This window comes from Cervus canadensis, chromosome X (genome assembly GCF_019320065.1).
Source record: "Cervus canadensis isolate Bull #8, Minnesota chromosome X, ASM1932006v1, whole genome shotgun sequence".
Classification (NCBI taxonomy): domain Eukaryota; kingdom Metazoa; phylum Chordata; class Mammalia; order Artiodactyla; family Cervidae; genus Cervus; species Cervus canadensis.
In genome coordinates, this window is record NC_057419.1 from 1,142,241 (window position 1) to 1,211,302 (window position 69,062).

At 46.3% G+C, this 69,062-nt stretch overlaps 1 protein-coding gene across 1 annotated transcript; it reads right to left on the reverse strand.

Annotated features, from left to right (window-relative positions):
* Positions 1-24,646: 24,646 nt before the first annotated feature.
* Positions 24,647-43,455, reverse strand: LOC122434685 (antigen WC1.1-like). The gene is made up of 4 exons (XM_043458320.1): positions 43,257-43,455; positions 42,866-43,180; positions 41,466-41,780; positions 24,647-24,657 (listed from the first exon to the last, which is right to left on the reverse strand). The coding sequence occupies exons 1-4, from the start codon at positions 43,453-43,455 to the stop codon at positions 24,647-24,649; spliced, it is 840 nt and encodes a 279-aa protein (XP_043314255.1).
* Positions 43,456-69,062: the final 25,607 nt, after the last annotated feature.

Genomic DNA, 69,062 nt, shown 5'->3' on the forward strand with positions numbered 1-69,062 from the left:
TGCAATGTGGTCTTAATGCACCTTGAAGCCCATTGAATTCTGGGCCAGCCGACAGAAACCTTTCCATCCCGCCTCCTTTTCAGTGCTCCCGGAGCTCGCATCCATTTTCTGGTCTCCAGTCGGAAACCCTTGTCTTCAGGCTGTGAGAATGCCGTGAAAACACTTGCCCTTGCTCCACACGGAGCTGTCTGGTTTCAATTCTAGGACTCAGGGTCACCTCACTAGGAGTACTACCAGGCTTGAGTTTGAACACGGTGATGGGGAAGGGGCAGAGAAATGCATATTTCAGGTTGTGCTGGGGGATCCCATGCAGGAAATGCCCACCTGAGCCTGATTAGTATTCCCAGCAAGGAGTGGAGCTTGCCCAGGGCTGTGTGAGCCTTGTGTGCAAAGGTCTTTTCAACACGTGCCCTCACAAATCACTTTTTCATCTTGTTTTCTTGCTGGAAGCTCTCTTCTAGCTTACCTCACAGCCAAAACCAAGGTGGAATTCGTTTCGTTGAGCAGCTGCCACAAGCTTCCAGCTTCTTGGACGAAACACTGAGTCATCCTGTCCTGTGCATCTAGTTCCCATGGTCTTTCAATGAGCTGGTTGGCTCTGGAGGATTGGGGAATGGATGGTGTGCTCCACCTCAGTCCTCGTTTTTCCAATTGACTCGAAGGGTTAACCAGCGTGAGTTTCACCCCTGGGGACAGTTTGTTGGCTTAGTGGTTCTTCCTGGGTTTCTGGTGAAGTGTTCACATCCTGTTGTCCATTTGGTTCTTAGTCACCTAGCGTCCATCACACTGCTGAACATTTTAAGAGATAGAAAAAGCATGCCGTATACAAATACAAAAGATGACTCTTAGAATTTTTAGAGTATCTTAAAAGCTGATAGAAAAATGGGCAAGAGGCAAGAGCCAAAAATTTGTAAGAGAGATGTATCACTGGCCTTTAAATTTGTAAGGACATGTTTAAAGACATGAGCAGGCAATTCACAAGAAGAATATGGAACTAGCCATGAACCACGTTAAGAACATATTACATCGAATGAAGGTAAGAAAAATCATACTAAAATTCCCTTGAGAACTGAAACTCAAGCAAAACTGGCATAGATTTTAGTAATTGCAGACAGAGACATTAGGATACTGGGAATAAATGTGTTTTGTGTGTTCTAAAAATAAGGAGAGACATAGAAATCATAAAATATACCCCAATTGATCTTACACATATCAAAAACATAGCATCAGATGAAGCCGATTTTAAGGGTTTCCTGATGGCTCAGATAGTAAAAAAAAAAAAACCCACCTGCAACACTGGAGAAAAGTATTCAATCCCTGGGTGGGGAAGATCCCCTGGAGGGGGGAACTGCAGCCTGCTCCAGTATGCTTGCCTGGAGAATTCCCATGGACAGAGGAGCCTGGCGGTCTACAGTCCATGGGGTCTCAAAGAGTTGGACATGGCTGAACAACAAAGAACAGCACAGCACAGCACAATGAATGTTTGTGAAAAAAATTCAGGCAGGGAGGAAAGTGGGAGAAAGGGAAACATGGGAAATGAAAGGAAGGAGAGAAAATCTTCTGTTGCTGTTTATAACAGAGCAACCAGAGATGTCCCCCAGCAGGACAGCACCACACATGTCCATCTGAGCACACTCAGCCGGTTTGAAACAACCATCTCCAACTTTAGTCCCACTCCTTCAACCAAACTCATGTGCAGGGTTTACCACTAACAGGCTAATAGTCATCATGGTTTCTCCTCATTCAAATCCTGATTCACCCAGAAGTGAAAAAGACACGTGTGCCCCAATGTTCATCACAGCACTGTTTAGAGTATCCAGGGCATGGAAGCAACCTAGATGTCCATCAGCACACAAATGGGTAAGAAAACTGTGGTACATAGACACAATGGAATATTGCTCAGCCATTAAAAAGAACACATGTGAATCCATTCTAATGAGGTGGATGAAACTGGAGCCTATTATACAGAGCGAAGTAAGTCAGAAAGAAAAACACCAATACACTATACTAAGGCATATATATTAAATTTTGGAAGATGGACATGAGAACCCTATAGGGGGGACAACAAAAGAGGCACAGATTTACAGAACAGTCTTTTGGACTCTGTGGGAATTGGCGAGGGTGGGATATTCTGAGAGAAGGGCATTGAAACATGTATATTTTCATATTTGAAAGGGATAGCCAGTCCATGTTCGATGCAGAAGACAGGGTGCCCAGGACTGGTTCACTGGGCTGACCGAGAGGGATTGGATTGGGAGGAAGATGTGAGGGGGAATCAGGACGGGGAATACATGTACTCCCATGCCTGAGTCATGAAACTGTATGGAAAAAACCACCACAATATTGTAAAGTAAATACCCACCAATTAAAATAAATCAAATCAAATCAAATCAAATAGTATCCTTTGATAAAAACGTCCTAATATGTATTGACTTTTTGACCTCCAAAAACGCTCTTCTTTGCCTTCCTTTCTTCCCTACTTCCTCCCCCCTCTTTCTTTCCTTTTCTTTCTGATTATACAACTGTTAAAGCTTGCTTTCCATTTATAGTTATGAGAAAGTCCTGGCTCTATTCCCCATGTTCTACAATGCATCCCTGATCCCATCTTCCACCTAACTATCAGTGCAATCCTCCCACTCCCCAACCTCCGTATTGCCCCGCCTTCTTCCCCTCCTCGCTAGTAACCAGTAGATGCTTCTCTATATTTGTGTACCTCCATTATCATCATATTCTTCACTGTGCGATATGTTTACATTTTATAAGTGATATCATACAGTATTTGTCCATCTCTGTCTGAGGTATTTTACTCAATATTCTACCTTCCATGTTGTTGCAAATGCCAATATTCCATTCTTTTGATGGGGCAGCTCCTTTGTATGCCTTTTGAACACATGGCACTGGCCCTCCACACACGACACAACTCCCCCACTAAATGGCGATCTCTGTACTCCCAAAGAGAAACTCCACATCCTCTTCCTCTTCTCACATGGGACGTGTGTCTTTGAAGCTCAGTCAGGAACAAGTTCTTCCCCCTACTTTCTGGCAACCTGGACCTTCTGGTACCATCTCCACCTCCACAGAAGCCATCTCCTTCCCTCCTCAAACACTTAACCCTTCCTGCCCTCTCTGCACCCCACTATCAGAGAACTCAGAGACAAATATAATTTCACATCAACTTTATTTTATTTTATTTTCATTATTAGTGTATGCAGTTGCTATAATATTCAGCATCTGTAATTTTGGCCAGTACTCGGCGGCCAGACCCCCAAGCATTTCTGAGGTGTCTAGCCATGCCCCGAAATCACTGCTTGTCCACTGGTCCGGCTGGAATGGCAGGGGTCTCCATGGTCTCTGGGACCTCCTCTGGTTCATTCTGATTAGCTGGAATGGCAGGGGTCTCCATTGTCCCTGCGATCTCCTCTGGTTCGTTCTGATTAGCTGGAATGGCAGGGGTCTCCATTGTCCCTGCGATCTCCTCTGGTTCGTTCTGATTAGCTGGAAATGCAGGGGTCTCCATGGTCTCTGGGACCTCCTCTGATTCATTCTCAATAGCTGAAATGACAGGGATCTCCATGATGTCTGGGACTTCCTCTGGTTCCTTCTGATTATCTGGAATGGCCGCGCTTTCCATGGTCTCCGGGACCTCCTCTGGTTCCTTCTGATTCAGCTGTTCATTCTCCTTGGAATGCTGGCTACAGAGCTTTGAGCATCTGATTTTCTTAAGCTTTTTTTACAGTGGGAGTTTTCAGAGAAATTTCATGGGCAGCTCGGCCGGAATGGGATTATTCACCCTCACGGTTACCCTGGCCACCTAGAGAAAACAAGACAGGGAGCAAGAATGGCACTGGTTAAAGGAAGAGTGTGAAGAAAGGTGGGAACGATGGCTTCAGGAGAAGGGGTGTGGGCAGAGAAGGCTTATGTGCCAGGCAAGGAATGAGGAGGGTGTCTTCTTGTGTGGGGTCGATGGGCAAGTGGAGTTTGGTTGGGTTCAGTTCACCTTGACATTTTTTTCTGGACTTCAATCGATTGGAGGTCTTCATCTTCTGTTGGGTAACAGGAGGTGGGTGTTCCATAACTAGTCTGGAGCCTGTGGCTTCCCAGTCACCTCAGTCATGTGGAGGTCTCACAGTGCTCTGCTCAGAGCCCCTGACCACCCCTATATATACCTGTCCCCATGGAGCCTCACCCTCATGCTTTATGAGGTCAGCAAGTCTCTCCCCCAGCCAATGGTTGCCCTGGGTCAGCTTTGACATCACAAAGCATCCTGACATGTCTAGCGGAGGATGGGGAGCAATTCAGATGATTTTCTTGGAGAAATGAGGCATTAGTAATGCCCTCAAAAGGCCCCCAAACTCACCTGCCACCCTCACATCTATGTCAAGTCTGATGGGTCACACAGCAGGCAGAGTGCATCTCCTCCAAACCTTTCCCCACAGCCACACTCCTCGGGTATTCATTCTGTTCTCTCTCCGCATTCACCATTATCTAGCTTTTCATATCTTGCATAAACTCACTCCATGACAACTAGATTGTGTTTAAGTGTCTGTGGACGTCAGAATCATTGCTCGTTCGTCCTGCAATGTGGTCTTAATGCACGTTGAGGCCCATTGTATTCTGGGCCAGCTGACAGAAACCATTCCATCCCGATTCCTTGATTCAGTGTTCCCGGAGCTCGCCTCCGTTTTCTGGTCTCCAGTCAGAAACCCTTGTCTTCAGGCTGTGAGAATGCAGTGAATACACTTGCCCTTGCTCCACATGAAGCTGTCTCGTTTCAAGTCTAGGACTCAGGGTCAACTCACTAGGAGCACTACCCAGGGTTGGGTTTGAACAGGGTGATGGGGAAGGAGCAAAGAAATGTATGTTTCAGGTTGTGCTCGGGGATCCCATGAAGGAAATAACCTCCTGCGCTTGGTTATTATTTCCAGCAAAGGGTGGAGCTTGCCTAGAGCTGTGTGAGCCTTGCATGGAAAGGTCTTCTCAACACGTGCACTCACGAATGTCTTTTCTCATCGTGTTTTCTTGCTGCAAGCTCTCTTCAAGCTGACCTCACAGACAAAACCATGGTGGAATTCATTTCCGTGAGCAGCTGCCACAAGCTTCCATCTTCTTGGACGAAACACTGAGTCATCCTGTCCTGTGCATCTAGTTCCCATGGTGTCTCATTGAGCTGGTTAGCTCTGGAGGAAAGGGGAATGGATTGTGTGCTCCATCTCTGTCCTCATTTTTCTAATTGACTCGTAGGGTCAACCAGCCTGAGGTGCAACCCTGGGGACAGTTTGTTGGCTTAGTGGGTCTTCTTGGGTTTACTGTGAAAGGTTCACATCCTGTTGCCCATTTGTTGCTTACTCACCCAGGGTCCATCACACTGCTGAACATTTTAAGAGGTAGAAAATGCACACCATAAACAAACCCAAAAAATGACTCTTAGAATTGTTAGAAGATCTTAAAACCTGATAGAAAAATGGGCAAGAGGCACGAGACAACACTTTATAAGAAAGATGTATCACTGGCCTTTAAATTTATGAAGACATGTTTAAAGACATGAGCAGCCAATTTACAGGAAGAGTATGGAAGTAGCCCTAAACCACGTTAAGAACATATTAAATCTAAAGAAGGTAAGAAAAATCATACTAAAATTCCCTTGAGAACTGAAACTCAGGCAGAAATGGCATAGGGTTTAGTAATTGTAGATAGAGTCATAAGGATATTTGGAATACATGTCTTTTGTGTGTTCTAAAAATAAGGAGAGTCATGGAAATCCTAAAATAGACCCCATTTGATCTTACAGATATGAAAAACATAGTGTCAGATGAAGCCCAGTTTAAGGGTTTCCTGATGGCTCAGATAGTGGAAAAAAAAAAAAAAACCCACCTGTAACATGGCAGACCAGGATTCATTCCTTGGTTTGGGAAGATCCCCTGGAGGACGTAATGGAAGCCTGCTCTAGTATGCTTGCCTGGAGAATCCCCATGGTCAGAGGAGCCTGGCGGGCTACAGTCCATGGGGTCACAAAGAGTTGGACATGGCTGAACAATGAAGCACAGCACAGTGCAGCACATTGAATGTTTGTGAAAGAAATTCAGGTAAGGAAGAAAGAGTGAGAAAGGGAAACAAGGGAAATGAAATGAAGGAAAGAAAATCCTCCGTTGCTGGTGAGAACAGAGCAATCAGAGATGTCCCCCAGCAGGAAAGCACCCCACATGTCCATCTGAGCACTCTCAGCCGGTTTGAAAAAACCATCTTCAAATTTGGTCCCACTCCTTCAAACAAACTCATGTGCAGGGTTTACCACTAACAGGCTAATTGTCATCATGGTTTCTCCTCATTCAAATCCTGATTTACCAGAAGTGAAAAGACACGTGTGCCCCAATGTTCATCACAGCACTGTTTACAATAACCAGGGAATGGATCAACCAACATGTTCATCAGCAGACAAATGGGTAAGAAAGCTTTGGTACATAGAAACAGTGGAATATTGCTCATCCATTAAAAGAACACATGTGAATCCATTCTAATGACGTGGATGAATCTGGGGTCTATTATACAGAGCGAAGTAAGTCAGAAAGAAAAACACCAACACACTATAATAATATATATATATTGATATTACGAAGATGGAGATGATAACCCTATATGGGAGACAGCAAAAGAGACACAAATTTACAGAACAGTCTTTGGATTCTGTTGGAGATTGCGAGGTGGGATAATCTGAGAGAAGAGCATTGAAACATGTATATTATCATATGTGAAAGGAGAGCCAGTCCATGTTCGATGCATAGGACAGGGTGCTCAGGACTGGTATACTGGTTTGACCCAGAAAGATTGGTTTGGGAGGAAGATGTGACGGGGAATCAGGATGGGGAATACATGTACTCCCATGGCTGATTCATGTCAATGTATGGCATAAACCACCACAGTATTGTAAAGTAAATACCCATCAATTAAAATAAATAAAATAAAATAAAACAGAATAGAATCCTTTGATAAAAAAGGGCCTAATCAGTATTGACTTTTTGACCTTCAAAAACGCCATTCATTTCCCTCCTTTCTTCCCTCCTTTCTCCCCCCTCTTTCTTTCCTTTTCTTTTTGACTATACAACTCTTAAAGCTTGCTTTCCATTTGTAGCTATGAACAAATCCTGGCTCTATTCCCCCAGTTGTACAAGGCATCCCTGAGCTCATCTTCCACTTAACTATCACTGCCTGCCTCTCACTCCCCCATCTCTGTATTGCCCCGCCCTCGTCCCCTCCCCACTGGTAACAAGTAGATGCTTCTCTATATTTGTGCACCTCCATTATTATCATATTCTCTATTTTGCGGTATGTTTACTTCTATAAGTGATATCATACAGTATTTGTCCAACACTGTCTGAGATATTTTACTCAATATTATACCTTCCATGTTGCTGCAAATGTCAATATTCCATTCTTTTGATGGGGCAGCTCCTTTCTATGCATTTTGAAGAAATGGCACTGCCCACTCACACACGACACAGCTCCCCAGCTAAGTGTCCATCTGCACTCACACAGAGAAACTCCAAGTCCTCTTCTTCTTCTCCCATGGGAAGTGTGTCTCTCAAGCTCAGTCTGGAAAAAGTTCTTTGCCCTACTTTCTGGCAAACTGGACCTTCTGGTCCCATCTACAACTCCACAGAAGCTGTCTCCCTCCCCCCTCACACACTTATCCCTTCCCTGCCCTCTCTGCCCCCACTATCAGAGAACTCAGAGACAAATATAATTTCACATCAGCTTGATTTTATTTTATTTTCATTATTTGTGTATGCACTTGCTATAATATTCAGCATCTGTACTTTTGGCCAGTACTCAGGGGCCAGACACCCAAGCATTTCTGAGATGTACTGGCATGCCCCAAAGTCACTGGCTGTCCACTGGTCCAGCTGGAATGGCAGTGGTCTCCATGGTTTCTGGGACCTCCTCTGGTTCGTTCTGATTAGCTGGAATTGCAGGGGTCTCCATGATCTATGTGTCCTCCTCTGGTTCATTTGGATTAGCTGTCCATGCAGGGGTCTCCATGGTCTCCTGGATCTCCTCTGATTCATTCTGATTAGCTGGAATAGCAGGTGTCTCCAAGGTGTCTGACACCTCCTCTGTTTCCTTCTGATTACCTGGAATGGCAGGGATCTCCATGGTCTCTGGGACTTCCTCTGGTTCCTTCTGATTCAGCTGTTCATTCACCTTGGAACTCTGGCTTTGGAGCTTTGAGCATCTGATTTTCTTAAGCTTTTTTGTGGTGAGAGTTTAAGAGAAGTTTTCTTGGGCAGCTTTGCTGGAATGGGATTATTCACCCTCACGGTTACCCTGGCCACCTGGAGAAAACAAGACAGGGAGCAAGAATGGTACTGGTTTAGGGAAGAGTGTGAAAACAGGTGGGAATGATGGCTTCAGGAGAAGTGATGCGGGCAGAGAAGGGTTATGTGCCAGGCAAATACATGGGAGGATGTCTTCTAGGATGGGGTCGATGGGCAAGTGGAGTTTGGTTGGGTTCAGTTCACCTTGACACTTGTTCTGGACCTCAATTGATAGGAATTTTCATCTTCTCCTGGGTAACAGCAGGTGGGTGTTCCATAACTACTCTAGAGCCTTGTGGCTTCCCAGTCACCTCAGTCATTTGGAGGACTCACAGTGGACTGTCAGTGCCCATGGGCACCCCTATATATACCGGTCCCCATGAAGTCTCACCCTCATGCTTTATGAGATCAGCAAGTTTCTTCCCCAGCCAATGTTGGCCCTTCGTGTGCTTTGACATCACAAAGCCCCATCCTGACATGTCTAGTGGAGGATGGGGAACAATTCAGATGATTTGCTGGGAGAAATGAGGCATTAGTAATGCCCTCAAGAGGCCTCCAAACTCAGCTGCCACACTCACCTCTATGTCAACTCTGATGGGTCACACAGCAGGCAGAGTGCATCTCCTCCGATCCTTGCCCCACAGGCACAGTCCTTGGGCATTCATTCTGTTATCTCTCAGCTTTCACCATTATCTAGCTATTCATATCTTACCTAAACTCCCTCCATGACAATTAGGTTGTGTTTAAGTGTCTGTGGAAGAGTGAATCATTCCATGTTCCACCTCAAGTGTGGTCATAATGCACCTTGAAGCCCATTGAATTCTGGGCGAACCGACAGAAAGCTTTCCATCCCACCTCTTGTCTCAGTGTTCCCAGAGCTCTCCTCCAATTTCTGGTCTCCAGTCAGAAACCCTTGTCTTCAGCCTGTGAGAATGCAGTGAATACACCTGCCGATTCTCCACACGGAGCTGTCTCCTTTCAAGTCTAGGACTCAGGGTCACCTCACTATGACTAGTACTCCCCAGGCTTGGGTTTGGACAGGGTGATGGGGAAGGGACAGAGAAATGCATGTTTCAGGTTGTGCTGGGGGATCCCACGCAGGAAATTCCCACCTGCGGCTGATTAATATTCCCAGCAAGGAGTGGAGCTTGCTCAGATCTGTGTGAGCCTTGTGAGCAAAGGTCTTCTCAACATGTGCCCTCACAAATCTCTGTTCACTTTTGTTTATTGCTGGAAGCTCCCTTGGAGCTTATCTCACAGCCAAAACCAAGGTGGAATTCATTTCCATGAGCAGCTTCCACAAGCTTCCAGCTTCTAGGACGAAACACTGAGTAATCCTGTCCTGTGCATCTAGTTCCAGTGGTCTCTCATTGAGCTGGTTTGCTCTGGAGGAAAGGGGAATGGATTGTGTGCTCCACTTCAGTCCTCGTTTGTCCAAATTACTCGTAGGGTCAAGCACCCTCGGTGCACCCCTAGGGACAGTTTGTTGGCTTAGTGGGTCTTTCTGGGTTTCCTGTGAAGTGTTTACATCCTGTTGTCCATTTGTTGCTTACTCACCCAGGCTCCATCACAATGCTGAATATTTTAAGAGGTAGAAAAAGCATGACGTAAACAAACCCAAAAGATGCCTCTTAGAAAGTTTAGAAGACCCTAAATCCTGATAGAAAAAAATGGGGAAGAGGCACGAGCCAACACTTTATAAGAAAGATGTATCACTTGCCTTAAAATTTATGAAGACTTGTCTAAAGACATGAGCAGCCAATTCACAGGAAGAGAATGGAACTAGACCCGAACCACGTTAAGAAATTATTAAGTCTAACGAAGGTAAGAAAAATCATACTAAAATTCCCTTGAGAACGGAAACTCAGGCAGTAGTGGCATAGATTTTAGTAATTGCAGACAGAGACATTAGGATACTTGGAATAAATATGTTTTGTGTATTCTAAAAATAAGGAGAGTCATGCAAATCTTAAAATAGACACCATTTGATGTTACAGATATGAAAAACATACTGTCAGATGAAACCCATTTTAAGGGTTTGCTGATGGCTCAGATAGTAATAAAAAAAAAAAAAAAAAAAAAAAAAACCCGCCTGTAACATGGGAGACAAGGATTCAATCCCTGGGATGGGAAGATGCTTTGGAGGGCGGAATGGCAGCCTGCTCCAGTGTGCTTGGTCTAGAATCACCATAGACAGAGGAGCCTGGCAGGGTACAGTCCAAGGGGTCACAAAGACTTGGACATGGCTGAACAATGAAGCACAGCACAGCATAGCACATTGAATGTTTGTGAAAGAAATTCAGGTAGGGAGGAAAGAGGGAGAAAGGGAAACAAAGGAAATGAAAGGAAGAAAAGAAAATCCTCCATTGCAGGTAGAACAGAGGAACCAGAGATGTCCCCCAGCAGGACAGCACCACACATTTCCATCTGAGCACTCTCAGCCGGTTTGAAATAACCATCTCCAACATTGGTCCCACTCCTTCAACCAAACTCATGTGCAGGGTTTACAACTAAAAGGCTAATAGTCATCAGGGTTTCTCCTCATTCAAATCCTGATTCGCCAGAAGTGAAAAAGACACGTGTGTCCCAATGTTCATGACAGCACTGTTTACAATAACAAGGGCATGGATGCAACCTAGATGTCCATCAGCAGACAAATGGGTAAGAAAGTGTGGTGCATAGACACAATGGGATATTGCTCAGCCATTAAAAAGAACATATGTGAATCCATTCTAATGAGGTGGCTGAAAATGCAGCCTATTATACAGAGCGAAGTAAGTCAGAAAGAAAAACACCAATACACTATACTAAGGCATATCTATTGAATTTAGGAAGATGGAGATGATAACCCTATATGGGAGACAGCAAAAGAGACACAGATTTACAGAACAGACTTTTGGACTCAGTGGGAGACGGCGAGGATGGGGTGACCTGAGAGAATAGCATTGAAACATGTATATTATCATATGTGAAAGGGATAGCCAGTCCATGTTCGACGCATAAGACAGGGTGCCCAGGACTGGTTCACTGGGCTAACCCAGAGCGATTGGATTGGGAGGAAGATGTGAGGGGGATTCAGGATGGGGAATACATGTACTCCCATGTCTGATTCATGTCAATGTATGGCAAAAACCACCACAATATTGTAAAGTAAATACCCACCAATTAAAATAAATAAAATAAAGTAAAATAGAATATAATCCTTTGATAAAAAGGGCCTAATCAGTATTGACTTCTTGACCTCCAAAAACGCCCTTCTTTTCCTTCCTTTCTTCCCTCCTTCCTCCCAACTCTTTCTCTCCTTTTCTTTCTGATTATACAACAGTTAAAGCTTGCTTTCCATTTATAGTTATGACAAAGTCGTGGCTCTATTTCCCATGTTGCACAATGCATGACTGAGCTCATTGTCCACCTAACTATCACTGCGTGCCTCCCACTCCCCCACCTCTGTATTACCCCGCCCTCTTCCCTTCCCCGCTGGTAAACAGTAGATGCTTCTCTATATTTGTGCACCTCCATTATTATCATATTCTCTACTTTGTGGTACGTTTTCATTCTTTAGTGATATCATACAGTATTTGTCAATCTCTGTCTGAGATATTTTACTCAATATTCTACTTCCATGTTGCTGCAAATGAAAATATTCCATTCTTTTGATGGGGCAGCTCCTTTATATGCCTTTAGAACAAATGGCACAGCTCCCCCCCACACACAACAATGCTCCCCAGCTAAGTGTCCATCTCTGCACTCACACAGAGAAACTCCAAGTCCTCTTCCTCTTCTCTAATGGGAAGTGTGTCTTTGAAACTCAGTCTGGAACCAGTTCTTCTGCCTACTTTCTGGCAACCTGGACCTTCTGGTCCCATCTCCAACTCCACAGAAGCCATCTCCCTCCTTCCTCACACTCTTTTCCCTTCCCTGCCCTCTCTGACCCCCACTATCAGAAAAGTCAGAGACAAACATAATTTCACATTAGCTTGATTTTATTTTATTTTCGTTATTAGTGTATGCAGTTGTTATAATATTCAGCATCTGAACTTTTGGCCAGTACTCAGCGGCCAGACCCGCAAGCATTTCTGAGATGTGTAGCCATGCCCCAAAATCACTGGCTGTCCACTGGTCCAGCTGGAATGGAAGGGTTCCGTGGTCTCTGGGATCTCTTCTGCTCGCTCTGATTGGCTAGAAAGGAAGGGGTCTCCATTGTCTCTGGGACCTCCTCTGGTTCATTTGAATTAGCTGGAAATGCAGGGGTCTCCATAGTTTCTGGGACCTCCTCTGATTCATTCTGATTAGCTGGAATGGCAGGGGTCTCCATGGTCTCTGGAACCTCCTCTGGTTCCTTCTGATTGAGCTGTTCATTCGCCTCAGAACTCTGGATACAGAGCTTTGAGCATCTGATTTTCTTAAGCTTTTTTGTGGTAGAGTTTTCAGAGAAAATTTTTGGGCAGTTTTGCCGGAATGGGATTATTCACCCTCACGGTTACCCTGGCCACCTGGAGAAAGCAAGACAGGGAGCAAGAATGGCACTGGTATAGGGAAGAGTGTGAAGACAGGTGGAATGAAGGCTTCAGGAGAAGGGGTGTGGGCAGAGATGGGTTATGTGCCAGGCAAGGAGAGGGGAGGGTGTCTTCTGGGGTGGGGTCAATGGGCAAGAGGAGTTTGGCTGGGTTCAGTTCACCTTGACATTTTTTTCTGGACCTCAATTGATAGAAGGTCTTCATCCTCTCCTGGGTAACAGGAGGTGGGTATTCCATAACTACTCTGGAGCCTTGTGGCTTCCCAGTCACCTCACTCATTGGAGGATTCACAGTGATCTGTTCAGATCCCCTGAGCAAACGTCCCCATGGAGACTCACTTTCATGCTTTATGAGGTCAGCAAGTCTCTTCACCAGCCAATGGTGACCCTTGGTGAATTTTGACATCACAGAGCCCTATCCTGACATGTCTAGCAGAGGATGGGGAGCAATTCAGATGATTTGCTGGGAGAAATGAGGCATTAGTAATGCCCTAAGGAGGCCTCCAAACTCACCCGCCAACCTCAGCTCTTTGTCAATCTGTAGGGTCACACAGCAGGCAGAGTGCATCTCCTCCAAACCTTGCCCCACAGCCACACTACTCGGGCATTCATTCTGTTCTCTCTCAGCTTTCACCATTATCCAGCGTTTGATATCTTGCCTAAACTCCCTCCATGACAATGAGGTTGTGTTTCAGTGTCTGTGGAAGCGAGAATCATTGCTTGTTCATCCTGCAATGTGGTCTTAATGCACCATGAATTCCACTGGATTCTCGGTCAGCCGACAGAAACCTTTCCATCCCGCCTCCTTGTCTCAGTGTTCCCGGAGCTCACCTCCCTTTTCTGGTCTCCAGTCAGAAACCCTTGTCTTCAGGCTGTGAGAATGCAGTGAATACACTTGCCCTTGCTCCACAAGGAGCTGTCTCATTTCAAGTGTAGGATTCAGGGTCAACTCACTAGGAGTACTCCCCAGGCTTGGGTTTGAACAGGGTGATGGGGAAGTGGCAGAGAAATGCATGTTTCAGGATATGCTGGGGTATCTCTTGCAGAAAATGCCCACCAGCGGGTGATTATTATTCCCAGCAAGGGCTGTAGCTTGCCCAGAGCTGTGTGAGCCTTGCATGGAAAGGTCTTCTCAACACGTGCCCTCACAAATCTCCTTTCTCATCTTGTTTTCTTGCTGGAAGCTCCCTTGGAGCTTACCTCACAGCCAAAACCAAGGTGGAATTCATTTCCATGAGCAGCTGCCACAAGCTTCCAGCTTCTTGGACGAAACACTGAGTCATCCTGTCCTGTCCATCTAGTTCCCATGGTCTCTCATTGAGCTGGTTGGCTCTGGAGTAAAGGGAAATGGATTGTGTGTTCCACCTCAGTCCTCATTTTTCCAATTGGCTCGTAGGGTCAACCAGCCTGCGGTGCACCCCTGGGGACAGTGTATCAGCTTACTGGGTCTTTCTGGGTTTCCTGTGAATTGTTCACATCCTGTTGTCCATTTGTTGCTTATTCACCTAGCATCCATCACACTGCTTAATATTTTAAAAGGTAGAAAAATCCTGCTGTAAACAAACCCTAAACATGACTCTTAGAACTTTCAGAAGATCTTAAAACCTGATAGAAAACTGGGCAAGAGGCAGGAGGCAACACTTTTTAAGAAAATGTATCACTGGCCTTTAAATTTATGAAGACATGTTTAAAGACATGAGCAGCCAATTCACAAGAAGAGTAAGGAACTAGCTCCAAACCACATTAAGAACATAGTAAATCACATGAAGGTAAGAACAATCATACTAAAATTCCCTTGAGAACTGAAACTCAGGGCGAATTGGCATAGATTTTAGTAATTGCAGACAGAGACATTAGAATACTTGGAATAAATGTGTTTTGTGTGTTCTAAAAATAAGGAGAGTCATGGAAATCCTAAAATAGACCCCATTTGATCTTACAGATATGAAAAACATAGTGTCAGATGAAGCCCATTTTAAGGGTTTCCTGATGGCTCAGATAGAAAAAAAACAAAAACAAAAAACCACCTGCAACATGGCAGACCAGGATTCAATCTCTGGATTGGGAAGATCCCCTGGAGGGTGGAATGGCAGCCTGCTCCAGTGTGCTTGCCTGGAGAATCCCCATGGACAGAGGAGCCTGGCAGGCTACTGTCCATCGGGTCATAAAGAGTTGGACATGGCTGAACAACGAAGCACTGCATAGCACAGCACATTGAATGTTTGTGAAAGAAATTCAGGTCGGGAGGAAACAGGGAGAAAGAGAAACAAGGCAAATGAAAGGAAGGAAAGAAAATCCTCCGTTGCTGGTGAGAACAGAGCAACCAGAGATGTCCCGCAGCAGGACAGCAACCCACATGTCCATCTGAGCACTCTCAGCCGGTTTGAAACAACCATCTCCAACTTTGGTCCCATTCCTTCAACCAAACTCATGTGCAGGGTTTACCACTGAGAAGCTAATAGTCATCATGGTTTCTCCTCATTCAAATCCTGATTCACCCAGAAGTGAAAAAGACACGTGTGCCCCATGTTCATCACAGCACTGTTTACAATAACCAGGGCATCGAAGCAACCTAGAAGTCCATCAGAGACAAATGGGTAAGAAAGCTGTGGTACATAGACACAATGGAATATTGCTCAGTCATTTAAAAAGAACACATGTGAATCCTTTTTAATGAGGTGGATGAAACTGGAGCCTATTATACAGAGCGAAGTAAGTCAGAAAGGAAAACACTGACACACTATACTAAGGCATATATTTTGAATTTAGGAAAAGGGAGATGATAACCCTATAAGGGAGCCAGCAAAAGAGACACAGATTTACAGAAGACTCTTGGACTCTGTGGGAGATAAGGAGGGTTGGATGATATGAGAGAATGGCATTGAAACATGTATATTATCATATGTGTAATGGATAACCAATCCATGTTCGATGCATAAGACAGGGTGCCCAGGACTGGTTCACTGGGTTGACCCAGAGGGATTGGATGGGGATGAAGATGTGAGGGGGGAATCAGGATGGGAAATACATGTACTCCCATGGCTGATTCATGTCAATGTATGGGAAAAACCACCACAATATTGTAAAGTAAATACCCACCAATTAAAATAAATAAAATAAAATAAAATGCTTTGATAAAAAGGGCCTAACCAGTATTGATTTTTTGACCTCCAAAAACGCCCTTCTTTTCCTTCCTTTCTTCCCTCCTTCCTCCCCTCTCTTTCTTTCCTTTTCTTTCTGATTATACAGCTGTTAAAGCTTGCTTTCCATTTACACTTATGACAAAGTCCTGGCTCTATTCCCTAAGTTGTACAATGCATCCCTGAGCTCATCTTCCACCTAACTCTCACTGCGTGTCTCCCACTCCCCCACCTCTGTATTGCCCCACCCTCTTCCTCTTCCCGCTGCTAAGCAGTAGATACTTCTCTATATTTGTGCACCTCCATTGTTTTCATATTCTCTACTTTGCGGTATGTTTACATGCTTTAAGTGATATCATAGAGTATTTGTCAATCTCTGTCTGAGTTATTTTCCTCAATATTCTACCTTCCATTGTGCTGCAAATGTCAATATTCCATTCTTTTGATGGGGCAGCTCCTTTGTATGCCTTTTGAGCAAATGGCACTGCCCTCCCATAAACGACACAGCTCCCCAGCTAAGTGTCCATTTCTGAACTCACACAAAGAAACTCCAAGTCGTTTACCTCTTCTCCCTTGGGAAGTGTGTCTTTGAAGCTCAGTCTGGAACCAGTTCTTCCCCCTAATTTCTGGCAACCTGGACCTTCTGCTCCCATCTCCAACTCCACAGCAGCCATCTCCCTCCCTCCTCACACGCTTATCCCTTCCCTGCTCTCTCGGCCCCACATTATCAGAGAGCTCAGATACAAAAATAATTTCACATCAGCTTGATTTTATTTTATTTTCGTGATTAGTGTATGAAGTTGCTATAATATTCAGCATCTCAAATTTGACCAGTACTCAGTGGCCAGACCCCCAAGCATTTCTGAGGTGTCTAGCCATGAGCCGAAGTCACAGGCTGTCCACTGGTCCAGCTGGAATGGCAGGGGTCTCCATGGTCTCTGGGACCTCCTCTTGTTCGTTCTGATAATTGGAATGGCATTGGTATCCATGGTCTCTGGGACCTCCTCTGGTTCATTCTGATTAGCTGGAAATGCAGGGGTCTCCATGGTCTCTGGTACTTCCTCATTTCATTCTGTTTAGCTAGAATGGCAAGAGTCTCCATGGTCTCTGGGACCTCCTCTCATTCCTTCTGATTACCTGGAATGGCAGGGGTCTCCATCGTCTCTGGGACTTCATTTGGTTCCTCCTGATTCAGCTGTTCATTCGCCTTGGAACTCTGGCTACAGAGCTTTGAGCATCTGATTTTCTTATGCTTTTTTGTTGTGGGAGTTTTCAGAGAAGTTTTCTTGTGCAGCTTTGCCAGAATGGGATTATTCACCCTCACGGTTACCCTGGCCACCTGGAGAAAAAAAGACTGGGAACAAGAATGGCACTTGTTTAGGGAAAAGAGTGAAGACAGGTGGGAATGATGTCTTCAGGAGAAGGGGTGTGGGCAGAGATGGGTTATGTGCCAGGCAAGGACAGGGGAGGGTGTCTTGTCCCGTGGGGTCGATGGGCAAAAGGAGTTTTGTTGGGTTCAGTTCACCTTGATATATTTTCTGGACCTCAATTGATAGGAGGTATTCATCTTCTCCTGGGTAACAGAAGGTGGGTGTTCCATAACTATTCTGGAGGCTTGTGGCTTCCCAGTCACCTCAGTCATGTGGAGGACTCACGGTGCTCTGCTCAGAGCCCCTGAGCACCCCTATATATACCCGTCCCAATGGAGCCTCACCCTCATGCTTTATGAGGACAGCAAGTTTCTTCTTCTTCAGCCAATGGTGGCCCCGGGTGAGCTTTGAAATCACAAAGCCCCATCCTGACATGTCTAGTGGAGGATGGGGAGCAATTCAGATGATTTGCTGGGAGAAATGAGGCATTCCTAATGTCCTAAAGTGGCCTCCAAACTCACCTGCCAACCTCAACACTATGTCAAGTCTGATGGGTCACACAGCAGGCAGAGTGCATCTCCTCTAAACCTTGCTCCACAGCCACATTTCTCTGGCATTCATTCTGTCTTCTCTCAGTTTACACCATTATCTAGCTTTTCATATCTTGCCTAAACTCCCTCCATGACAACTAGGTTGTCTTTCAGTGTCTGTGGAAGCGAGAATCTTTGCTCGTTCATCCTACAATGTGTTCTTAATGCGCCTTTAAGCCCACTGAATTCTGGGCCAGCCGACAGAAACCTTTCCATCCCGCCACCTGTCTCAGTGTTCCCGGAGCTTGACTCCGTTTTCTGGTCTCCAGTCAGAAAACCTTGTCTTCAGGCTGTTAGAATGCAGTGAATAACTTGCTGTTTCTCCACATGGAGCTGTCTCGTTTCCAGTCGAGGACTCAGGGTCACCTAACTAGAAGTACTACCCAACTTGAGTTTGAACAGGGTGATGCGGATGGGGCAGAGAAATGCTTGTTTCAAGTGGTGCTGAAAGATCCCCTGCAGGAAATGCCCACTTGCGGCTGATTAGTATTCCCAGCAAGGGGTGGAGCTAGCCCAGAGCTTGTGAGCCTTGTGTGGAAAGGTCTTCTCAACACGTGCCCTCACAAATCTCTTTGTTCATCTTGTTTTCTTGCTGGAAGCTCCCTTGGAGCTTACCTCACAGCCAAAACCAAGGTGGAATTCATTTCCATGAGTAGCTGCCATAGGTTTCCATGTTCTTGGACAAAACACTGAGTCATTCTGTCATGTGCATCTAGTTCCCATGGTCTCTCATGGTCAAGCCTGAGGTGCACATCCTGGTGTCCACTGCTGAACGTGTTAAGAGGTAGTAAAAGCACGCCGTAAACAAACCCAAAAGATGACTCTTAGAACTGTTGGAAGATCTTAAATCTTGATAGGCAAATGGGCAAGAGGCACGAGCCAACACTGTATAAGAAAAATGTATCACTGGCCTTTAAATATATGAAGACATGTTTAAAGACATGAGCAGCTAATTCACAAAAAGAGTATGGAACTAGCCCCAAACCACCTTAAGTGTGTCCAGAAAGCCTGTTTCATTGGCTCAGTCCAAGTCCAGTTTGGGGTCTCTTTACTTCCCTCATATCAGGTTTTTCTAACAATTTTAAGAGTCATCTTTTGGGGTGTATACAGCGTGCTTTTTCTACCTCTTAAAATGTTCAGCAGTGTGATGGACCTTGAGTGAGTAAGCAACAAATGGACAACAGGATGTGAACACTTCACAGGAAACACAGGAAGACCCACTAAGCCAACAAACTGTCCCCAGGGGTGCACCTCAGGTTGGTTGACCCTACGAGTCAATTGGAAAAAAGAGGACTGAGGTGGAACACACAATCCATTCCCCTTTCCCCCCGAGCGAACCAGCTCAAAGAGACACCATGGGAACTAGATGCACAGGACAGGATGACTCAGTTTTTCGTCCAAGAAACCTGAAGCTGTTGGCAGCTGCTCATGGAAATGAATTCCACCTTGTTTTTGGCTGTGAGGTAAGCTCCAAGGGAGTTTCCAGCAATTAAACAAGATGAAAAAAGAGATTTGTGATGACACGTGTTGAGAAGACTTTTGCACACAAGGCTGATACAACTCTGGACAATCTCGACCCCTTGCTAGGAATACTAATCAGCCGCAGGTGGGCATTTCCTGCATGGGATCCCATAGCACAACATAAAACATGCATTTCTCTGCCCCATTCCCATCACCCTGTTCAAACCCAAACCTGGGTAGTACTCCTAGTGAGGTGACACTGAGTCCTAGACTTGAAACGAGACAGCTATGTGTGGAGCAAGGGTAAGTGTAATCACTGCATTCTTACAGCCTGAAGACAAGGGTTTCCGACTGGAGACCAGAAAACGGAGGCGAGCTCTGGGAACACTGAGACAAGGAGGTGTGATAGAAAGGTTTCTTTCGGATGACCCAAAATTCAATGGGCTTCAACGTGCATTAAGACCACATTGCAGGACGAACGAGCAAAGATTCTCACTTCCACAGACACTTAAACAGAATCTAGTTGTCAAGGAGGGAGTTTAGGCAAGATATGAAGAGCTTGATAATGCTGAATTCTGAGAGAGAACAGAATGAATGCCCGAGGAGTGTGGCTGTGGGGCAAGATTTGGAGGAGATGCACTCTGCCTGCTGTGTGACCCATCAGAGTCGACATAGAGGTGAGCGTGGCAGGTGAGTTTGGATGCCTCTTGAGGGCATTACTAATGCCTCATTTCTCCCTTCAAGTCATGTGAATTGCTCCCCATCCTCCGCTAGACATGTCAGGATGGGGTTTTGTGATGTTAAAGTACACCCAGGGCCACCATTAGTTTGGGAAGAGACTTGCTGACCTCACAAAGCATGAGGGAGAGGCTCCATGGGGACGGGTATATATAGGGGTGCTCAGGGGCTCTGAGCAGACCACTGTGAGTTCTCCAAATAACTGAGGTGACTGGGAAGCCACAAGGCTCCAGAGTAGTTATGGAACACCCACCTCCTGTTACCCAGGAGAAGATGAAGACCTCCTATCAATTGAGGTCCAGAAAAAAATTTCAAGGTGAAATGACCACAGCCAAACTCCACTTGCCCATCGACCCCACAACAGAAGACACCATCCCCTATTCTTCCCTGGCATGTAACCCTTCTCTGCCCACACCCCTTCTCCTGAAGCCATCGTGTCCACCTGCCTTCACACTCTGTCCTAATCCAGTGCCAGTCTTTCATTCCTCTCTTATTTTCTCCAGGTGGCCAAGGTAACCAAGAGTGTGAATAATCCCATTCTGTCAAAACTGCCCATGAAAATTTCTCATAAAACTTCCACCACAAAAAAGCTTCAGAAAATCAGATGCTCAAAGCTCTGTAGCCAGAGTTCCAAGGTGAATGAACAGCTGAATCAGAAGGAACCAGAGGAGGTCCCAGGGAACATGGAGACCCCTGCCATTCCAGGTAATCAGAAGGAAACAGAGGAGTTCCAAGAAACCATGGAGACCCCTGTCATTCCAGCTAATCATGACGAACCTACTCAGCAGAAGATGAAGACCTCCTATCATTTGAGGTCCAGAGAAAAATGTCAAGGTGAAATGAACCCAGCCAAACTCCTCTTGCCCATGGCCCCACCCCAAAAGACATCCTCCCCTGTCCTTGCCTGGCACATAACCCTTCTCTGCCCACACCCCTTATCTTGAACCATCGTTCCCACCTGTCTTCACACTCTTCCCTAAACCAGTGCCATTCTTGCTCCCTGTCCTCTTTTCTCCAGGTGGCCAGGGTAACCGTGAGGGTGAATAATCCCATTATGGCAGAGCTGCCCAAGAAAACGTCTCTGAAAACTCCCACCACAGGAAAACTTAAGAAAATCAGATGCTGAAAGCTCTGTAGCCAGAGTTCCAAGGAGAATGAACAGCTGAATCACAAGGAAACAAAGGATGTCGCAGAGATCATGGAGACCCCTGACTTTCCAGGTAATCAGAAGTAACCAGAGGAGGTCCCAGGGACCATGGAGTCCCCTGACATTCCAGCCAATCATAACGAAACTAGGAGGACACAGAGACCATGGAGACCCCTGCCATTCCAGCTAATCAAAACGAACCAGAGGAGGTCACAGAGACCATGGAGACCCCTGCCATTCCAGCTGGAAATGTGGACAGCCAGTGACTTCGGGGCATGGCTAGACACCTCAGAAATGCTTGGGGGTCTGGTCGCTGAGTACTGGCCAAATGTACAGATGCTGACTATTATAGCAACTGCATACACTAATAACGAAAATAAAATAAAAGCAAGCTGATGTGAAATTATGTTTGTCTCTGAGTTCTCTGATAGTGGGAGGCAAAGAGGACAGTGAAGGGATAAGTGTGTGATGAAGGAGGGAGATCTGTGGAGTTGGAGATGAGACCAGAAAGTCCAGGTTGCCAGAAAGTAGGGGGAAGAACTGGTTCCAGACTCAGCTTCAAAGACAGATTCCCATGGGAGAAGAGGAAGAGGACTTGGAGTTTATCTGTGTGAGTGCAGAGATGGACACTTATCTGGGGAGCTGTGTCGTGTGTGCTGGGGCAGTGCCATTTTTTCTGAAGAGATACAAAGGAGCTGCCCCATCAAAAGAATGGAAAATTGACGTTTGCAGCAACAGGGAAGGTAGAATATTGAGTAAAATACCTCAGACAGAGATTGACAAATACTGTATGATATCACTTATAGAATGTAAACATACCGCAAAGTAGAGAATATGATAATAATGGAGGTGCACAAATATAGAGAAGCATCTACTGGTTAACAGCGGGGAGCGGAAGAGGGCGGGGCAATACAGAGGTGGGGGAGTGGGAGGCACGCAGTTATAGTTAGGTGGAAGAAGAGCACAGGGATGCATTTTACAACATGGGGAATAGAGCCAGGACTTTGTCATAACTATAAATGCAAAGCATGTTTTAACAATTGAATAATCAGAAAGAAAAGGAAAGAAAGAAGGTGGAGGAAGGAGGGAAGAAAGGAAGGAAAAGAAGGCCGTTTTTGGAGGTCAAAAAGTCAATAGTGATTTGGCCCTTTTTATCAAAGGATTCTATTTTTTTTTATTTATTTATTTTTATTTCAATTGGTGGGTATTTTCTTTTCAATATTGGGGTGGTTTTTGCCATACACTGACATGAATCAGCCATGGGAGTACATGTATTCCCCATCCTGATTCCCCCTCACATCTTCCTCCCAATCCAATCCCTCTGGGTCAGCCCAGTGAACCATCCTGGGCACCCTGTCTTATGCATCGAACATGGACTGGCTATCCCTTTCACATATGATAATATACATGTTTCAATGCTATTCTCACCGATCATCCTACCCTCCCTATCTCCCACAGAGTCCAAAAGAGTGTTCTGTAAATCTGTGTCTCTTTTGATGTCTCCCATATAGGGTTATCATCTCCATCTTCCTGAATTCAACATATAAGCCTTAGTATAGTGTGTTGGTGTTGTTCCTTCTGACTTACTCGCTCTGTATAATAGGCTGCATTTTCAACCACCTCATTAGAATGGATTCACATGAGTTCTTTTAAATAGCTGAGCAATATTCCATTGTGTCTATGTACCACAGCTTTCTTACCCATTTGTCTGCTGATGAACATCTAGGTTGCTTCCATGCCCTGGTTATTGTAAACAGTGCTGTGATGAACATTGGGACACACGTGTCTTTTTCACTTCTGGGTGAATCAGGATTTGAATGAGGAGAAACCATGATGACAATTAGCCTGTTAGGTGTAAACCCTGCACATGATTTTGGTTGAAAGATGGGACCAAAGTTGAAGATGGTTTTTTCAAGCCAGCTGAGAATGCTCAGATGGACATGTAAGGTGCTGTCCTCCTGGGGGACATCTCTGGTTGCTCTGTTCTCACCAGCAACGGAAGATTTTCTTTCCTTCCTTTCATTTCCCTTGTTTCCCTTTCTCCCTGTTTCCTCCCTACCTGAATTTCTTTCATAAGCATTCAATGTGCTGCGTTGTGCTGTGCTTCATTGTGAGTCCTCCAAATGAATGAGGTGACTGAGAAGCCACAAGTTTCCAGAGTAGTTATGGAACACCCACCTCCTGTTACTCAGGAGAAGATGAAGACCTCCTATCAATTGAGGTCCAGAAAAAAATGTCAAGGTGAAATGACCACAGCCAAACTCCTCTTGCCCATCGACCCCACAACAGAAGACACCATCCCCTATCCTTTCCTGGAACATAAGCCTTCTCTGCCCACACCCATTCTCCTGAAGCCATCGTTCCCACCTGTCTTCACACTCTTCCCTAAACCAGTGCCATTCTTGCTCCCTGTCCTGTTTTCTCCAGGTGGCCAGGGTAACCGTGAAGGTGAATAATCCCATTCTGGCAAAGCTGCCCAAGAAAACTTCTCTGAAAACTCCCACCACAAAAAACCTTAAGAAAATCAGATGCTCAAAGATCTGTAGCCAGAGTTCCAAGACGAATGAAGAGCTGAATCAGAAGGAACCAAATGAGGTCCCAGAGAACATGGAGACCCCTGCCATTCCAGGTAATCAGAAGGAAACAGAGGAGTTCCAAGAAACCATGGAGACCCCTGCCATTCCAGCTAATCATAACGAACCAGAGGAGGTCCCAGAGACTATGGAGAACCCTGGCATTCCAGCTGGACCAGTGGAAAGCCAGTGACTTCCGGGCATGTCTAGACACATCAGAAATGCTTGGGGGTCTGGCCGCTGAGTACTGGCCAAAAGTTCAGATGCTGAATATTGTAGCAACTGCATAGACTAATAACGAAAATAAAATAAATTCAAGCTGATGTGAAATTATGTTTGTGTCTGAGTTCTCTGATAGTGGGGGGCAGAGAGGACAGGGAAGTGATAAGTGTGTGAGGAGGGAGGGAGATGGCTTCTGTGGAGTTGGAGATGGGACCAAATGTCCAGGTTGCCAGAAAGTAGGGGGAAGAACTGGTTCCAGATTGAGCTTCAAAGACACACTTCCAATGGGAGAAGAGGAAGAGGACTTGGAGTTTCTGTGTGTGAGTGCAGAGATGGACACTTAGCTGAGGAGCTGTGTCGTGTGCAGGGGGCAGTGCCATTCGTTCTAAAGGCATACAAAGGAGCTGCCCAATCAAAAGAATAGAATATTGACATTTGCAGCAACATGGAATGTAGAATATTTAGTAAAATATCTCAGACAGAGATTGACAAATACTGTATGATATCACTTACAGAATGTAAACATACCGCAAAGTAGAGAATATGATAATAATGGAGGTGCACAAATATAGAGAAGCATCTACCTGTTACCTGCAGGGAGGGGAAGAGGGTGGGGCAATACAGAAGTGGGGGAGTGGGAGGCATGCAGTGATAGTCAGGTGGAATAGAGCTCAGGGATGCATTGTACAAAATGGGGAATAGAGCCAGGACTTTGTCATAACTATAAATGGAAAGCAAGCTTTAGTCCTTGTATAATCAGAAAGAGAAGGAAAGAAAGAGGGGGGAGGAAGGAGGGAAGAAAGGAAGGAAAAGAAGGCCGTTTTTTGGAGGTCAAAAAGTCAACAGTGATTTGGCCCTATTTATCCAAGGATTCTATTTTATTTTATTTCATTTATTTTAATTGGTGAGTATTTACTTTACAATATTTTGGTAGTTTTCGCCATACATTGACATGAATCAGCCATGGGAGTACATGTATTCACCATCCTGATTCCCTCCCACATCTTCCTCCCAATCCAAGCCCTCTGGGTTGGCCCAGTGAAACAGTAATGGGCATCGTGTCTTATGAATCCAACAGGGACTGGCGATCCCTTTCACATATGATAATATACATGTTTCAATGCTATTCTCACAGATCATCTAACCCTCGCCGTCTCCCACAGAGTCCAAAAGACAGCTGTATAAATCTGTGTCTCTTTTGCTGTCTCCCATATAGGGTTATCATCTCCATCTTCCTAAATTCAATATATATGACTTAGTATTGTGTATTGGTGTTTCTCTTTCTGACTTACTTCGCTCTGTAAAATAGGCACCAGTTTCATCCACCTCATTAAAATGGGTTCACATGTGTTCTTTTAATGGCTGAGCAATATTCCACTGTGTCTATGTACTACAGGTTTCTTACCCATTTGTCTGCTGATGGACATCTAGGTTGCTTCCATGCCCTGGATATTGTAAACAGTGCTGTGGTGAACATTGGGACACACGTGTCTTTTTCACTTCTGGGTGAATCAGGATTTGAATGAGGAGAAACCATGATGACTATTAGCCTGTTAGTGGTAAACCCTGCACATGAGTTTGGTTGAAGGAATGGGACCAAAGTTGGAGATGGTTGTTTCAAACTGGCTGAGAGTGCTCAGATGGACATGTGTGGTGCTGTCCTGCTGGGGGACATTTCTGGTTGCTCTGTTCTCACCATCAACAGAGGATTCTCTTTCCTTCCTTTCATTTCCCTTGTTTCCCTTTCTCACTCTTTCCTCCCTACCTGAATTTCTTTCACAAATATTCAATATGCTGCGCTATGCTGTTCTTCATTGTTCAGCCATGTCCAACTCTTTGTGACCCTATGGAGTGTAGCCTGCCAGGCTCCTCTGTCCATGGGGATTCTCCAGGCAAGCATACTGGAGCAGGCTGCCATTCCCCCCTCCAGGGTATCTTCCCACCCAGGGTTTGAATCCTGTTCTGCCATGTTGCAGGTGTTTCTTTTGTTTTGTTTTGTTTTGTTTTGTTTTTTCCTATCTGAGCCATCAGGAAACCCTTAACATGGGCTTCATCTGACAATATGTTTTTCATATCGGTAAGATAAAATGGGGTCTATTTTAGGATTTCCATGACTCTCCTTATTTTTAGAACACACGAAACAAATTTATTCCAAATATCCTAATGTCTCTCTGCAATGTCGAAAATCTATGTCAATTCTGCCTGAATTTCACTTCTTAAGGGAATTTTACTATGATTTGTCTTATCTTCGTTAGATTTAATATGTTCTTAACGTGGTTCGGGGCTAGTTCCATACTCTTCTTGTGAATTGGCTGCTTATGTCTTTAAACATGTCTTCATAAATTTAAATGCCAGTGATACATCTTTCTTATAAAGTGTTGGCTCGTGCCTTTTGCCCATTTTTCTATCAGGTTTTAAGATCTTCTAACAGCTCTAAAAGTCATATTTTGGGTTTGTTTACGGCATGCTTTTTCTACGTCTTAAAATGTTCAGCAGTGTGATGAAGCCTGGGTGAGTAAGCAACAAATGGACAACAGGATGTGAACACTTCACAGGAAACCAAGAAAGACACACTAAGGCAACAAACTGTCCCCAGGGGTGCACCTCAGGCTGGTTGACCCTACGAGCCAATTGGAAAAATGAGGACTGAGGTGGAGCACACAATCCATTCCCCTTTCCTCCAGAGCCAACCAGCTCAATGAGAGACAATGGGAACTAGATGCACAGGATAGGATGACTCAGTGTTTCGTCCAAGAAGCTGGAAGCTTGTGGCAGCTACTCATGGAAATGAATTCCACCTTGGTTTTGGCTATGAGGTAAGCTCCAAGGGAGCTTCCAGCAAGAAAACAAGATGAGAAAAGAGATTTGTGAGGGCACGTGTTGAGAAGACCTTTGCACACAAGGCTCACACAGCTCTGGGCAAGCTCCACCCCTTGCAGGGAATACTAATCAGCCGCAGGTGGGCATTGCCTGCATGTGATCCCCAAGCACAACCTGGAACATGCATTTCTGTGCCCCTTCCCCATCACTCTGTTCATACCCAAGCCTGGGAAGTACTCCTCATGAGGTGACCCTGAGTCCTAGACTGGAAAGGAGACAGCTCCGTGTTGAGCAAGGGCAAGTGTATTCACTGCATTCTCACAGCATGAAGACAAGTGTTTCTGACTGGAGACCAGAAAACGGAGGTGAGGTCCGGGATCACTGAGACAAGAGGATGGTGTGGAAAGTTTTCTGTCGGCTGGCCCAGAATTCAATGGGCTTCAAGGTGCATTAAGACCACATTGCAGGACGAACGAGCAATGACTCTTGCTTCCACAACACTTAAACACAACATAGTTGTCATGGAGGGAGTTTAGGCAAGATATGAAGAGCTAGATAATGGTGAAAACTGAGATAGAACAGAATGAATGCCAGAGGAACGTGGCTGTGGGGCAAGGTTTGGAGGAGATGCACTCTGCCTGCTGTGTGACCCATCAGAGTTGACATAGAGGTGAGCGTGGCAGGTGAGTTTGGAGGCCTCTTGAGGGCATTACTAATGCCTCATTTCTCCCTTCAAGTCATGTGAATTGCTCCCCATCCTCCGCTAGACATGTCAGGATGGGGCTTTGTGATGTCAAAGTACACCCAGGGCCACCATTGGCTTGGGAAGAGACTTGCTGACCTCACAAAGCATGAGGGAGAGGCTCCATGGGGACGGGTATATATAGGGGTGCTCAGGGGCTCTGAGCAGACCACTGTGAGTTCTCCAAATGACTGAGGTGACTGGGAAGCCACAAGGCTCCAGAGTAGTTATGGAACACCCACCTCCTGTTACTCAGGAGAAGATGAAGACTTCCTATCAATTGAGGTCCAGAAAAAAATGTCAAGGTGAACTGAACCCAGCCAAACTCCACTTGCCCATCAACCCCACAACAGAAGACACCATCCCCTGTCCTTGCCTGGCACATAACCCTTCTCTGCCCACACCCCTTCTCCTGAAGCCATCGTTCCCACCTGTCTTCACACTCTTCCCTAAACCAGTGCCATCTTGCTCCCTGTCTTGTTTTCTCCAGGTGGCCATGGTCACCATGAGGGTGAATAATAGCATTCTGGCAAAGCTGCCCAAAAAAAACTTCTCTGAAAACTCCCACCACAAAAAACCTTTAGAAAATCCGATGCTCAAAGCACTGTAACCAGAGTTGCAAAAGCAAATGAACAGCTGAATCAGAAAGAACCAAAGGAGGTCCCAGAGACCATGGAGACCCCTGACATTCCAGGTAATCAGAAGGAACCAGAGGAGGTCCCAGACACCATGGAGACCCCTGCCATTGCAGCTAATCAGAAGGAACCATTGGAGGTCCCAGAGACAATGGTGAACCCTGCCATTCCAGCTGGACCAGTGGACAGCCAGTGAATTCGGGGTACGTCTAGAAGCCTCAGAAATGCTTGGACGTCTGGTCGCTGAGTACTGGCCAAAGTACAGATGCTGAAACATATAGCAACTGCATACACTAATAAATAAAATAAAATAAAATATACCTGATGTGAAACTATATTTGTCTCTGAGTTCTCTGATAGTGGGGGGCTGAGATGGCAGGCAAGTGATAACTGTGTGAGAAGGGAGGGAGATGGCTTCTGTGGAGATGGAGATGGGACCAGAAGGTCCAGGTTGCCAGAAAGTGGGGGGAAGAACTGGTTCCAGACTACACTTCAAAGACACATATCCCATGGCGGAAGAGGAAGAGGACTTGGAATTTCTCTGTGTGAGTAGAGAGATGGACACTTAGCTGGGGAGCTGTGACATGTGCACTGGGGCAGTGTCATTCGTTCAAAAGTCATACAAAGGAGCTGCCCCATCAAAAGAATGGAATATTGACATTTGTACCAACATAGACAGTAGAATATTGAGTAAAATATCTCAGACTGAGATTGACAAATACTGTGTGATATCACTTATAGAATAGAAACGTACCGCAAAGTAGAGAATATGAAAATAATGGAGGTGCACAAATATAGAGAAGCATCTACTGGTTATCATCGAGGAGGGGAAAAGGGCGGGGCAATACAGAATTGGGGGAATGGGAAGCACACAGTGAGAGTTAGGTGGAAAATGAGCTCAGGGATACATTTTACAATGTGGGGAATAGAGCCAGGACTTTGTCATAACTATAAATGGAAAGCAAGCTTTAACAGATGTATAATCAGAAAGAAAAGGGAAGCAAGAGGGGGAGGAAGGAGGGAAGAAAGGAAGGAAAAGAAGGGCGTTTTTGGAGGTCAAATAGTCAATACTGATTAGGCCCTTTTTATCAACGGATTCTATTTTATTTTATTTTGTTTATTTTAATTGGTGGGTATTTACTTTACAATATTGTGGTGGTATTTGCCATACATTGACATGAATCAGCCATGGGAGTACATTTATTCCCCACCCTGATTCCCCCTCACATCTTCCTCCCAATCCAATCCCTCTGGGTCAACCCAGTGAACCAGTCCTGGGCACCCTGTCTTATGCATTTAACATGGACTGGCTATCCCTTTCACATATGATAATATACAATTTTCAAAGCTCTTGTCTCAGATCATCCCACCCTCGCCGTCTCCCACAGAGTCCAAAAGACTGTTCTCTAAATCTGTGTCTCTTGTGCTGTCTCCCATATAGGGTTATCATCTCCATCTTCCTAAATTCAATATATATGTCTTAGTATAGTGTACTGGTGTTTTTCTTTCTGACTTACTTCGCTCTGTATTATAGGCTCCAGTTTCATCCACCTCATTAGAATGGATTCACATGTGTTCTTTTAAATGGCTGAGCAATATTCCACTCTGTCTAGGTACCACAGCCTTCGTAACCAATTGTCTGCTGATGGACATCTAGGTTGCTTCCATGCCCTGGTTATTGTAAACAGTGCTGTGATGAACACTGGGACACACGTGTCTTTTTCACTTATGGGTGAATCACGACTTGAATGAGAAGAAACCATGATGACTATTAGCCTGATAGTGGTAAACGCTGCACATGAGTTTGGTTGAAGGAGTGGGACCAAAGTTGGAGATGGTTGTTTCAAACCGGCTGAGAGTGCTCAGATGGACATGTGTGGTGCTGTCCTGCTGGGGGACAACTCTGGTTGCTCTGTTCTCACCAGCAAACGAGGATTTTCTTTCCTTCCTTTCATTTCCCTTGTTTCCCTTTCTCACTCTTTCCTCCCTACCTGAATTTCTTTCACAAACATTCAATGTGATGCACTGTGCTCTGCTTCGTTGTTCAGCCATGTCCAACTCTTTGTGACCCGTTGGACTGTAGCCTGCCAGGCTCCTCTGTCCATGGGGATTCCTCAGGCAAGCATACTGGAGCAGGCTGCCATTGGCCCCTCCAGGGGATCTTCCCAACCCAGGAATTGAATCCTGGTATGCCATGTTGCAGGTGGGTTTATTTGTTTGTTTGTTTGTTTTTTACTATCTGAGCCATCAGGAAACCCTTAATATGGGCTTCATCTGACACTATGTTTTTCATATTTGTAAGATCAAATGGGGTCTATTTTAGGATTTCAGTGACTCTCCTTATTTTTAGAACACACAAAACACATTTATTCCAAGTATCCTAATGTCTCTGTTTGCAATTACTAAAATCTATGCCACTTCTGCCTGAGTTTCAGTTCTCAAGGGAATTTTAGTATGATTTGCCTTACCTTCATTAGATTTAATATGTTCCTAACGTGGTTCAGGGTAGTTCCATACTCTTCCTGTGTATTGGCTTTTCATGTCTTTAAACATGTCTTCATAACTTTAAAAGCCAGTGATACATCTTTCTTATAAAGTGTTGGCTCGTGCCTCTTCCCCATTTTTCTATCAGGTTTTAAGATCTTCTAACAATTCTAAAAGTCATCTTTTGGGTTTGTTTATGGCGTGCTTTTTCTACCACATTAAATGTTCAGCAGTGTGAAGGACCCTGGGTGAGTAAGCAACAAATGAACAACAGGATGTGAACACTTCACAGGAAACCCAGGAAGACACAGTAAGCCAACAACTGTCCCCAGGGGTGCACCTCAGGCTGGTTGACTCCACGAGTCATTGGAAAAACGTGGACTGAGGTGGAGAACACAATCCATTGCCCTTTCCTCCAGAGCCAACCAGCTCAATGAGAGACAATGGGAACTAGATGCACAGGACAGGATGACTCAGTGTTTCATCCAAGATGCTGGAAGCTTGTGGCACTGCTCATGGAAATGAAGTCCACCTTGGTTTTGGCTATGAGGTAAGCTCCAAGGGAGCTTCCAGCAAGAAAACAAGATGAACAAAGAGTTTTGTGAGAGCACGTGTTGAGAAGACCTTTTAAAAAGGCTCACACAGCTCTGGGCAAGCTCCACCCCTTACTGGGAATACTAATCAGCTGCAGGTGGGCTTTTCCTGCATGGGATCCCCAAGCAAAACCTGAAACATGCATTTCTCTGCCTCTTCACCATCACCTTGTTCAAACAGAAGCCTTGGTAGTACTCCTCGTGAGGTGACCCTGAGTCCTAGACTTAAAAGGAGACAGCTCCCTGTGGAGCAAGGGCAAGTGTATTCACTGCATTCTCACAGCCTGAAGACAAGGGTTTCTGACTGGAGAGCAGAAAATGGACGGGAGCTCTGGGATCACTGAAACAAGAAGTCGGGGTGGAAAGATTTCTGTGGGCTGGCCCACAATTCAATGGGCTTCAAGGCGCATTAAGACCACATTGCAGGACGAACGAGCAATGAATCTCACGTTCACAGACCCTTAAACACAAACTAGTTGTCATGGAGGGAGTTTAGGCAAGATATGAATAGCTAGATAATGGTGAAAGCTGAGAGAGAACAGAATGAGTGCCCAAGGAGTGTGGCTGTGGGGCAAGGTTTGGAGGAGATGCACTCTGCCTGCTGTGTGTCCCATCAGAGTTGACATAGAGGTGAGTGTGGCAAGTGAGTTTGGAGGATTTTGAGGGCATTACTAATGCCACATTTCTCCCAGCAAATCATCTGAATTGTTCCTCATCCTCCGCTAGACATGTCAGGATGGGGCTTTGTGATGTCAAAGCTCACCCAGGCCCACCATTGTCTGGGGAAGAGACTTGCTGACCTTATAAAGCATGAGGGTGAGGCTCCATGAGGATGGGTATATATAGGGGCAGACTACTGTGAGTCCTCCAAATGACTGAGGTGACTGGGAAGCCACAAGGCTCCAGAGTGGTTATGGAACACCCACCTCCTGTTACCAAGGAGAAGATGAAGGTCTCCTATTAATTGAGGTCCAGAAAAAAATGTCAAGGTGAACTGAATCCAGCCAAACTCCTCTTGCCCATCAACCCCACACAAGAAGACACCCTCCCCTGTCCTTGCCTGGCACATAACCCTTCTCTGCCCACACCCCTTCTCCTGAAGCCATCGTTCCCATCTGTCTTCACACTCGTCCTTAACCAGTGCCATTCTGCTCCCTGTCTTGTTTTTTCCATGTGGCCTGGGTAACCTTTAGGATGAATAATCCCATTCCGATAAAGCTGCACAAGAAAACTTCTCTGAAAATTCCCACCACAAAAAAACATTAAGAAAATCAGACGCTCAAACTCTGTAGCCAGAGTACCAAAGAGAATGAACAGCTGAATAAGAAGGAACCAAAGGAGTGCCAGACATCATGGAGACCCCTGCCATTCCAGCTATTCAGAACGAACCAGAGGAGGTCCCAGAGACTATGGAGAATCCTGGCATTCCAGCTGGACCAGTGAAAAGCCAGTGATTTCAGGGCATGGCTTGACACCTCAGAAATGCTTGGGGGTCTGGCCGCTGAGTACTGGCCAAAAGTACAGATGCTGAATATTATAGCAACTGCATACACTAATAACGAAAATGAAGTAAATTCAAGCTGATGTGAAATTATATTTGTCTCTGAGTTCTCTGATAGTGGGGGGCAGAGAGGGCAGGGAATGGATAAGTGTATGATGATGGAGGGAGATGGCTTCTGTGGAGTTGGAGATGGGACCAGAAGGTCCAGGTTGCCAGAAAGTAGGGGGAAGACCTGGTTCCAGACTGAGCTTCAAAGACACACTTCCCATTGGAGAAGAGGAGGAGGACTTGGAGTTTCTCTGTGTGAGTGCGGACATGGACACTTAGCTAGGGAGCTGTGTCTTGTGTGGGGGGCAGTGCCAATTGTTCTAAATGCATACAAAGGAGCTGACCCATCAAAAGAATGGAATATTGACATTTGCAGCAACATGGAAGGTAGAATATTGAGTAAAATACCTCAGACAGAGATTGACAAAAACTGTATGATATCTCTTATAGAATGTAAACATACCGCAAAGTAGAGAATATGATAATAATGGGTGTGCACAAATATAGAGAAGCATCTGCTGGTAACCAGCGGGGAGGGGGGAGGGCGGGGCAAAACAGAGGTGGGGGAGTGGGAGGCACGCAGTGATAGTTATGTGGAAGATGAGCTCAGGGATGCATTGTACAACATGGGGAATAGAGCCAGGACTTTGTCATAACTATAAATGGAAAGCAAGCTTTAACAGTTGTATAATCAGAAAGAAAAGGAAAGAAAGATGGGGGAGGAAGGAGGGAAGCAAGGAAGAATAAGAAGAGTCTTTCTGGAGGTCAGAAAGTCAATACTTATTAGGCCCTTTTTATCAAAGGATTATATTTTATTTTATTTCTTTTAATTGGTTGGTATTTACTTTACAATATTGTGGTGGTTTTGCCATGCATTGACATGAATCAGCCATGGGAGTACATGTATTCCGCATCCTGATTCCCCATCACATCTTCTTCCCAATCCAATCCCTCTGGGTCAGCCCACTGAACCAGTCCTGGGCACCCTGTCTTATGCTTCAAACATGGACTGGCTATGCCTTTCACATATGATAATATACATGTTTCAATGCTCTTCTCTCAGATCATCCCACCCTAGCCATTTCCCACAGAGTCCAAAAAACTGTTCTGTAAATCTGTGTCTCTTTTGCTGTCTCCCATATAGGGATATCATCTCCATCGTCCTAAATTCAATATATATGCCTTAGTATTGTGTCTTGGTGTTTTTCTTTCTGACTTACTTCCCTCTGTATAATAGGCTCCAGTTTCATCCTCCTCATTAGAATGGATTCACATGTGTTCTTTTTAATGGTTGAGCAATATTCCACTGTGTCTATTTGCCACAGCTTTGTTACCCATTTGTCTGCTGATGGACATCTAGGTTGCTTCCATGCCCTCGTTATTGTACAAAGTGCTGTGATGAACATTGTGGCACACCTGTCTTCTTCATTCTGGGTGAATCAGGATTGGAATGAGGAGAAACCATGATGACTATTAGACTGTTAGTGGTAAACCCCGCACATGAGTTTGGTTGAAGGAGTGGGAACAAAGTTGGAGATGGTTGTTACAAACCGACTGAGAGTGCTCAGAAGGACATGTGTGGTGCTGTCCTGCTGGGGGACATCTCTGTTTGCTCTGTTCTCACCAGCAACGGAGGATTTTCTTTCCTTCCTTTCATTTCCCTTGTTTCCCTTTCTCCCTCTTTCCTCCCTACCTGAATTTCTTTCACAAACATTCAATGTACTGCGCTGTGCTCTCCTTCGTTGTTCAGCCATGTCCAACTCTTTGTGACAGGATAGACTGTAGCCTGCCAGGGTCCCCTGTCCATGGTGATTCTCCAGGCAAGCATACTGGAGCAGACTGCCATTCCCCCCTCCTTGGGATCTTCACAACCCAGGGATTGAATCCTGCTCTCCCATATTGCAGGTAGGTGTTTTTTTTTTTTTTTTTTTTTGACTATCTGAGACATCAGGAAACCTTAAAATCGGCTTCATCTGACACTATGTTTTTCATATCTGTAAGGTCAAATGGTGTCTATTTTAACATATCCATGACTCTCCTTATTTTTAGAACACACAAAACACATTTATTCCAAATATCCTAATGTCTCTGTCTGCAATTAATAAAATCTATGCCACCTCGGCCTGTGTTTCAATTCTCAAGGGCATTTCAGTATGATATTTCTGATCTTCATTATATTTAATATGTTCTTAACGTGGTTCGGGGCTAGTTCCATACTCTTCTTGTGTATTGGCTGCTCATGTCTTTAAACATGTCTTCATAAATTTAAAGGCCATTGATATATCTTTCTTATAAAGTGTTGGCTCATGCCTCTTGCCCATTTTCCTATCAGGTTTTAAGACATTCTAAAAATTCTAAGATCATCTTTTGTGTTTGTTTAAGGCGTGGGTTTTCTACCTCTTAAATGTTCAGCAGTGTGATGGACCATCGGTGAGTAAGCAACAAATGCACAACAGGATGTGAACACTTCACAGGAAACCCAGGAAGACCCACTAAGCCAACAAACTGTCCCAAGGGGTGCACCTCAGGCTGGTTGACCCTACGACTCAATTGGAAAAATAAGGACTGAGGTGTAGCACACAAACCATTCCCCTTTCCTCCAGAGCCAACCAGCTAAATGAGAGACATGGGCACTAGATGCTCAGGACAGGATGACTCAGTGTTTCGTCGAAGAACCTGGAAGCTTGTGTCAGCTGCTCATGGAAATGAATTCCACCTTGGTTTTGGCTGTGAGGTAAGTTTCAAGGGAGCTTCCAGCAAGAAAACAAGATGGGAAAGAGATTTGTGAGGGCTCGTGTCGAGAAGACCTTTGCAGACAAGGCTCACACATTTCTGGGCAAGCTCCACCCGTTGCGGGTATACTAATCAGCCTCAGGTGGGCATTTCCTGCATGGGATCCCCAAGCACAACCTGAAACATGCATTTCTCTATCCGTTCCCCATCAAGCTGTTCAAACCCAAGCCTGGGTAGTACTCCTCGTGAGATGACCCTGAGTCCTATCCTGGAAACGAGACATCTCCTTGTGCAGAAACGGCAAGTGTAGTCACTGCATTCTCACAGTCTGAAGACAAGTGTTGCCAAATGGAGACCAGAAAACGGAGGGGAGCTCCGGGAACACTGAGATAAGGAGGTGGGATGAAAAGGTTTCTGTCGCCTGGCCCGGAATTCAATGGGCTTCAAGGTGCATTATGACCACATTGCAGGACCAACGAGCAATGATTCTCACTCCACAGACACTTAAACACAACCTGGTTGTCATGGAGGGAGTTTAGTCAAGATATGAAAAGCTAGATAATGGTGAAAGCTGAGAGAGAACAGAATGAATGCCCGAGGATTGTGGCTGTGGGGAAAGGTTTGGAGGAGATGCACTCTGCCTGCTGTGTGACCCATCAAAGCTGACATAGAGGTGAGGGTGGCAGGTGAGTTGAATGCCTTTTGAGGGCATTACTAATGCCTCATTTCTCCCAGCAAATCATCTGAGTTGCTCCCCATCCTCCGTTAGACATGTCAGGATGGGGCTTTGTGATGTCAAAGCTAATCCAGGGCCACCATTGGCTAGGGAAGAGCCTTGCTGACCTCATAAAGCATGAGGGTGAGACTCCATGGGAACGGGTATAAATAGGGGTGCTCAGGGGTCCTGAGCAGAACACTGTGTGTCCTCCACATTTCTGAGGTGACTGGGAAGCCGCAAGGCTCCAGAGTAGTTATGGAACACCCACCTTCTATTACCCAGGAGAAGATGAAGACCTCCTATCAATTGAGGTGCAGAAAATATGTGTAGGTGAACTAAACCCAGCCAAACTCCTCTTGCCCATTGGTCCCACCCGAGAAGGCACCCTCCCCTGCCCTCTCCTGGCACATAACCCTTCTCTGCCCAAACCCCTTTTCTGGAAGCCATCGTTCCCGCCTGTCTTCACACTCTTCCCTAAACCAGTGCCATTCTTGCTCCCTGTCTAGTTTTCTCCAGGTGGCCAGGGTACCATGAGGGTGAATAATCCCATTATGACAAAGCTGCCAAAGAAAACTTCTCTGAAAACTCGCAACAAAATAACCTTAAGAAAATCAGATGCTGAAAGCTCTGTAGCCAGAGTTCCAAGGCGAATGAACAGCTGCATCAGAAGGAACCAGAGGAGGTCCCAGAGACCATGGAGACCCCTGCCATTTCTGGTAATCAGAAGGAACCAGAGGAGGTCACAGAGACCATGGAGACCCCTGCCATTCCAGTTAATCAGAAGGAACCAGAGTAGGTCCCCGAGACCATGGAAACCCCAGCCATTTCAGCTAATCAGTATGAACCAGAGGAGGTCCCAGAGACCATGGAGACCCCTCCCATTCCAGCTGGACCAGTGGACAGCCAGTGATTTCAGGCCATGGCTAGACACCTCAAAAATGTTTGGGGGTCTGGCCGCTGATGACTGGCCAAAAGTACAGATGCTGAATATTATAGCAACTGCATACACTAATAATGAAAATAAAATAAATTCAAGCTGATATGAAATTATATTTGTTGAGATCTCTGAGAGTGGGGAGCAGAGAGGGCGGGGAAGGGATAAGTGTGTGAGGAGGGAGGGAGATCGCTTCTGTGGAGTTGGAGATGGGACCAGAAGGTCCAGGTTGCCAGAAAGTAGGGGGAAGAACGTTTTCCAGACTGAGCTTTAAAGACACACTTCCCATGGGAGATGAGGAAGAGGACTTGGATTTTCTGTGAGGGAGTGCAGAGATGGTCACTTATCTGGAGAGCTGTGTCATGTGTGGGGGTGGGGGTCTGTGCCATTTGTTCAAAAGACATAAGAAGGAGCTGCCCCATCAAAAGAATGGAATAATGACATTTGCAGCAACATGGAAGGTAGAATATTGAGTAAAATAACTCAGAGATTGAGAAATAATGTATGATATAACTTATAGAATGTAAACATACCGCAGGTAGAGAATATGAAAATAATGGAGGTGCACAAATATAGAGAAGCATCTGCTGGTAACAATCAACTCAACAAGAGAGGTTAGTCCCTGGCTTCGACTCCTGAGGAATACCACCTTACCACAAGCACCTCAAGAGGAGGCTTCTCTCAGCTCTAGGTATGTGAGAGGGACCCTGAGTTTGCGGCCTCAAGTGAATGGACACCGCGATGCCCTGACTCGAAATAAGGCCGGATATCCCTGCAGTGACTTGAATGCAGGCTCGTCTTGCATCTCCCAAGATCGAAAGGATGTCTGAATCCCCTGTGGAGACCACAGAGAAAGACCTAGTTCCCCACCTCATCGCGACCGGAGGCCTCACATCCTTTGAAAACTCCAGAGGTACGCGGAGATCAGTGCCTCCAAAGGAGACGATTCCTGACTCCTCGTGAAACTTGATAGGAGTCCCAGGATTCCTGTGGCACGTGGAAAGGGACCCTTGGTCTCCCGCCTCAGCTGGAGAGGCGTCCCAATTGCCTGCGAAGCCTCGAGGAGTATACCGAGTTGTCCCTCGCAACTAGGCAGGAGTCCTGCCGTCGCTGAACAAACACGTGGGTGGAAGGGCCATCCCCGTCGTAACTCGAGAATATACCCCAGGTTCCCGCCGCAACTCGAGAAAAACCATGAGACTTCCCCCTCGCCGCGAGATGAGGCCCGATTCCCCTGCACTGCGTGCAGAGCAATTCCGTGTTGCACATCACACATGAAAGGAGCCTTGATTTCCTTGATGGCACTCCAGAGAAACCCCAAGAACACTGTTTCAAGGCTAGAGGGATCCTGAGGTCACTGTAGCAACACGAAAGAGCTCCGTGGACCAAGAATCAACTCGAGATGAGAGGTTAGTCCCTGGCTTCGACTCCAGAGGAATACCACCTTACCACAAGCACCTCAAGAGGAGGCTTCTCTCAGCTCTAGGTATGTGAGAGGGACCCTGAGTTTGCGGCCTCAAGTGGAATGGACACCGCGATGCCCTGACTCGAAATAAGGCCGGATATCCCTGCAGTGACTTGAATGCAGGCTCGTCTTGCATCTCCCAAGATGAAAGGATGTCTGAATCCCCTGTGGAGACCACAGAGAAAGACCTAGTTCCCCACCTCATCGCGACCGGAGGCCTCACATGCTTTGAAAACTCCAGAGGGACGGGAGATCAGTGCCTCCAAAGGAGACGATGCCTGACTCCTCGTGAAACTTGATAGGAGTCCCAGGATTCCTGTGGCACGTGGAAAGGGACCCTTGGTCTCCCGCCTCAGCTGGAGAGGCGTCCCAATTGCCCTGCCAAGCCTCGAGGAGAATCCCGAGTTGTCCCTCGCAACTAGGCAGGAGTCCTGACGTCGCTGAACAAACACGTGGGTGGAAGGGCCATCCCCGTCGTAACTCGAGAATATACCCCAGGTTCCCGCCGCAACTCGAGAAAAACCATGAGACTTCCCCCTCGCCGCGAGATGAGGCCCGATTCCCCTGCACTGCGTGCAGAGCAATTCCGTGTTGCACATCACACATGAAAGGAGCCTTGATTTCCTTGATGGCACTCCAGAGAAAACCCAAGAACACTGTTTCAAGGCTAGAGGGACCCTGAGGTCACTGTAGCAACACGAAAGAGCTCCGTGGACCACAAATCAACTCGAGATGAGAGGTTAGTCCCTGGCTTCGACTCCACAGGAATACCACCTTACCACAAGCACCTCAAGAGGAGGCTTCTCTCAGCTCTAGGTATGTGAGAGGGACCCTGAGGTTTGCGGCCTCAAGTGGAATGGACACCGCGATGCCCTGGCTCGAAATAAGGCCGGATATCCCTGCAGTGACTTGAATGCAGGCTCGTCTTGCATCTCCCAAGACGAAAGGATGTCTGAATCCCCTGTGGAGACCACAGAGAAAGACCTAGTTCCCCACCTCATCGCGACCGGAGGCCTCACATCCTTTGAAAACTCCAGAGGGACGCGGAGATCAGTGCCTCCAAAGGAGATGATGCCTGACTCCTCGTGAAACTTGATAGGAGTCCCAGGATTCCTGTGGCACGTGGAAAGCGACCCTTGGTCTCCCGCCTCAGCTGGAGAGGCGTCCCAATTGCCCTGCCAAGCCTCGAGAGAATCCCGAGTTGTCCCTCGCAACTAGGCAGGAGTCCTGACGTCACTGAACAAACACGTGTGTGGAAGGGCCATCCCCGTCGTAACTCGAGAATATACCCCAGGTTCCCGCCGCAACTCGAGAAAAACCATGAGACTTCCACCTGCGGTGAAATGAGGCCCGATTCCCCTGCACTGCGTGCAGAACAATGCCGTGTTGCACATCACACAGGAAAGGAGCCTTGATTTCCTTGATGGCACTCGAGAGAAACCCCAAGAACACTGTTTCAAGGCTAGAGGGATCCTGAGGTCACTGTAGCAACACGAAAGAGCTCCGTGGGCCAAAAATCAACTCGAGATGAGAGGTTAGTCCCTGGCTTCGACTCCAGAGGAATACCACCTTACCACAAGCACCTCAAGAGGAGGCTTCTCTCAGCTCTATGTATGTGAGAGGGACCCTGAGTTTGCGGCCTCAAGTGGAATGGACACCGCGATGCCCTGACTCGAAATAAGGCAGGATATCCCTGCAGTGACTTGAATGCAGGCTCCTCTTGCAACTCCCAAGACGAAAGGATGTCTGAATACCCTGTGGAGACCACAGACAAAGACCTAGTTCCCAATCTCATCGCGACCTGAGGCCTCACATCCTTTGAAAACTCCAGAGGGACGCGGAGATCAGTGCCTCCAAAGGAGACGATGCCTGACTCCTCGTGAAACTTGATAGGAGTCCCAGGATTCCTGTGGCACTTGGAAAGGGACCTTTGTTCTCCCACCGCAGCTGGAGAGGCGTCCCAATTGCCCTGCCAAGCCTCGAGGAGAATCCCGAGTTGTCCCTCGCAACTAGGCAGGAGTCTTGACCTCGCTGAACAAACACGTGTTTGATTCAGTTTCATTATCCTCATGTTTTTCACACCTTTACATGGTCCTGATATTTTTTACTCCTTTTCATGCTCTTCATATTTTTCTCACGTTTTCTGCTTCTCATATTTTTGACACCTTTTCATGCTCCTCGTTTTTCTCAGACCTTTACATGCTCCACGTATTTTTCACACCTTTTCGTGATCCTCCTATGTTTCACACCTTTCGAGCTCCTCCTTTTTTTCAGACCTTTTCATACTTCTCCTATTTCTCAGACCTTTACATGCAGTTATAATATTAATAGGCGAAGAGATATAACATACAGCATGGTGACTATAGTGAATACGATACTGTCTATTTGAAAGATGATGAGAAAATACATCTTAAACATCCTCATCATATAAGAAAAGTATTTAACTATATATATGGTTATGGATATAACTAGACTTACTGTAGTGATCATTTATCAATATACACAAATATATAAGCATTATGTTGTACACAACAAGCAATATAATGTTATGTCAATTAGATCAATTAAAAACTTTTAATAAAGCAAGTTTGGAACATGTGGATTAAATTAGCTCCATCCAAACTTCATTTTATAAACTCAAACACATCACTTAGATTTTAAAAGATCAAATCTCACTAATAACACCCTACAGGGTTGGGACAGACACAGAAACAGACATGAGTCACCTGCACATGAGATGTAGGCTTCCTCCCTTGGAGAGCATGAACTGTATTTCCAAGGATCAGAAGGACACTGCCAGAGAGAGGTGTCAGTTTTCCGACACTGGATTCCATCTACCCACCGGGGTCTAGAACCTTCCCTGAGACCAACAGAAGTGTAGAGACTTCCACTGTCCCCACAGCCAAGCTGACTGCAGATGATGGACATGGTGACCTCATCCATGGGGCTGCGGCAGACACTGCCCCAGGTCCCGTTGTAGAAAACTTCCAGCCATCCAGCACACTCCTGGTCCTCGCTCACCATCCTGAGGGCCAGGAACTCTAAGATGGAAACGGAGAAGACAGGACACAGTGAGCACTGCACTCAGTGCTCCGGGTTTTCCTCTCTCCCCAAAACTGTGAACTTCATCTGTGACCCAGCTGAGGAAGCAAATCCATTAGATAACTGGAGTGAAACCTGTCTCCTTTTTATCTGACTTTGTCCATCTGTGTCTGTCTTTCTAAATATTTCTACCATCATGATGTAGTGTACATGAACTGGGAGGAAGACCAGCGTGGACACCTGCAGGGAGAGGGAGCTGACTCCTGCTTCCTGAAAAAACATCTAAAAGAGTGTATGAAAGGGATGTGATGTGGACAATGTGGAAGCAGATAGAAAATGGACCTGTGTCTGTTTCCTTATCTGGCAAAGGGGACTTTACAGATGTGATTAAGGTAAGGACCTTGAGATTAACCTGAAATATGGTGGATTAACCAGATGAGCACAGTCTAATCACATTCTTAGACTCACTATCCTTTACAATGGAATACTCTTCCTCGTTTTGCTAGAGGGAGATGTGAATATGTATAACGGTTAGAGAGGTGGAGCACTGCTGGTCTGATGATGAACAGAAGGGGGTAATGAACAAAGGCAGGCAGGCAGTTTTTAGAAGCTTGAAAAGACAAGAAACAGATTCTTTCCCAGAGATTCAGAAGTGATGTGACCCTACTGAAACCTTGAACCCATCCAGTGAGATTCCTGCTGGACATTCAAGCTACAGAAGTGTAAGGAAAGAAATATGTTGTTTTAAACCATTAACTATGTGGTAATTTGTTACAAAACAAAAAAAAAACTAGCACCTTGGCTTTAAGACTTCTCTACCATATGTACCAGAAGAGTGAGCCCCGATTTCAAGGAAAACTGAGAAAACCTTCTGCCAGGAAACACTACTGAGAAGAAAGGACCAGAATTTCAGCTGCTGCAGGAGGAAGTGAAAGCACCTGGTCTTCATGTCTGCTGGAAACACAGGCTCCATGGGGGGAAGCCTCCTTCCCAGGTTTTTGCAGCATCTCTCCCCCAGGGTTCAGACTCCCGTCCTCCTGGGCCCCACCCTTCCTCTAGCCTGTGGACAGTGTGGAGTGCTGACCTGAGCAGATGACCCCCGCGTCCTCCTTGTGTCTGCAGTAGTGCCGCCCCCAGCCTCGGGAAGGGCACCTCCACACGTGGGACTCCTTTCCTGTGCAGTTCAGGTCATGCAGCCAGATGGGCCCTGACCCTGCCCCGAAGTGAGCAGACCCCGTGGCATTGAGGGCGTCTCCACAGCCCAGCTGCCTGCACACCACGCGGGCATCGTCCAGGTCCCAGCCGTCATCACAGATGGTGCCCCAGGAGCCCTGCTCAAGGATCTCCACTCTCCCGGCGCAGGGACCGCCCCCGTCCACCAGGCGGAGCTGTCTGCTGTCTGAGGAGAGAGAAGTGGGACAATGGGGCGGTGACCTGGGGAATGGAAAGGGTCTTCTGTCCTGTGGGACCCTCACCTGAGCAGTAGGGGGCGCTCTCCTCTGAGGCTGCAGACCCTGCTGGTTCAGACAAGGAGTCATTGCACTGGGGCAGCACCTGGGTGTGGTTTCCTGAAGGAACAGCGATGATTAGAGGGTTGAGAGGGTTGAAGATCAAGATACTCAGTTGAGCTAAATAATTAGGAGAGGAGTGGAGTTTGGGGGGAAATGGATACATGTATATGTATGGCTGAGTCCCTGGCTATTCACCTGAAACTATAACAACATTGTTAATCGGCTAAACCCAATACAAAGTAAAAAGTTCAAAATAAAAAAACAATAATAATAATGACCTAGTGATGGAGCTGAGATGAAAGCTGTAACATACCAGTAAAGTTACCATAATCTTAGTGTTCCCTTTCTCTATGAACAGTCCTGGTCCTGACAATACCATGATTCCTGTTTTAAGCCAAGCCAGGGGATAAAAAGTGTTAAAATCTTGTTGAACAAGTCTTTTTTCCCCAAATCTTTCTCTGTTTCATTTCTATTGAGGCTTTTGCAATTTAGAAATCTCTAAAGTATATATGGCTTGTTTGCTGTCTGCTGTCTTCCTCTCATTCTCCTTTTTTATAGCTTGCTGGCTTCTTATCTCAGAAATCCAAGTAGGAAAAGCATATGCAGTTAGCATATAGATAAGGTTAGAATACATTAAATTATTATTACTCTTTCACATTTGCTGAGAATCTCATGTCTAGTATGAAGTAATCAACTAACTCAATTGTCTTGCATAATTCCACTGAGACCTCACTTTCTCCCAGGTGTCTTGATAAATCCTAGGTTTTTAAGAAAGATGGCTTGGACCATTCCCTCCCTTTCCTATGACTCTCTGAGCTTTTGTCACTTCTAAACTTACCAGTGGACAACTTCTTTCACAATTAGATTATAATACCTGCACTTAGATCCAGCCTGTGTGATTTTCCCCATCCTCAGTGACTTGAATATTGGCTCTGTGAGAAAACTGGCTAGAATTTTAGCCTCAGAAATCTCAGGATGGTCCTCTAAACTTCTAAACCTCTCTGTCTCTTAGGCCTCTAACCTCTTGAATCCCATGGACCTTTTTAACTCTCAGTTCAGCTCTGTACCCAAGTTTGAATGTCTACCACTGTGCAGTTTCTTTGGGCACTATAGTTTCCAGGTCCCCAGATAGGAATTAACATTCCTAACCAAAATATATATTCTTGGTATTCAGCCATTCCGAACTGATCCTTCAGTCCTTCTGGATAGCTCTTCAGAAACTTGCTCATGAAAATGCAGTTTGACAATGACAGGCAAACTCTCTCTTCTTATCCCTTCTTATTCCACAGTTGGAAAAAAAGCTTTCACACCATTGCCTGTGAGATGTTGTTTCAAATTGTTAAGCCAGGTTCATGAACACTCACTGAGTTTGTCGTTCTTTGTTTCTCTTAGGATTTGTGCGTCTGGCTGGAGGGGATGGACCCTGCTCAGGGCGAGTAGAAGTGTATTCTGGAGAAGCCTGGACCCCAGTGTCTGATGGGAACTTCACACTCCCCACTGCCCAGGTCATCTGTGCAGAGCTGGGATGTGGCAAGGCTGTGTCTGTCCTGGGACATGAGCTCTTCAGAGAGTCCAATGACTGGGTCCATGCTGAAGAGTTCAGATGTGAGGGGGAGGAGCCTGAGCTCCGGGTCTGCCCCAGAGTGCCCTGTCCAGGGGGCACATGTCACCACAGTGGAGCTGCTCAGGTTGTCTGTTCAGGTGCGATGCATGTCAGGACTTATCCTCTATGTACACTCTGTTCAAGCTAAAAAAGAAATTAGATTTTGCTGAAATCCTGTCTTTTTCTATCAGTGTACACAGATGTCCGGCTTATGAAAAATGGCATCTCTCAGTGTGAGGGGCGGGTGGAGATGAATATTTCTGGACAATGGAGAGCTCTCTGTGCCTCCCACTGGAGTCTGGCCAATGCCAATGTTGTCTGTCGTCAGCTCGGCTGTGGCGTTGCCATCTCCACCCCAAACGGAGCAGAAGGAAGTGATCCACTCTGGAAAGCCCGATTTCACTGCTCAGGGGCTGAGTCCTTCCTGTGGCAATGCCCTGTGACTGCCCTGGGTGTTCCTGACTGTTCCCATGGCAACACGGCCTCTGTGGTCTGCTCAGGTAAGACAGGGAAGGGCTACTGTACTTAGGACGGTCCTGGGGTGAAATTTCCCCAGAGCAGGGAGTAAGGGAAAACAGGCTTAAAAAGAAGGATATTCTGTAGTGAAATGTTTACTCTTGTTACTGAACTCAGGTTTCAGCTGCTCGTTACTCAAGAATCTAACACTGAGAGACAAACGTGGGGTAAAACTAAAGACAGCTTTATTGAAGAAACCAGCAGTTCTGAGAGACAGAGGACTAATGTAACAAAGTACCAGCTCCCCCTTGCTGATCAGAGGCAAGAGTTTTTAAATGGGAATTTCAGGAGTGCACAGGTGGAGGCAGGGGACAGATTACCTGCAGAATAGCACAGCTAGCTCCGGCAGTCATCTTGAAATAGGTCTGATCAGTGTCACCTTTATTGTTTGGAATACAGTTAATCATCAGTTCTAGTGTCGGTCTGTTCCCATTTCCTTGAGGCCGATTCTTGGAATTGTGTAAGATGAAGAAGATTATGGGCTTCCCTGTTGACTCAGATGGTAAAGAATCTGCTTGCAATGCAAGAGACTCAGGTTTGATCCCTGGGTTGGGAAGATCCTCTGGAGAAGGAAATGGCACCCCGCTAATCTGGTCATCATGTAATTTACTTCTACCACCTGGTTGGGATTTCAGTATCTGCACAACAGCTCAAAGGATATGCCTCAGAATGTTAGCTATAGCCTATGAGGAGGAACTAAAAATCCTTGACTTTGTTTAGGGTTAAACTATTATTCTTTTATCTTATTTGACGGTTTTCCTTTGTTTCTGAAATTTTCTCATTTCTGTGATTAAACTGATTCTTTGGTTAAGGATTTTCTACAGACAGAAGCAAGTGGAGGACATGAGGGTGGTCTGTCCTGAGAAGGCTCCGTTAAGGTCCTGCTCCATAACCTTCTCATTGTTCACTCATTTTTTCAAGGGAAAGAAGTGCTAAGAAATGCTAAGAAGTGCTATGTCAGGGAAAGAAATGCTTAGATGAATAATATTTTTATGAAACCCAGGAGCAGCACCAGACAGCAGAGTCTTGTCCCCCAGGAAGTGCCCGGCACATCTGACTCCCATCACCAGATGCACACCAGGCCTGCGGCATGGCGGGTCCAAGAAAGATGCTGAAGGGGCCCCAGTCTTGGGTTCTGCCCCCATCCTGCCATCTACTGGGGGACCCCGAATGAGGCCCCAGCTGTCACCTGAGGGGCACAGCGGCTTCCTCTAACACATCTACCCTGCCAGCACTCTGTGATCTCCTGGCACCCCAGGAAATGACTCAGAAGTGTTGCCAGAGCCAATAAAAAACCCCAAAGTTCTGCTGAGGCAAAAAAAACGAAGTCAGCCAGCTCTCCAGGGCTTGTAATTTTCAAGTGTCTTCAGCAGCCAGCAAAGTGACTTTCAGGTGTGGTTTTGGGAGGTGACACAGAGATGACTCTGCAGAACCACCTGACTTGTCTGGCTGGCGTGTGGGGTCAGTGAGTGAAAGACTCCAGCACCTGGGTTGCTGGAGAAAATAGGCACTGCTTGCAGTGCAGTCTGTGGGAGATCCTGCTCCAGAGCATCTGTGCTGGGTGGTGGGAGGGTCAGCACGTCAGGTGGGGGAGGGGGAGTGGGGAGAGTGGGAGCGAGCAGAATGCATGGGGTGGGGGTGGGGGTGGGGGGACATGCAAGCATCATCCACCTGAAATCAGGGGCACGAGCTTGACCACTGCGCTCACAGTGTGTTCTTTCAGGACCAGAAAATCCCAAAGGAACAGCAGTGGGTGCAAGTAAGGCGCCTAGACATAATCTTCACACAGGAACACACAGATAGCACTGCCCTGCAGACATGAAACTCGTGCACAGCTTCTCTGACCCTGAGCAACCCCTTGAGGCGGAAGGGACAGAATCAGCAGTCTGTGGGGTCCCCTCCCCACCACCGTCATCCCTATAAGGGTCCAGGGCTTGGTGAGGGGCACGGAGCATGGGACGGCATACTCCTAGCTTCTCATCTGTCCATCACGTGTCCACCTCGTTTCTAGAACTTGCCTTCGGATGCAATGGAAACATTGCTGCTGCGGTCCAGCCAACATAGGGCAGGGGGTCACACGTGTGGGGATGAGAGCCAGATCAGGGGAGAAAGGAGCCCCCAGGCTGGGCTGAGAAGCACTATTTCTGTCCCATCCATTAGGAGATGCTGAGTACATCACTGAGCTCTTACTGCACTGCTCAGAGCACATGATGCAGAGGACCACAGGCTTCAGAGGAGAGACGTGCTGGTTAGAAGGGAGCTTGGAAACCAGAGTTCTCAGGAGTGACAAGGGTCTGGTGTCTATGTTGGCAAATACCCAACATCCCATGGCCAGACGATCGCTAACCAAGATGAAATGCCTCCATGCCAAAGGCAGGCCATACACAAAGGGCGGCTTCAGTTCATTCTCTCCAAATGCCCTTAAACACGTTGTTCCTTGGTGTTTTTATTTTCCTGTGAGTTCGTTGCTCATTAAAGAGATAATTAAGTATAAGGAAATGCGGGGGAAAGGGCCAGGCAGATGAAACTGTGACATTTCCCAGTTCATTACGAACATCCCCATTCTGCAAACGTTTTTTTCAGGCTTCTAGCTTAATGATGCAATTGGTTTAAATGCTGTGAACCAAATGTAGTTTATGGGTAGAGTTTTGCAGGGGGAAAAAACCTTAGTTCATCAACTAAATTAATTGCATGAGCCCTTGCCTTGGAACAACAGGAGAAACTTGCCTTCTGAGCAAGTACAGACAACTCATGAGAATGACAGGGTACAGTTTTCCTTCACCTCCCCTGACCCGCTCCGGGACCTTCTTGGAATCAAGCAAGAAGGATGCATCTCGGGACATTCACTTGAAGAGGAAGAAATTTCCATCCATGCAGCTTCCGCTTACAGCAGGATCTGGGCCCACTTCCCTATGTCTTGTCACTGCATCTTAAAGAAGTGAATATTGTCACTCAGGTCTCACATATATGGGCATGTCCAAGAGGACAAAGTCCCTTTGGGGCTCAAGGCGATGAAGGCCAGTCCAGCCAAGACAAGGAATTCTCAAAATTTCCAGATTGTTTTTCAGATGCAGAACAAGAAGAGGCCACAAAAGTCATTGCATAATTCTTGCTGGGTATGCTTTCAAGCTGTGGTGCTTGAGAAGATTCTTAAGAGTCCCTCAGACCAGTCAATCCTAAAGGAAATCAGTTCTGAATATTCATGGGCAGGACTGATGCTGAAGCTGAAGCTCCAACCCTTTGGCCACCTGATGTGAAGAACTGACTCACTGGAAATGACCCTGATGCTGGGAAAGACTGAGGGGAAGAGGTTGAAGGCAAAAGGAGAAGGGGGTGTCAGAGGACGAGATGGTTGGATGGCGTCACTGACTCAATGAACATAAGCAAACTCCGGGAGATGGTGAAGGACAGAGAAGCCTGGCGTGCTGCAGTCCATGGGGTCACAAAGAGTCGGACTTAATGACTGAACAGCAACAACAATCCCTTAGGGAGGTTCTCAGGGAAACACGTGGGAATGGTGTGTACTTCTGTTACAGATGCCCGGGTCCCACTCCCAGCAGAATGGTCAGTGTTTAGTGGGGTGGGGGAAGGGCACAAACACCTTTTCTGCACAAGCTTGCAGGCTGGTTGATACGTGACATCTGATCAAACAGGCCCTGCATTCTGGAGATGCACATCTACAGTCTGTGACAAAAAATGTCGCCTGCCATGGCAATAAACAGGATGCTGTAGCTGTGAAGGCAGCAGCAGGATAGCTGGCCTGATGGTGCAGCCTGAGGGAATTCAGGATGGAGGAGGACAGGATGCTGGCTGTAGACAGTGACGACGCCTATCTGGGAATGACTTCAATGAGCCCAGACTCCTGCATCGTCCACACAGAGAGATGCACTATGATCATTATCTCGAGAGGTCTGGTCTTGGTGATGAGCAGTACTCTTCTGATGCTTGATTACATTATTTTCCACCAAAAACTCCTACATATCCTGGTTCCTTCCTTTCCTCCTTGGAACAGCCCCTCAGAGCCACTAAGCGGCTGTCTCCAAGGCTCAGTAGGGTCCCTGAATAAGACACAACTGGTGGTGCAGCAGTAAAGAACTTGCCTGCCAATGCAGGAGATGCAGGTTTGATCCCTGGTTTGGGAAGATCCCCTGGAGGAGGAAACCCACTCCAGTATTCTGGCCTGGGAAATCCCATGGACAGGGACCCAACGCCCCGAGGCATCCTCGATCCTCGGACGGCCCGTCCTCCTGGCCTGGGGTCCTCTCTCACCCTGTGGTCCGAAGGCCTTGCTGGGCCTCACGTGGGTCTGCTCACATTTTGGCACGGTAGCCTCCACCAGCCCCTTCCCGGGCCTGGGGATCCGCAAGTAAGTGTGCGCTTAGTGCTGTCATCTCTAATTCTACAGCACTCAGCCTCTCCACGTGCTTCACTTATCGTTGCTTTTTTTAGATACTCATGAGAACCCTGGATTAAGCCTCATGTTACAGCTGAGAGACTGAAGGCTGAGAGACATTAATTTGATTGAATGAAGACTGAGGACTCAATACTTCCTAAACCCTATGCCAGGGCACAGTAGAGATGAAGCTCAAGTGTCTGAAATGTGGTAAATAAAATATGACCTCCACCCTCACCCCTCATGCAAGTGAGCAGAGACCTCAGGACTGGAAGGGCTGGAGACACAGAAGGTCTCCTTCTTTGGAGGGAAATTAGAGAAGTGTGAAAAATAGGAAGAGCCTGAATAGGTGTCAAAAATATGAGGAGCATGAAAAGGTGTGAAAAATACGAGGAGCATGACAAGGTGTGAAAAACACGAGAAGCATGAAAAGGTTTGAAAAATACGAGGAGCATGAAAAGGTGTGAAAAATTCGAAGAGCTGGAAAAGGTGTGAAAAATACATGGATCATGAAGAGGTGTGAAAAATTAGAAAAGCAGGAAAACGTGTGGAAAATATAAACTGCATGAAAAGGTGTGAAAAATAGGAAGAGCATGAAAAGATGTCAAAAATACGAGGAGCATGAAAAGGTGTGAAAATTTCGAAGAGCAGGAAAAGATGTGAAAAATACGAACTGCATGGAAAGGGTTGAAAAATATGAAGGGCGTGAAAAGGTATCAAATATACGAAGAGCATGAGAAGGTCTGAAAAATACGAGGAGCATGAAAAGGTCTGAATATACGAGGAGCATGAAAAGGTGTAAAATTTACGAGGAGCAAGAAAAGGTGTGAAAAATATGAGGAGCATGAAAAGGTGTGAAAAAATTGAAGAGCATGAAAAGGTGTGAAAAATACGAGGAGCCAGGAAGGTTGTGAAAAATACGAGGAGCGTTAAAAACTGTGAGAAACACGAGGAGCATGAAAAGGTCTTTAAAATATGAGGAACATGAAAGTGTCTGAAAAATGCGAGGAGCATGAAAAGGTCTGAAAAATACGAAGATCATGAAAAGGTTTGAAAAATACGAAGTGCATGAAAAGGTCTGAAAAATACAAGGAGCATGAAAAGGTGTGAAAAATAGGAGGAGCATAAAACGGGTTAAAAAATATGAGGAGCATGAACTGCATGCAGAGCAATTCCGTGTTGCACCTCACACATGAAAGGAGCCTTGATTTCTTTGATGTCATTTCAGAGAAACCCCAAGAACACTGTTTCAAGGCTAGAGGGATCCTGAGGTCACTGTAGCAACACGAAAGAGCTCCGTGGACCAAAAATCAACTCGAGATGAGAGGTTAGTCCCTGGCTTCGACTCCAGAGGAATACCACCTTACCACAAGCACCTCAAAAGGAGGCTTCTCTCAGCTCTAGGTATGTGAGAGGGAACCTGAGTTTGCGGCCTCAAGTGGAATGGACACCGCGATGCCCTGACTCGAAATAAGGCCGGATATCCCGGCAGTGACTTGAATGCAGGCGCGTCTTGCATCTCCCAAGACGAAAGGATGTCTGAATCCCCTGTGGAGACCACAGAGAAAGACCTAGTTCCCCACCTCATCGCGACCGGAGGCCTCACATCCTTTGAAAACTCCAGAGGTACGCGGAGATCAGTGCCTCCAAAGGAGACGATGCCTGACTCCTCGTGAAACTTGATAGGAGTCCCAGGATTCCTGTGGCACTTGGAAAGGGACACTTGGTCTCCCGCCTCAGCTGGAGAGGCGTCCAATTGCCCTGCCAAGCCTCGAGGAGAATCCAGAGTTGTCCCTCGCAACTAGGCAGGAGTCCTGACGTCGCTGAAGAAACACGTGGGTGGAAGGGCCATCCCCGTCGTAACTCGAGAATATACCCCAGGTTCCCGCCGCAACTCGAGAAAAACCATGACTTCCCCCTCCCCGCGAGATGAGGCCCGATTCCCCTGCACTGCGTGCAGAGCAATTCCGTGTTGCACATCACACATGAAAGGAGCCTTGATTTCCTTGATGGCACTCCAGAGAAACCCCAAGAACACTGTTTCAAGGCTAGAGGGATCCTGAGGTCACTGTAGCAACATGAAAGAGCTCCGTGGATCAAGAATCAACTCGAGATGAGAGGTTAGTCCCTGGCTTCGACTCCAGAGGAATACCACCTTACCACAAGCACCTCAAGAGGAGGCTTCTCTCAGCTCTAGGTATGTGAGAGGACCCTGAGTTTGCGGCCTCAAGTGAAATGGACACTGCGATGCCCTGACGCGAAATAAGGCCGGATATCCCTGCAGTGACTTGAATGCAGGCTCGTCTTGCATCTCCCAAGAAGAAAGGATGTCTGAATCCCCTGTGGAGACCACTAACAGTAACAGTTAAAGGAAAAGAGAATTATAAACCAAATATGGTAAAATGTTAGCAACTGAGGGATCCAGATGAGGGATATACAGGAGTTCTTTAAACTAATATCACAACTTATCTGCATGTTTTCCATTATTTCAAAATTAAAAATATAAAACTAAGTAAGAAAATAAAATTTATAAATGCTTTGATATAGTATATTTTAAGAGAAATATCTAAATTAATAAACACATGAAATTATTTCAAAATAAAAACCAACAAAAGAAAGTAAATGAGATGCTTTGACAAAAGAGTACATTACATCTCAAAAAAATCTATGTTAATAAGCAGATAAAAAAATAAACAGATGAAGCAATTCCAACTTCAATTCTTAAAAGCCTCACTGAATTTCAATTAACATGAAAAAATATTTCCCTCAAATTAATGAGAACATACTCCTTCTGAAGAATTCAAATAAAGGTAACAGTATCAACATTCTAGAAAGCCATCTGAAAGTAAAATATTTTTTATCTTTTAAAATACAATGCTTTTAGTAGCACTCTTCAAAACTAAAACAGTATAACCTCTTGTAAGGGGGGAAAATCACTAAATTTAATCATTGACTAGCTTTACTCAGTGACTTCCAGTGTTGCTAAAAAGTAACACAAATATAAGAAGAATTTTCCAATTTTGGTAGTAGTAATACCTCAATTTCAAAGAAAAGATTTTTTTTTTTTTTTTTTTTTTTACACATATTGACCATCTAACAAACTTATCATTTAAGAAGGTTTTGGAAAAACACTTCCTTGCCATTGTTTGAGTTGCTTTCATAACTTCTAATCGGAAATGTTTCTTTGAGACTATTGAAAGATATTTTTCTGAAATGATTCTGGAAACCCCTAGGATAGTTTTTCTCCTTTCATTAACATAAACAATGCTACCAACCCTTTATTACAGAACAAGAGAAACAGAATGAGTGTCCTAATACATTTTGAATACTATCTCCCAAAAAGCATACATCTACAGTTCAATCAACTGTCACGTATAAATGACAGTAAAATTTTCACTTCATTTAAAACAATGCATTCCCATTCCTTACTGATAAAGTCATACCATCTAGGAGCTGGAAGTGAAATTGTTACTTACCATAGGTTTATGGCTTGGTCATTAGAACATTCTTGAGATGAATTATGACAAACAAACCTGAAACTTTAATAACTAAGTTCCCATTTCCTGAATTTCCTTTACAGCAAGGCTTCCCTTCTTGCCAGACTTCCTGAATCATTTCCTAAGGATAAAGTACCCATCTTAAAAGTACTTGGTCCTGTCCCAAGAAAGTCTGGTTTCCACCGAGATGCTGTGTACTCTGCATTACGTCAGGCTCACATTTATGAGAAAAAGTCCTCTCAGTAAAAAACTGCAATTTTCATCTCAAATCAACAAGAGTAAAATAAAAACTTAATGTATAAATAATTACCAGTGAGCTTAAAACTCACTTCAGCAACAAATATAAAAAGCTACCAATTAAATGGTAGCAACTAGAAAATACGCTTTTGTCTGTCATCTCTGTCGTCTTTTCTAGAACAACAAAGAAACCAAGACTGCTTCGTGCCTTTTCACATGTAAACCCTGAGTCCCACACTGCAATTGGAGAGGAACACTGAGTTCCCATCGCAACTCTAGGGGAGTTTTGAGTCCCCTGATGCAACTCAAAGGGAATCCTGAATTTCCCACTGCAACTCGAGACAAACCCCATATTCCCTGCTGCAACTCAAGAGGAACCCTGGGATCCGATTTCCACATTCTCCAGAGTGACACCCTTCACAGACCCTGAAGCGGGGATCACATGCTCACTTTCACCAGGGGGTAACCCCTCCCAGTTCATGCACCTGGTCTCACACGTCAACATTCTCCAGGTTAACATCACTCCCATTTCTTGTACCTGGCATCACACATCCACAGTCTCCAGTGTGACCCCATGTCTCAGGCTCTGCACCTGGGGTCACGTGGCCACAGCCTCCAGTGTGACTCCCTTTTCCACCTAGGGTCACACATCCATAGATTCCAGGGTGACACCCCTTCTAGACCTTGCAGCTGTGGTTACACATCTACAGTCTCCAGTGTGACCCCACCTCACCAAACTTTGTACCTCAGTTTACTTGGCCTGTCTCCAGGCTGACCTCACATCTCAGACCCTGTACCTGGAGTCACATGTTCATGGTGGCCAGGATGACAACCCTCCCCTGACACTGTACCTGGAGTCACATGGACACAGTCACCAGGGTTACCCCAACTTCCAGACCCTGTACCTGGGGTCACACATACACAGTCTCCAAGGTGAGCCCCTCTCAGACACTCACCCTGGAGTCACATATCCACAGTCTCCAGAATGACTCATCCAAAATCCTGTACCTGAGTTTACATGTCTACAGTCTCCAGGGTTTCCCCACCCTCAAGAGCCTGTACCTGGGGTCACACATCCTGTCTCCAGGGTGACTCCCTCTCGGACTCTGCACCTGGGGTCACATGTCCACAGTCTCCTGTGGGATGTCACTTCCCAAACACTGAACCTGTGGTCACAGGTCCACAGGCTCCAGTGTCACCCCTTCCCAGACCCTGGAATCAGGATTACATGTCCTCAGTTTCCAGTGTGATCCCACCTCTCATAATCTGTACCTGGGGTGAGTTGTCCACAGTTTCCAGGGTGACCCTTCCCTGCAAGACCCTGTACTTGTTGTCACACGTCCACAATCTCCAGGATGACCGCCCTCCCCTACCCTGTAGCTGGATTCACATGTCCACTGTCTCCAGGGTGAACTGCATTTCACACACTGCACCTGGGCCCACACGTCCACATTCCTAGGGTGACACCCATTGAAGACCCTTTACCTATTGTTAAAAGTCTGCTATCTCCAGAGTGACCCCTCCATACACTGTACCTGAGGTCACATGTCCAGAGTCTCCTGGGTCATTCCCATCCCAGACCCTGTACCTGGGATTAGATATCCAAGTGTCCAGGGTAACCCCATTCAGACCCTGTACCTACGGTCACATGTCTAGTCTCCAGAATGATGTCCCTCCCAAACCGTGCACCTGGGGCCACATGTCCACAGTCTCCAAGGTGACCCCATCCCCTAACCCTGCACATTTGTCACTCGTCCACAGTCTCCAGAGTGACCTCACCCCAGACCCTGCACCTGGGGTCACTCGTCCAGTTTCCAAGGTAACTCCACCTGAAATATCCTGTGTCTGGAATCACATGTGTACATCTCCAGGATGACCCCACTTCCCAGACCCAGTACCTGGGGTCACGCTTCCACAATCTCCAGGGTGACCACAACACACTGGACCATGCACCTGGGGTCACATGTCCACAGTCTGCAGGGTGACACACTCCCAAACCCTATATCTAGGATCACATATCTACAGTCCCCTGAGTGATCCCTCCCAGACACTGTACCTGGAGTCACACATCCACAGTCTCCACAGTGACCCCTTCCCAAGCCTTGCAACTGGGCTCACAATTCCACAGTCTCCAGGGTGACTTCCTTCTGACCATTACCCTGGGGTCACATATCCACATTCTCCAGGGTGACCACCCCAGTCCCTGTCCATGGGGTCACATATCAACAGTCTCCAGGGTGACACTCCTCCCCTGAATGCACATTTCAAGGGGAGCACAAAACAGCACACCCAAAATATGCCCATTTGACAAAAGGGTTATTTTGGACTGATTAATTAAAAAAAAAAAAACAGCCGCCCCAGGAGGATCTTTGAAAACCAAGTCGAAATGCCATTTTATGAAGTAGATTTACATCTATTAAGGATATCTCCATCTTTAAGGATGTGTCCCTGTCTGGACCAGGAAATAGAGGATGACTAAATATCAAGAATGGACTAAGTATCAAGACTCACTTGATTTCACTAAATGACTTGACTAAATATCAAGAAGGTCTATGGAATGGACCTGGAAGTTAATCTGCATACCACCATGCCTTTGTTTACTGTGCTTCACCTAATAATCTCCCTTAAATAGCTTCTTCCATTCCCTAACCTCCTTCTTTCATTCTTAGCTGATGATAGCATTTAAGGTAAAGTCTTGGACCATTTCAGAAAGTGACTGTTTTCCCAGGTATCTTTCAACTATATAGGAGGTATGCATGGCATATATTAAACTTCTGATTGTTTTTCTCCAATCCATCTCCCTTTCATTATGAACATCTCAGTGAAGAACATTGAGACTAGGGGGGAAATTATCTTTCCTCTCATCTAATGCAATAAAATAGCATTCAGAGATATAGAGGAATGAACCACAGACCAATTTATAAAAAAATAAAAATAAATAAAGAAAAGCATGAATCTAACACTTACATTACTAAGTGAAGAAATCCAGCCTCAAGTGCTACGCACTGTATGATCTTATAAGACATTCTAGCAAAGGTAAAACAGACATGATAAACAGTTTATGGAATATATGGCTGAAATATTTCACATGGTACTTTAGTGAGGAATTCCTGCCACTATGCATTTGTCTAAGCACATAGATTTTTGTTTTCAGAACACAAGTAATTTATTACCTATTCACATTTATTTATTTATGGTATGGAGTGGCAAAGACTGGAATGCAGAATTTAACAAAGAATCTAACAGATTGAGAAATACATGAAAAGCTTCAGACTTCCCTAGGGGCCCAGTGGTTAAGACTCCACGTTGTCAGTGCAGGAAAGGTGGGTTCAATTCCTGGTCAGGGTCCTAAAACCCCACATGCTGTGGCACAGCCAAAAGATTTAAAAGGAAGAAGAAAATTTTTAAAAAGCCACTCTCACTATTAGGACAAAATTATCTGACCTAAGTTCACTGTGTAAATGAATGGAATCTGCAGGCCAAAGGCAAAATGTACCATACATAAACAATGGGCTCTGTAAGTTCTTTCCACGGGGGTTTGTAGCTAACAGGACTGAAACTACCATATCAGTCATTGAAGGAGCAAGCCCTGAATTTGATAAGTGATGAGTAGTGGAAGCCAGGTTTCTTACCATTGGAGTGGGAAGTTACAGGCAGACAAAAGGAGAAGGTTATAATACCTGTGTCATAAGAGATCATGTTGGAGACATCATTATAAACTATCTTTAGCCTAATACAGAAACATATAACTCCATGTGAAAATCTTCATAACCTTGTGTATGCATAGTCTGGATACATGCATGTATATTTCCTTGCATTGTCTGCTGAGATTATTAAGTTCCCACATACAAGTTTTTATTAATATGCTCTAATAAAAAGGGACAAGGACTCTAAATATGTGTCTGATACTAGCACTGAGACAGTAAATATGTAAAGCAGCATAATCTTAAAATGTGAGAAAGAAGGACCAAAAAAGCCCCATAAAAGCTGAATTATGTAAAATAAAAGCAGGGGAGTATGGAAAAAGCTCTCAATAGCAAAGCTGGAATGAACTAAGCAGTCTAATTGGCTGGACTGTAGCCAAAAGAAAGTGAAAGTGAAGTTGCTCTGTCGTGTCTGACTCTTTGCAACCCCATGGACTGTAAGCTATGAGGTGCCTCCATTCATGAAATTTTCCAGGCAAGAGTACTGGAGTGGGTTTCCATTTCCTTCTCCAGGGGATCTTCCCCACCCAGGGATTGCACCCAGGTCTCCTGCATTGCAAGCATATGCTTTTACAGGCTGAGCCACCAGGGAAGCTCCCAAAAGTTTAAAATAATTTTCAGGTGTCCAAACTGGTAAAAAGTAAAAATTAGGTTTTATGAGTAATGTTGAATAAAAATCTCACACAGAAATATTCTAAATAACTGATACAGACTCAGCTGTCCGTCAAGTATAAGAAGCTAACTCCCCTCTCCTCAAATGTGGGTCCTGCATTATGACTTCCTCCTTAATAAGGCACTCAGGATGGACGTGAGGAAAATCAACAATAAAGACAAACAACAAATGTTGGCGAAAATGTACAAAATTGAAACTCAAAACTTTACTTGTGGAGAGGTAAAATAGTGCAATCAATGTGTGCAAAACAAACATTTTCTCGAAAACATAAAAATGTAATTATATCACTCAGCAGTGGCCACAGAACTAGAAAAGGTCAATTTTCATTCCAATCCCAAAGAAAGGCAAAGCCAAAGAATGTTCCAACTACCACAGAGTTGCACTCATCTCACACGTTAACAAAGTAATGATCAAATTTCTCCAAGCCAGGCTTCAACAGTAAGTGAACCATGAATTTCTAGATGTTCAAGCTGGATTTAGAAAAGACAGAGGGACCAGAGATCAAATTGCCAACACCCGTTGGATCGTTGAAAGAGCAAGAGAGAAAAACATCCAGAAAAATATTTACTTCTGCTTTGTTAACAATGCCAAAACCTTTGAATGTGCAGATCACCACAAACTGTGGAAAATTCTGAAAAGTATGGGAATACCAGACCACCTTACCTGCCTCCTGAGAAATCTGTATGCAGGTGAAGAAGCAACAATTAGAACTAGACATGGAACAATGGACTGGTTCCAAATCAGGAAAGGAGTACAGCACCCTGCTTATTTAACTTATATGCAGAGTATATCATGTGAAATCCCGGGGCTGGATGAGGCACAAGCTGGAATCAAAATTGCCAGGAGAAATATCAATAATTTCAGATACACAGATGATACCACTCTTATGGCAGAAAGCAAAGAAGAACTAAAGAGTCTCTTGATGAAAGTGAAAGAGGAGAGTGAAAAAGTTGGCTTAAAACTCAGTATTCAGAAAACTAAGATCATGGCATCTGGCCCCATCACTTCATGGCAAATAGATGGGAAAACAATGGAAATGGTGACAGACTTTATTGTGGGGCGGGGGGTGGGCTCCAAAATCACTGAAGATGGTGACTGCAGCCATGAAATTAAAAGACACCTGCTCCTTGGAATAAAAGTTATGACCAACCTAGATAGCATATTAAAAAGCAGAGACATTACCAACAAAGGTCCATGTACTCAAAGCTATGGTTGTTCCAATAGTCATGTATAGATGTTACAGCTGGACTACAAAGAAAACTGAGCACCGAAGAAGTGATGCTTTGGAACTGTGCTGTTGGAGAAGACTCTTGAGCATCACTTGGACTGCAAGGAGATCCAAGAAGGCAATCCTAAGGGAAATCAGCCCTGAATATTCATTGGAAGGACTGATGCTGAAGCTGAAACTGCAATACTTTGGCCACCTAATGTGAAGAACTGACTCATTGGAAAAGACCCTGATGCTGGGAAAGATTGAAGGCAGGAGCAGAAGGGGATAACAGAGGATGAGATGGTTGATGGCATCACTAACTCGATGGACATGAGTTTGACAAAGCTCTGGGAGTTGGTGATGGATAAGGAAGCCTGGTGTGCTGCAGTCCACGGGGGCACAAAGAGTCGGACATGACTGAGTGACTGAACTGAAATATCATATGTTTTCATAACTCCACTCCCAGATATACATCCAAAGAATTTAAAAGAGGTGTTCAAATATATACTTGTACGCCAATCTTTACAGCAGCAGTGTTCTTGATAGCCCAAGTTAAAAACAATGAAAATGTCCACCAACAAGTGAATGGAAGAGCAAATAGGGCAGTTCCATCCATGAGATGCATTACTCTGCCATATAAAGGAATATAGTAAAATAATGCCACAGCTTCAGAAAATAGTAGGGGGCTTTTCAAAAACTTAAACACAGAGTTAACATAGAATCCATCAATTCTGGTCCAGGTTATACACTCAAAATATTTAAAACCAAATACTGGAACAGATATTGAAACCCCATATTCATAGCAGCATTATTCATAGTAACCAAAAGGTGGAAGCAGCACAAGTGTTCAACAGATGACTGGATGAGCACGATGTAGTATATACACAATGGGATATGATTCAACCTTTAAAAACAAGATAACTCTCATACATGCTATAATGTAGATGAAACTTCAAGTCATTAGGTGAAGTGAAACAAGGCTGACACAAAAGGAAAAATGTTCTATGATTCCACTAGTATGAGATATCCATATAAGACAAATTCCAAGTAGAATAAGATGGCCAGGGATTGGGGGTTATGAGTATTTAATGGTTACAGTGTCACTTCAGGAAAAGGAAAAGATTCTGGAGATGAATGGTGGGGAAATTTTTACAAAGTGAGTGCAGTTAATGCTATAGAAGTTCATACTTAAAATGACTCAGATAATAAATGCTGTTATATGTTTGTAAGCACAATGAAAAAAATGACACATGGCACAACATGGAAAAGCACTAAAAACATTCTCAGTGAAAGAAACCACACTGGAAAGCCACCCAGATCATAGTCATCTTGTCACTTTAAATCCATGAAGGTTTTTAACATGAGGGAAAGCCCCAGTGATGGCTCCAGAAAAAGAAAACTGCATTAGAATGAAGAAAGACAGTTGCACAAAGCTTGGGCAGCTGATGAAAGTTGAACTGGTCCTATGGATGGGATTGTAATGTGGAAACCATAATTATCCCCCATTTTGGGGTTGTGGGCTGGTTCCCCGGGAAAGTGACCATGTTTTGGGTAAAACACATTGCGGTATTTGGTGTGAATGTAGAAAACTTTGTACCACTATTTAAAGTAGACACGTTTGAAATTTTACTAGAAAGTAAGTTACTTTTCAATACAGCCATGTAAGTCACATGCCAGAAAATCAGAGATGACATCGAACATTGCAATAGAGGCCAAGACTTAACCTAACCAAATTCAGCTAAAGTAGTTTGATGCTAATTGCCTTGTACTAGTCCACATGGTATTAAAAGGCACCATAGGAAGAGTATATTAGTAGACACCATGCCCTGGGTGCTGTGGATGAAAAGATGGAACTGAAACTATGAGATGTCTCAATTCTAGTTTTCCGCATAACACTACACCAAAGCAACTGTCAGAACTAAAAAGTGAATTATCGGACTTGCCTGGCAGTCCAGTGGTTAAGACTGCACTTCCACTGCAGGGGGTACAGGTTTGATCCTTGGTCAGGGAACTAAGATCCAACATGTCGAGCTGCAGGGCCAAAAAAAAAAAAAGAAAGTCAGCAGAACTGCAAGATCATTTGTGATTCTCTACACTAATAATGACCTATCAGAAAGAGAAATTAAGAAAATAATTCCTTTTACAATTGCATCCCCTCCCCCACATAACTAGAAATCTAACCAAGGACTTGAAAGACCTGCAAGCTAAAAACTACAAGACAATGATCAAAGAAACTGAATGGACACAAGTAAAAAGATATCCCATGCTTATGGGTGAAAATACCATTAAAATATCCATTCTAAACAAAGCAACGTACACATTCATGCAATCACTGCCAACATTTCAATGACATTTTTCACAGAAACAAAAGCAATCTTCACATCTGTGTGGAGCCACAAAGGAACCAGAAGAGCCAAAGGGATCCTGAGAAAGCAGAACAGGCTGGTGGCATGTCTATCCCTGACTTCAATCTAGAGTATGGGCCTAAAGTCACCAGAAGACTTGTGGAATTGGCACAGAAATAGTCAAGAGAGCTCAGAAGTAAACCTACAGGTGCATGGTAATTAATTCACAAGAAAGGAACTAAGAACATACACGCAGGAAAGGACAGTCATCCCCCCCCCCCACAATAAACCGTGCTGGGAAAAATGGAAACCACACACCAAGGAACAATATAGGACATCATCTTATACTACAGACAAAAACTGACTAAAATCCCACAACTTTCCACATCAAGCCCTAACAGTCTTGGGTCCTCTTAAGACAGATTTTCAGCAACAGCCACACACATAAGCTTCTTCCCAATTTTCCTCACTTTTTCCTTCAGCAGCACATCGTTGCAGGAATCTTGAGGAAACCAGACTCCCGTCAGACTCAACTGAACCCCACAATGTCCCAAAGCTGAAGCACCAATGGGTTCTGAGGAGATCAGAGTCCTGTCAGCCTCAACTGAACCCCACAATGCCCCCAAATTGAAGTCCTAGTGGATCCTGAGGAGACTAGATTCCGTCAGCCAAAACTAAACCCCATAATGCCCCAAAGCCAAAATACAGTGGATCCTGTGGTGACCCATCTCGTCAGCCTGAACTGAACCCCACAATGTCACAAAGCTGAACCCCGATAAGGTCCTGAGGAGATCAAATTCTATCAGCCTGGATTGAACCCCACAATGCCCCAAAGCTGAAACCACATGGGTCTTGTGGTGACCCATCTCCTGTCAGCCTGAACTGAACCCCACAATGTCCCAAAGCTGAACCCCCAGCAGGTCCTGAGGAGACCAGATCCCATCAACCTGAACTAAACCCCACAATGCCCCCAAGCTGAAGCCCCAGTGGGTTCTGAGGAGACCAGATTTCATCTGCCTGAACTGAACCTCACAGTATCCCGAAGCTGAAGCCATAGTGGGTCCTGAGGAGACCAGAGTGCTGTCAGTGGCCACCAACAGCCAGGTGCTCCAGCAGAGTGGGGAGTTCCCCGTGGGGTGAGGGGAGTGTCAGGGAGGCGGGCTCTTCATTATCACGAACAGGCATGATCAAGAAGGTTTGCAGGGGCCAGGGCAAGGGCAAGGGAGATGAGCTCCAGCTCCGAGTATTCTAAGTCCCCACTTTCTGAGATTGCATGACCTACATGATCCTCCTCCCGGAGTCAGGAAGGACCTAATGCAAGGACCTGAGAAGATGAAACTTGGACAGGCAGGCAGGGAGCCGGCGACATGTGCCGATGAAGCAGAGACTGGTGCAACGTGCTGCCGCCCTAGGAGCGTCGGGGGCGTCCTGCCGCCCCTGGGCCCCCAGAAGGAGCCCTGACTCTGGACTTCCGGCCTCCAGCCCCTGAGGGAGCGAACCTCTGTTGTCTAGAGCTGCACAGGCTTAGGAATTTGGTGGTGGCCCTAGGGGCCAGTGCCAGCCGGGCCTTCACTGCCTGTGGTCACTCTGGCCGGGAGGACCACCATCCTCGCTGCAGCTGTCTCTGCCCCCATTCGCTCCCTCTCACACGGGCTGACGACGCTGGTGCTCCGTGCCCTGGGCTGGGCTCCGGTGATGCCTGCGGCAGCTTCTGAGCAAGGGATGACGGTCTCCGTTTCCTGCTCCATCTAAATGGTAATGCAGAGGCTGTCCCACTGCCTGGCCCTCCAGTTCCCCGTCTGCCACCTGTCCCTGGAGGGACCCGCACCCCTGGGCTGGGACGGTCATGGTCTGGTGCTGGGCATGGGCCGCCGTGGGGCGACAGCGTCCGTTTGCCGCGTCCTTTGTTCACAGAGGGGACACATGCCCAGATGTGACAGACCAATATCATCTCACTGGCAGCCCTCGGATCCCCAGATAAGCTGTCGATCGGACGGCGCCTCCAGTCTCTCACTATCTGGCTTTATTTCGCTGTAATAGTGGGGAAGATGCAGTTGGTAACGACCCGTGACAGCTGCTATATGGATATTCCCAGTCTTGGGGAGAGAGACAGGGAAAAAAAATAAACACTTGATAAAAGTATGATTGAAGATTAATATTTGTCTGGTGACGATTCACAATGAAACAGCCCGTAAAGAGGTTACTTGTCTGCAGAGTCCAATTGCTCCCGGCTGCAGACAGGCTGGTGTTCAGAGAGGGTGCTGCTGGGCCGGGGGGACAGGTGCCTCCGTGCAGGCCCTCGGGCCAGCCCCGGGGCTCGTGGCGGTTTCAGGAACTCTTGGCCAGCAGCTTGGAAGAGTCCCAGCTTGGGGAGGGCAGATGGAAATTGCTTTGGAACTGTTTATTTATTTATATGCCAGCATGTTTCAGAAAGGATTTAAAGAGGCTTAGAAATTGCTTTGTCTAAGAAGCTCCTAGTAATCCTCAAGGCTCTTCCCCAGCTGTGCAGCAGATTCTGTGGCATCAGAGAGCCAGGTGGGGAAGGCTGGGCCAGGAATAAGACTCAGGTCCTTGTGCTAACAGTAAGGAAGCTGGGTCCCATTGGATTGCAGGGACCTCAGTGCCATGGGTGGAAAAGCCAGGACTGAAAACAGCTCACTCACTCATTCATTCATTCATTCTCTCATTCATTTTTTCATTGGAATCCTGCATTCTATGTGAAATTTTGTTCATCAGAAGAAACCAAGAGACTGGTTACAAACTGGAACAAGTTATCTTGCTGCAAACATAACCAAGGAAAGGTCAATGTCCTGAATACAGAGACACAGCTTGCACCTCTGCCCAGAGGAGACCCCCTTGGCCAGTGAGGACCAGGAAGTGACTTTGGTCACTGGCCATCAGGGGAGACAGGTCCAAGTTCTGGAGGATGTGATGGTGCCTGTTAAATTGGCAAAAAATTACAGATTGGAGATGAAAATCACTTGGATGGGGGAGCAGGGGCACGGGATACAGGACAAAGGGTTAAGCGTGGGTGGCCGCCGTGGCTGTGTTGCTGAGGGGGTTATGAGGGTTTATTGCATTTTACAAATAACAGAGTAAGTGTATTTGTTCCCTGTGGCCACCAAACAAATGGGCACAAACTAGCCAGCTTAAAACAACAGAAGTTCATCCTCTCCCAGCTCTAGAGGCTGACAGCAAGGTGTAAAAGACACGCCCCCCGAAAGGCTCCCAGGGACGGTCCTTCCTGCCTCTCCCAGCTTCTGGTGGCCCCCGGGGTTTCTCGGCCGTGGCAGCATCGCTCCAGTCTGTGCTTCTGTCTTCACGTGGCCTCCCCGCTCCCGGGGTGTCCCTCTGGGTCCCTCTCCTCCGCGTCTTCTGAGGACAGCAACCGTTGGAACAGGAGTCGGCCCTCAGTTTAAGATTGTCTCATTTTGAGACCCTTAACTACATCTGAAAAGACCTCTTTTCTGAACAAGGTCCCACCCACAGTTTCTGGAGTTTGGGGCATGGGCGTACCTTGCGGGGCGTTCTGTCCACCACAGTGAGTGGGTGTGAACAGGGATGGAAGCAGGTCCCATGGGGAGCATCAGGCTCGATCGGGGTCTCTCAAATTAGAACAGCCATGAAAGGCAGACGGTTCATCTGTCTCCTGGGGCGGGTGTGTGAGAAGACAAGGTCCTTCTCCCAGGAGACCACAGCCAAGCCTCCCAGATCAAGACCACCCGCCTGGCTGGGCCTGGGGGCCTCCAGATCTCAGGGCTTTTCTGCTCGACCGGGGTTCTCTGCGCAGAAAGCACACAGCCCTCTCAGGAGCTTTGTCCTTCTGTGGGACGTGCTTGTGTGTGTGTGCATGTGTGCTGTATGTGTGTGTATTGTGTGTGCACGTGTGTATGAGTGGCATGTGTATGTCTGTCGGTGTGAGTGTGTAGGTGTACCTGCATGTTGTGTGTGATGTATGCATATGAATATGCATGTCCGTGTGTGCATGTGTGTGCGTAAGCAAGCTTGTGTTCACAGTGTATGTGTGTGATGGGCGCACGTGTGTGCACACTCAGGAACGTGTGTGATGCGGAGCTCACAGGCAGTCCATCAGCTTCCCCAGCATGGTGGAGCGGGTCCTGACCGGTGAGCGGGGTCCTGGCAGTGTCCCTGGAGGCCAAAGCTCAGGGAGGCAGAGGGTGGCGGGGCGCCTGTGAGGCACAGGTCCCTCCTGGCCCGGGAAACCCTGCTTCCTTCTCCCAGACCCTCATTTATGTTTCTTTGTTCTAGTTTATGAATCTTCATAAGCTGTCTTAAATCCTTTTTGAACAAGGCAGGGCATAAGGAGATAAATAAATAAAAACCCCACGCTTCCAATTTTAAAACATCTTTCCCAGGCCCCTCGTTCCGGGAATGATCCATTCATTACCTCTGACAACTCCCCGTCCAGGCCCCAGGCGCTTCAGGGCTCAGAAAAATGAGCTGGTTCAGAAGCAGCTTTCATCGTCCTGCTGACATTTACCAAGTGTCTTCTGACACCGTGGAGGAAGCGTCAGCAAGCGCTGGAGACAGGAGCTGGGGCCTGGAGGTCCCGGGCTGACCAAGCACCTACACCACTCTGCCTCAGCTGACGCTGCAGCTGGAAGGCCATCAGAGACTCCAGGCAGCAAAGCACCCCTGCCCCCAACAAATCAGTGCTTACTGAAAACCTACTGTGTGCAGCCCAGGAGGCTGGGTGCCCACAGGAACTGTGTTCTAGGAAATAGCTTTAAGTCCTGCCCTTCAGCTTCCCCAGTACTGAGAACCTTCAGAATGGGACTTGGTTTCAGGTACTGGAGGCTGGCAGAGCTCCTGGTGCAGAGAAGGTGTCAGTGAAGGTGTTTGCTGATTGGTTGACCTATTGGTTGATTGGTTAAGAAACCAAGAAAGTCACACTGTTAAGTAGCTGCTGCTGCTGCTAAGTCGCTTCGGTCGTGTCTGACTCTCTGTGACCCCATAGACAGCAGCCCACCAGGCTCCCCCGTCCCTGGGACTCCCCAGGCAAGAACACTGGAGTGACTGTTGAGTAGAGGCTGAACTAAAAGGTGAGCTAGTTTGTTTCTTCATCAGATAGACCAGGATGCGTGTGTGTGTGTGTGTGTGTATGGATTAACACCCAGATCGGATCATTTTTTCCCTTACCCCAGTGCTCTTTTTGGTGCCCCAGACAGAAATCAGTAGTCAGCCCCTTCCACTGTGAGCATAGAACACGTGTGAGCACGCATGACACAGTCTCAGTTCCACCGAGATTCAAGGTCATTCTCAGTGCATCCCTGACTTTGGTGGGTCCCAAGTCAGAAGTGGGAGGAATTCTGAAATAAATCACGGTGCCCGAAGCCCTTTCCTGAAATGAAGGCCCTCTCCTAGGTGCAGGCATCACCCTGGCCCCAGCCCAAGCGTTCAGTCTGACGTCAGAGGCTCTGGGTGAGTGACGGAGATCAGATCCCAGGGACCCGTGAGCAGCTGGAGCTTGGTCACCATATTTCAGGCCCATCCCCACCATTTATTCGGTGGTTTATTAGGGGAAGCACACATTCTGGCTGTATTGTCCTCTGTTTCATGAGCTGGAACCATGATTGTTGGCTCTTCCATGACCAGACACATATGCAGTTGTGCTTGGCTGAAGCTATTGGAGACGAGGAGGTGAGATTCTCAAACTTCTGAGGCTTTCCTGAAGCACAGGCTCAGTGGATGTACATTAATGAAGGGAGAAGTTGGGTACGTATGTGTACGCCATAAGTGGGTATGGGTTTTTGGTCACTTGGGCTGCCCTTGGAATTGACCTCAGATGAGAGACAAATGGTGCTGTAGACAGCATGTCGGTGTGCGGTTAGGACTGGGCTCCGTTCCTCAGCACGATTTAATCAGCTTCTCTGACCCTCCGTGTCCTCGCCTCTGGAAACGGGGCGGCAGCCGTGACTCCGTCCGGTCCGCCTAACGCTGCTGCTTCGCGGACTCTAAGTGCACACGCGTACAGAAGTTCAGACAGGCAGCGTGGGGCATTTTCTCTAGAGATACGTCTAGTCATCTTTTTTTTCTTTATGCAGGATGAGGAATAACTGGTGCAAATTAAAAAACACACATGCATTTATCATATTAGCATATGAAACATGTTTGCGGCAAATGCAGGGGATGCGGTTGGGGGCTGGGCCGGTTACTAAGTCCACATGCCCTGAGATAGCCGTGGACTCCAGCTTTCCTGTGAAGTGACGGGTGATGCTCAGTGGCCTGAGTTCAGGCGCATCAAGCTTGCGGGGATCAGGGTTCTGTTTTCCTCTCGTGGGGACAGAGAGGAAATAGAATTCATTCTATTTGAATGAAGAACTTGGGGACTCAGGCCCCAGACACCTTCCCAACCTCAACTCCAAGTCATCCTCTCAGACTCGCCTCCCCAGGGGACCCACAAGGCTGGTCACTGGTGTCTCCCGACCTGCCCCAGTCCTCCCGCCTGGGAGAGGAGAGTAAACAGGAGAGTAAATCTAACTGGGATGCTGAGCACAGAGCCTAAAATGTAAGAGAGCTGAGGCTGCAAACAGGCTTCTGCTCATCTCCTATCAGCAATGACATGGTTGACAGGCCCTGGAGAAACGCAGAGACGCTGGTGGTCCCAGGGAGAGGACAGGGCACAAAGGCCCGGGCAGTGGGCGAGGCTTGACCGAGTACAGGCTGGCCACTCATAAACGGCACAGCCTTTGGAAAATTTCCTGGATGCTCTGAGCCTTGGTTTCTTCATCTCTACCATGGGTGTAGTGGTTGAAGTGTGTCCCCCTTCCCGAAACATCCAAGTCCTAACCCCGGGTACCTGCGAGGGTGACTGTATTTGGAAGCAGGTCTCTGCAGATGATGAAGTTAAGATGAAGTCATGGGAGCGGGGCGGCCACCACCTGATGTGACCCTGCCATGGTCAGACGAGGGTGATCAGGACAGACAGGTGCAGGGAGGCGGCCACTGCAGACCAGGGGAAGGCCGGAAGGAGGCCTCCACACCCCAAGGGCGCTGAGGATCCTGTCCACGTCAGTGGCTGGGGGGTGGGCGGGGAAACACCCTCCCCCGGAGCCCTCAGTCGGAGCCCAACTTGCTGACACCCTGATTTCAGACTTCTGGCCTCTGACTGCGAGAGAATAAATTTCTGTTGTTTCAAGCTGCCCCAGTGGTGATATTTTGTTATGACAGTGCCAGGAAATCAGTACACAGGCTGCAACCCCAGCCTCCCCGTCGCGCACAGCTGCTGACCGGGCCTGGGCAGGCCCCAGGCATCCCTGCTGCCTCAGCGGCTGGTCCCACATCCTCCGGGTCTGCCAGGCCACGGTGCTCGGCGGGGTGGTCTTCAGCAGGAGAACAAAGGGGTCCCACCCAGACCCCAGGCCCCCTCCCTCCTTAATGCTTCTTACTGGCATTTACCCACCATCATTTAATCACTCAAAAATTTACTCTAGGTCAGAGCTAAGTAATACCAAGAGCAGGGAGAGAAAATGCTCCTGGGTGTGCAGTGGAGTGGTGTCAGGAGACGGAATCAGGTGACCGTTCTATGATGTGCCTAGCGCAGCCCATGAAACATACAGGAGGCATCCCGA

Excerpts from the sequence above, each read along its gene's own strand:
- LOC122434685 (XM_043458320.1), bottom strand. The coding sequence starts at position 43,455 with ATGTATCCATTTCCCCCCAAACTCCACTCCTCTCCTAATTATTTAGCT. Across the intron at positions 43,181-43,256 it reads GAGCGCCCCCTACTGCTCAG|ACAGCAGACAGCTCCGCCTG; the intron begins GTGAGGGTCCCA and ends CTCTCTCCTCAG. Across the intron at positions 41,781-42,865 it reads CGCGGGGGTCATCTGCTCAG|AGTTCCTGGCCCTCAGGATG; the intron begins GTCAGCACTCCA and ends TTTCCATCTTAG.